Source organism: Quercus robur, chromosome 4 (assembly GCF_932294415.1).
Source record: "Quercus robur chromosome 4, dhQueRobu3.1, whole genome shotgun sequence".
Classification (NCBI taxonomy): Eukaryota; Viridiplantae; Streptophyta; class Magnoliopsida; order Fagales; family Fagaceae; genus Quercus; species Quercus robur.
This window is the reverse complement of record NC_065537.1, coordinates 13,099,414-13,171,502: the sequence shown is the minus strand read 5'-3', so window position 1 is coordinate 13,171,502 and position 72,089 is coordinate 13,099,414. Positions and strand designations below refer to the sequence as shown.

Genomic DNA, 72,089 nt, shown 5'->3' with positions numbered 1-72,089 from the left:
CCTACAAAGATCGAAAAAATTAGATCAAGGACCAAAAGAGCAAAAGCTCGACCAAAAGAGCAAAAACTCAACCATAGGAACCCTTCCTCATCCAAACAGAACGATTGTTTGGAATAAGTGTCTCAAGAGAAGTTAGACGAGGGTTGGAAGAATGAGAACCAGAGATGTACATAGTCAAAGAGTTAAGAGCATTAAACATTTTCTTTAACAACATGTTATTTTCACTCAAAACCGATTTACTCTTTTTAGCACAATTTCCAAAAAACTCAAGTTTCTCTTTTCTTTTGATTCTTTTAAAAGCATGAAACTTAGAGCATTATGGTCTTAGATGACCAAAGACACCACAATGGTAACACACAATGTGTTTAGGTCTACTAGGCTTTATGGGAAGAGATCTAACAACATTGTTTTGTTCCCTTTTCAACTTGGAGCATTGAGGTTTTATATGACCAATCACACCGCAATGGTGGCAAGTTGGAACAAACTTAGATCCATTCAAAACCTTAGGTTGAGACCTAAACGGAGGCTTTGACTTAACAGCCTTTCTCTCCACCTTTTGATTTCTTTTATGTGGAGGAATGTACACCGATTTGTCTTTTAAGGTAGAACACACACTAGGTACAAAATCGAGTACCACAACATGATTGCAACAAATAATATCATCATTTTTAGCAATAGGTTCAGCAATCAAACACTTGGCATGCATCTTAAGAGATTCATTTCCACATTTTAACTCATCAACAAGTTTGTCAGACAAAACAAGTTTAGCATTTAAGTCCATATTCAAACATTCAAACTCTTTCAGCTTTTCAAGAGAAATTTCAGCAAGTTTTTTATATTTCTCAACCAATTTGTTGGATTCATTGAGCTTAGCAATCAAATCATCATTTTCACAAAATAACTTGCTCAAATTCTTTTGAAACGTCTTAGCATTTTTATTCAAGAGTTTGTTAACAACACCCATAGATTCAAATAACATGTCATCACACTTATGAGGATTAACACTCATAGAGGCATTTTCACAAACACGTGGCATGTTACATTTATCACCAACCAAATCATACAAAGAGGCATAGAAAGCACAATCCATGGCAAATAAACACAAGGGGTCAAAGATCACACTTAGGTATTTAAACCACAACAAGTATACTCGCTCTGATACCAATTGAAAGTTCAAATAGTGTATACAACACCCTTGAACGTTTAGACTCCCAAATACAAAATAACCAATTCAAGCTTTATGACAAACAACACGTGTGCGGAAAATGAATATAAGCTATAAACAGAATTGGTAAACAATCTAAGCTAATTAAAATCATATCCACAGTAGAAAATAAAAGACAAAAATTAAGGGAAGAGAGATGCAAACACAAGGACAACACAATGATGTGTTATTGAAGAGGAAACCGAAGCCCTCGGCGTAAAACCTTTCCATCGCCCTCCAAGCGGTAAGTAATCCACTAGAAAATGTAGTTGGGATACATGAACAGCAATAGACCCTCCAAGCCTAATCTACCCAGTGTACCTAAGCTCTCCAAGCTTCTTGCTCCAACGAGGTTACGCCGAACCTTTTTCTTTTCTAGCTTACTGGATTCCGCTATAATCCATAGCATCCACCATCCTTGGCATCTTTCAATGCTTCCCAGAGCTCCAAAAACACTCAACACTCTAAATGGGTGTGGGTAGTGTTTGGATAGAAATCTCCTCTTAATAGGTATGACAATGAGAGAGGGAATGAGAAGAGACTACAAAGATTTCTCTCTAAGAATGAGTAGCTCTCTCTAATTGGGTGGGTGTTTTGAAGAAACCTCTCTTAGGGTTTTTCTTTCTGAATAGCCACACATATTTTGTGGGAATGAGTGGTATTTATATTGGTGTGAGAATGGAATGCGAAGAGTCAGTTTTTCCAAAACAGGGTTGGCTAGTGACTTGACCTCGCGACTTGACTGAGTCGTGAGTTCAAGCCGTGAGCTAACTGAATGGCCAGTTTGGATTTTTGTCTTGTAGTGCTCCAGATGGCATGACTGTTCAGCTCCCCTGCATGCTCTGCGCATGTGCAACTTTTGGCGGCTTGCAAGCCGCCAGCTTCCCGCAAGATCCAGCTACGAGTCCTTGCTTCACTGCACAGTCTTAAGCATTTCTTCACACTCTCTCACACACTACCCTTACATGATTTCCACCTAAATATAGGGTTTCTAAGTGCTGTATTACAAGCAAATTTGTCACGGAATAAATACAACACATGGTTGATTAAATTCAACCTTACAATGAATACAATGAAAAAGAGGAAAAAGAAAGGGAAGAAGAACAATTAGGTTGAGAAAGTAAGAGGAAGCAAATGAGAAAGCGTAGCTGATTTGGCCAAAATAATACTCGCCCCATATTGCCTCTAGGTTCGAGAAATAAGAGAGGCTTATATATTTTTGGAATGTTAAAGAAGTGATAAGAATGGAGATGATGATAGATACATATATATAGTACCTCCTAATTTCTTTGCCATCTCAACCTGGACGACTTTAACCCTATAAATGTTTCTAGAAGTCTTCAGTTAAAGACTTTGGAAAATTAAGGTTCTTGTCTCTTGTGGGCCTCTCTATATTATGTGATTGTTTTTAAGATAGTTTCAAATCTATGGCGTTTATGATTGCTCTTTATTATAAGATAAAGACACCAATTGGTCTTTAGTGTAGACGGGGATTGAACCCAAATCTCTTATTCGATGAGAGGAGACTTTACCAGTTGAGTACTTGAGTTAACTGGAATCCAGATATATTATTTAATTTCATTGTAAAAAATTATACACAATACTTTGCATATATACATAATCCTTTCCCCTTTGTCTCTCTTTTTATATATACTAGTCGCAAACCCACGTGATGCGTGAGAATATTCAACTATTTTGTAATGTAGTACAATGTATGATTTATTTTCTAAAACGTACTAGAGATAAATTTGTTCTCCTTAAAAGTTGAATTATTTCTAAAATTATTTTTCATCTCTCAATCTCTAAAATTAAATCATTCTATTATTTTGAGTTAAAAAAAAAAAAAAAACTCAGCTGCATTTGATTGATATTATTCCATAATTATTGTTTTGAAATAAAAGATAGAAATACTATTCTTTTTCAAGTGATCTATATTATTCAAGCTTTTGTAACAGCGTGTTGTGTTTTTTTTTCTACAACTAAAATTTTTAAGTTCCAAACTTAATTATTTGAATTTCTCATTCTTTTAAGAAAATTATCATGATAACCAAACCACATCACAAATGTACAGTTGATATTACTCAAATAATTTATAAACACATTCTAATACATAATCATGTAGATTGTAAATTGATATAAACTCAAATTCTCACTTCTAAAATACCTAAAAATTAACTCAAACCAAAACTATAAAAGAGATAGAGAATACATGTGATAAATAATTTAAAAAATACACCCTAAAGTGTATCTTCCAAAAGTAGAGAAAAAAAAAATTCATCAGTCTAAAGTAGAGTTGCAATAAATAATTAACGAGAGAGAGAGAGAGAGAGAGAGAGAGAGAGAGAGATCACCTTTTTTGGAAGAGAATATGAGACAAATAACAAAATTATATAAAGGAAGATGAGTAGAACAATATTCAAAAGAAAATGTATAGTTATAAACACCAAATTATCCAAGTCATGCTATATGATAAAATAACATTAAATCTTTCCGTAATTTTATAGGCTAACATGTAACAAAAAAAAAAAAAAAGAATATAACCAAATCATATCAACCTAAAGTAGAGTTAAACATAAAAATTCATCAATCTAAATGAGTAATAAATAATTAAACATCCACCAAAAGAAAGAATATATATATATATATATATATACATATATATACATATAGAGAGAGAGAGAGAGAGAGAGAGAGAGAGAGAGAGAGAGAGAGAGAGAGAGAGAGAGTATTCACCTTTTTGTGTGAGCAAAATATGAATTGAATGGAATAGAAAATCACAAATTTTTATGGTAAAAAAAATGGGGAGAAAGAAGAGTCAAAATAAAAAGGAAGATGCAGAGACAGAGAAATTGTAGGATTAAGGTATATAGTAGGGAGATAAAAAGGTAGAAGTAAGGAAATGTTGAAGAATGTGTAATTGTAAGATGGGAAATTAATAAGCAGAAAAATAATTTAAAAGGAGAGAGAAAATATATAGAAAATAGGTTAATAATATGGCGTTGATGTGGCTCAACAAGAGTGCAGCAAATAACATTAAATGCTATACTACTATCTAAGGGGTTTCCCCTGTTTGATTCCTAATTTTCATGGTTCTAAAATACCCCTACGTCCCTATGTTTAAGTCGAGACAAAACTAAAGGAGAATCTGGTAAAAATACAACTCTAATTCTTACTAAAACATTACCTAAAAAATAAGGTCACTCTCCTGTTGTTGATTTTCAGATTGCTTTATCCACTTATAAATTAGATTTTCAAAATAAAAATTATATATATAAAATAAAAACACTTTTTTTGGCTACAAAATAGGACCACTAAAAATAAAAAAGTCTCATTGCACGCACGAAACAGGTGTGATGAAGCTAGTATATGTGTGTGTGTGTATATATGTGCTTTTATTCTCAAAATTTATATAGAAACTGAAGTTATTTAAGTGTCTCGAAATGACTTCGTTTTTATACGTTTGAAATTTTAAATTTTAAAATAATAATAATAATAACTAATAAAAAATTTACACGAACCACAACTTTTTTTTTTTTTCTACCACTTACAGTCAATTATATTGAATAGTTGTGAAAATAATCAAATTAATTATGATCTTAGAATTTTTATTTAAATATGGTCATATGAGTTACTCTATTAACTAGCGTACACGGAAGAAGATAGAATTTTGTTTTTATGCAAATTCATTGGTTAACTACTCGAGATAAGGAAAAAGAATATTTTAAACAATAAAAAATAAAATAGTTGACATAAATAAAATCCATTAAGGGGCTTATATTAACATAATATATTTTAATAATTTCTCTAACGGGGTCAGCAATATAAAAACTCCTTATAGACAAGTATCATTATAATCCCATCTACTTTTAGATTCCAATTCGCTCATATTGATGCCTTTAGTGGATAGATTTTTATTAATATTTTATTTTAAAGAGAAAACTTAGGTGCTGTTCCTTAAGTTCTTATTTTAAAATTCTGCCATATGAATTTTTCCTCATGGATGGAAGTGTATTTTTTAGTTAAGTAGTTATATGGCTGAATTTTAAGAGAGAAATCTAAGAAACAGCACTTAAGATACTGTACATAAGTTTTGTCCTTATTTTAAGCTATGTCTATAGTTATTTGGGACCATTAATTTATGGAAATTATTAACACATTATTAACATATATATATATATATATATATATATTGATCGCATTTTAACCTACATTTTATAATGATTTTATTAGACTATATAATCGACTTTATCAATTGAACAAATTGTTAACCCACAACTTATTATAACATTTATGCTAAAAGTTTTGCACAAAGTGGAGGAACAGCAAATAGGAAAAAAGAATCCTCTTGGCATTATATGCGGAAGTGAATAGACGACCTCTAACACAAGTATTCGGTGGACCATTATCACAATATCTGCCTTAGTATCAATCTAATCCCTTATTTACGCTTACTTGGATTGTACGCTTTACATTTTTTACATTATCATCTCTAGGCTCTAGCCCTCCAATAATATGTGAACAAAGCTTTAAAAAGCGTTTCATGTTCAGCCAACTAAGAATTCTGTTCAAGTTTACCACTGCGCACCTTTGGCAGCATGGTCACTCCATAAGTATAAGTGCTTATGGAGTGTGGGAGACAAGAGCCGGGGTTCAAGTCTCCAGGAAAGAGCTTCACACACATATACACTTAGATTAGACTAAAGTAGAAATTTTATTTTGTATTAAAAAAAAAAATTTTGTTCAAATTTTACCATCACACACCCTTGGTGCAATGGTCACTCCACAAGTATAAATACTTATGCGGTGGGGGGCAAGGGTTGGGGTTCAAGTCTCCAGTAAGAAGCTTCACACACATATACACTTAGATTATGTTAGAATAGAAATTTTATCATGTATTAAAAAAAAAAAAAAAAAATTCTTTTCAAGTTTCAGTGTTCCACTAACTTTAAATTATATTAAAGTTTCACCGACTTTGTTAACAGATTTGGATCTTCCAAAGACTTTGAAAATTATGGAATTTCTGAATTCAGACTAGTATTTTTATTCGTCTACCATTTTGTCTCTTTGTTTGTTTTTTTTCCTCTTCATCTCCCTTTTTCTTTACTGTTCTTTTAACAAATGGATCTTCCAATGATCCTCTTCTCTTGTAGCATTTGGTTCCTGCAATCCCATCTCATATTCTCTCAACTTTTACTTGACTATTGAAAAGATGAATAAAACTTCAAATATCTTTTGAAATGGCCAAGATGTCTGCATGTTCCCCACTTTCCCATGGGCTGAGCCCAGGTTCGACGTCTGTCTAGGGTAAAATCCCGCATATTATTGTAGGGAGAAAATAAGGCAAAAATGACTAAATAGCCTTAGTTTTAAAATTATATAGCAATATAATCCTATTTTCCAAATTAAGGTTATTTAAAATTAGAGAAGTGCTTTTGTTCACAACATCTTCACAATACTTTAACAGCAAATCATAGGTGACAAATTGTTATTAGTAATAATTTGGATTTATAACTTAAATTACTTTTTTGTCAAAACATAACAACCAATTATAACCTACCACTAAGAAATTGTTGTGAAAGTGTTGTAGACAGTATTTCTCTTAAAATTAAGATTATTTAGCCATTATTCCCGAGAAAATAACAGTGAAAAGAATATTAATAAACTATATATATTATGTCCTGTTCAATTCATTAATCTATCAAAAAAGAAAGAAATATATAGACAAATATGCAAGGAAGTTGATACCGTACTGTACCGGCCGGTACGGCCGGAATTCTTTGTACTGGTCGATGAACCGGTACCGAAACACCTTCAAAATGTACTGCTCAAGATACCGGCCGTACCAAAGTATACCGGACGTTTCGGCCAGAAAAGAGAAATTCGGCCAGTACAAAAACTGAAATGAAAAATAGAAGAAATGCATGATTTGAACAAACCCCAGTGCAGCAAGTTGCCACCACATTGACATCCCCGATTAGATCTTCTTCTTCCTTTTTTTTTTTTTCTTCTTCTCGTCTGTTGTCCTTCTCCATTGCCATGATTTCTTCTCTTTTTTTTGCTAAACAATGAACATTGCTATGTGGTATCTCTTTCTTTGTTTTGTATCTTATTTGAAATTTCTTAAGCCCTTTTACACATGACTAGCCTGGGAAATGTTGAAAACTTATATTTTTTTAATAAAAGATGGGCTGAATGGTTCAGCCTTTTACCTTCTTTTCAGTTTTGAGCCGCACGTTATGTGATGCATTAATTGCATCACATCAATAGAACCTTATAGTTTTTTATTTTTTGTTTTTTTATTTTAAGTAGCAACTTTTTAGTTTTGTTTGTGTAATGAATAATTATGTTTTTTGTTTTTTATATTGTGTATTTTTTTTCTTTATATGCAATGAACAATTGAATTAATGTTTTATGGTAAATAGAGATTTTGTGTGTGTGTGTGTGTGTGTGTGTGTGTGTATATTAAATATATAAAATAGCAGTAAATCTGAAACGGTATACCGGTATTGACCGGTATCTAAAATATATCGTACTGCTGGCCAAACCGGTATAGCTTTTGGTACGGTATTGACTCCCTTGCAAATATGTTCCTCTATTTCCATGTTTACTCCTAATCCTACTCCTAGATGTGCTATTATTCTTCTTTTGTCATATATTTTTATTTAATTGATATTACATTTAAATATAATAAATTATTATTAATTTGACAAAAATGTATGATTATTTATTAAATTTTATTTATTTATGTATTCACTGGTTGTTGTCTTACCGATTTTTAAGCTATACAAAAAAAAAAAAAAATTAATTAATTATTTTATTTTTTACTACCCACAACAAATTCCTAACTCTAACACTATTGACTCCCTAGCGAAAAATTCTAAAGCCGCCACTGTTGTCAACCACAAATATGTTACTATAAGGGTTCGATTAACGAACTTCTGAATATAGTGGTTAAGGTTGACTCATTAAGTATTTTATTGGAATTTATGGAAAATTCTTAAATATTTTCGGAGTACGGAGAAATCATGTTCTCCTCTTACATTCATGGTGGACCTTACTATAAATTTAATTAATGAGTAAACTTCATTATGAATGTTAGAGTAATGAGCACAATTTTTCGTGTTCCATAAGTACCCAAGAATTACTCGTAATTTATTAGCTTTTTTTGGTGCAATAGTAAATGAGTCACTCTTTTTTTTTTTTTTTTTGAGAGAAAAAGTAAATGAGTCACTTAAATTTGTTTTTGTCACTTCCCAATGTAATGATATTCCATAAATTCCTCCTTAACAAAAGGCAATGGCACCGGTAAACAAAAGTTTTGTTATAAAATTATCATAAACTGATGTCGAATGAATATGTTTAATGTCATGTTAATAATATAATACATAAATAATATGTGGTTATAGTTATTGTTTCTATCTGGTGAGTGAGTAATTGGGTGGCCTTGGAGGGTGTTACGTGGGATGAAGTTGGGAAAGACTCCTCCAAACGACTGCTTTGCACGTTGGGGCCAGGTCGGGAACATGTCATAAAAGTGCGTTGTAATTGGACGAGTTTAGGGAATCGGTATAACGGTCATCTATATTGCGGCTTTGGATGGGTGGGTTTTTTTGTTTTTTTGTTTTTCATGTTGGACTATAGTGGATAAGAACTTCTATCATTGCCTTTTTTGTTAAAATCTAAGACCACGCACTTCAACACAATATAAATACATAACAATCAGTTACAATCAGTTATTGGATTACATATAAGCGATTTAACAAATACACAAGTAATGTCTGTATATATTAAAAAAAAAAAACAAATACACAAGTAATGTCAAAGTGTGCGATTGGTTTTTTAAACTGTTTTCCTTATGCTTATGACATAAATAACGCAAACCTGTCCATCATTAAAATTATTTTACTTCCGAATTATTGTATAATATAATTACTAATGAAGGGGTAAAATTTGGAATAACGGACCTTCATTAAGTTAGGCCTGACGGATCCTAGCCCATGGGCCGACAGTGGGTAAGCCCAAGGCACAGGCGGAAACCCTAACAGGAAATACTTGCTACACACGCCTGAATCATCGTAGAATCCTAAAGGAAAGAGGAATCCTAGCACAAAAAGAACTCTGGAAGATGCACACTTGATGAAGACCTTCTGTACAAGGAAAAGTCTTGTCCATCACGTTTGTGATTATTCAAAGGGATTCCTATAAGGAAAAGACTTCTACACCAAGGAAGAGAGGTCAACCTTCTACTACTATAAAAGCCCCAATACCCTCACAAATCAAGGTACGCATAATTCACCCCTCTCTAGCACTCTAGAGTTGAGAATAGTTCTAACTTGACTTTCAGAAGGTATTTGGTCGACACCACACCAGTGCTCTCTGTTAGGTCACTTCTCTCTTCTTCCAGGTCGCTATTTCAAGCGTGCGAGTATTGTGTAGCTCACTGGTGATTTTCATGACTTCATCAGTTGGCGCCGTCTGTGGGAAAGACCATTTAGCCAGACTAATCGCTTCTCGGACATAAGAGTTGCATGGTACTCACTCGCTTGATGGCTACCACTAACAATGTTCAAGGAGACGAGCCGCCAAGATCTACTGCATTAGAGAGGCAAGTACAAACTCTCATGGCAGCAGTAGAATGTCTTTCAAAACAAAACCATGATCTGGAGGAGCAGCTACGCCAAAGGGACACAGGACACAACGTTCAGGAGGAAAACCAAGAAGGTACTAGTGCCGAACGAAGAGACCAAGAGAAGCCAGAGGGCAGTAACGCCCCAAGCAGACCAGAGCGGCAAAACATGAGCCTTCCATCTCTCATGGATTCGGCCCCTCCACCTATTGTCACAAAGATGCAGGTGATGAAGGAATAGATGGAGGTCATGATGAATGCCCTCAAGGGACGAGTGTCCAATGATCTTGATGACCTAGTAAACAGAACCGACTCACCATTCACTACCTCCGTCAACTCTTTCCCCCTGCCACAAAAATTTCGCATGCCCTAGATTAAAAGCTACGATGGGGTCAAGGATCCCCTCGATCACCTAGAGACCTTTAAGACCCTGATGCACCTTCAAGGGGTACCAGACGAGATCATGTGTAGGGCCTTCCCGATGATGCTGAAGGGTCCTGCGAGAATTTGGTTTAGTAGATTAACGCCAAACTCCATCAATACTTTCGAGGAGTTGAGCGCCCAGTTCACCTCGCACTTTATTAGGGGACATAGGTACAAAAGGTTTACTGCGTGCTTAATGAGCATCAAGCAGCGAGAAGACGAGATGCTGCGGTCCTTCATAACTCGTTTCAATAAGAAGGCCCTTTCAATTGACGAAGCGGATGATAAGATACTCGTAGCTGCATTCACTAACGGATTATGGAAGGGTAAGTTTTTGTTTTCTTTATACAAGAATGACCCAAAGACCATGTCGGACGTGCTCTACAAAGCCACCAAATACATGAACGTAGAAGATGCATTGCTGGCTCGTGAGGAGAAGCCCAAAAAGAGGGAAAGACAGGAGGACACATAACAGGATAGGAGGCGAAAGAGTGCTAGAACCGAAGATCAACGAGATGAAAGGCACCCTAGACCCCCCACTGGGAAGTTCACGAACTTCGCCCCATTAATCGCCCCGATAGATCAAGTCTTAATGCAGATAAAAAATGAAGGAGCACTGACGTTCCCTTGTAAACTAAAGGGAGATCCCAACAAGAGGCCAAGGGATAAGTATTGCTGCTTCCACCGTGACCACGGGCACGACACAGCCAACTGCTACGATCTAAAACAGCAGATTGAGGCCCTTATTAGACAAAGGAAGCTACAGAGGTTCGTCAACAAGGAAAGAACCAATTTGTCCTAGCAGCAGGCCCCACGACGGGAGAACGAGCGCCCTAGACCACCCATAGGGGACATAAGAATGATCGTAGGGGGCATAACCGCTGCCGGATCTTCCAAAAATGCCCGCAAAACCTACCTCAAAATGGTTCATAACGTCCAACTTACAGGATCCGTAACTAAAATGCCACGAATAGATAACTCCGTTATCGGATTTTCAGAAGATGATGCTCAAAGACTTCACCATCCTTATGATGACGCACTTATGGTCAGCTTGCAAATAGGAGATTATAATATGCATTGGGTCCTCGTTGACAACGGCAGCTCAGTGGACATCCTATACTACCCCGCATTCCAGCAAATGAGGATTGACAGGGAACGGTTAACCCCAACGAATGCCCCACTTTTGGGATTTGGAGGAACGAAGGTGTTCCCCTTGGGTGCAATTACACTATCTGTGACGGCAGGTGACTATCCTCAGCAGATCACAGGGAGGTAATGTTTCTCATAGTCGACTGCTCGTTCGCCTACAATGCCATTCTCAAACGGCCCACTCTCAATGCCTGGATGGCGATGACTTCAACATACCACTTGATGATTAAATTCCCGACGGAGTACGGGGTAGGAGAACTGGGAGGAAGTCAAATAGCAGCACGAGAATGCTATATTGCCATGTTAGAGATGGAGGATCAACAACAAACGATGTGTATCGGAGAGCAACGAGCACTAGCAGAGCCAGTTGAAGAACTGGAAGAGGTGAGCCTTGATGATACACGGCCGGAATGGACGACTAGAATTGGCACAATAGCTAGTTGGCCAGTGCGCCAAATGCTCACAACTTTCCTCAGACATAACCAAGACGTGTTCGCCTGGAGTCACGAAGACATGCTAGGAATTGACCCTTCAGTCATGGTCTGCAAGTTAAATGTGTCGCCCTCATTCCCTCCAATCCGACAAAAGAAATGAGTGTTCGCCTAGGAGCGGGACAAGGCCATAGCAAAGGAAGTTCGAAAATTACTAGAGGCAAATTTCATCTGAGAAGTATATTACCCCGATTGGTTGGCAAACGTTGTCATGGTTAAAAAGGCCAACGGAAAATGGAGGATGTGTGTAGATTTCACGGACTTCAACAAAGCTTGCCCAAAAGACAGCTACCCACTCCTGCGAATAGATACCTTGGTAGATTCAACTGCAAGACACCAGCTCTTAAGTTTCATGGACGCTTTCTCGGGTTACAACCAGATCAAAATGGAAGAATCTGATCAAAAGAAGACCTCCTTTGTTACAAGCCAGGGACTATTCTGCTACAAGGTGATGCCATTCGGACTTAAAAATGCTGGGGCAACATACTAGAGGTTAATGAATAAAATATTTGCACACCAGATTAGGAGGAACGTACAAGTTTATGTTGACGACATGTTAGTAAAGAGTTTGCGCGAAGATGATCACCTAGACGACCTTAGGGAGACCTTTAACACACTCAGGTCATACAATATGAAGCTCAATCCAAACAAATGTGCGTTCGGAGTAACAACAGGGAAATTCTTAGGATTCATGGTGTCTCAAAGAAGAATAGAGGTCAACCTGGAGAAGATATAGGCCATAATGGTGTTGGAACCACCGAGGACGATTAAGAAGGTCCAGAGTTTGAATGGAAAAATCACAGCCCTGAACAGGTTCGTCAAAAAAGTGACGGACAGATGTCTATCCTTCTTTCGCACTCTCAGAAAAACATTCGAATGGACGGACGAATGCCAGACGACATTTAACAACTTAAAGGCATATCTTTCCTCTCCACCGTTGCTCAATCCATCCAAACCAGGAGAAGAGCTTTACTTGTATTTAGCCATCTCACACGTCGCTGTAAGCGCAGCTTTGGTAAGAGAGGAAGTCGGATCGTAGAGACTTGTCTACTTCACGAGCCGGGTGCTCCGAGGGGCTAAAGAGAGGTACCCTCAGATGGAGAAGTTGGCTTTCGCGTTGATAATCACAGCGCGAAAACTCAAACCATACTTCCAAGCACATACCATCGTTGTTTTGACGGACAAGCCCTTGAGAAAAGCTATGAGTAGTCCAGAGGCAGTAGAAAGAATGGCATTGTGGGCAGTAGAGCTTAGTGAATTTGACATCCAGTACCGTCCGTGGACGGCTGTAAAAGGGCAGGTAGTAGCTGACTTTATCGCCGAATTCACCCTCGGAGATGGCCAGGGGGTAGAGGAGAAAAGACAGTGGAATATTTATACAGACGGATCTTCAAATAGATGAACCAGAGGAGCCGGCGTAGTGATCCAAACCTCGGAGGGAGATAAGATCCAATGTATGACCCGACTAGATTTCCCCACAACCAATAACGAGGCAGAATATGAAGCCTTGGTGGCAAGGCTAGACCTCGCAAAGGCTGCGGGTGCAGAAAACATAGTCTTACATTGTGATTCACAGTTGGTAACGAGTCAGATTAATGGCGGCTACGAGTGTAAGAATGAAAGGATGAAGAGGTATCTAGAAGAAGTATGCTTGTCCCCGAACAGGTATTATCATTCATTCAAATCACCTCACTTATTAACAATGGAACGAATATGCAGGAAATAGATTCTGAATGCAATTGGACTACGCCATTGATATCATATCTGAAAACTGGCGCGTTACCAGACAGGAAGGACGCCGCAAGAAAATTGAAGGTCCAGGCATCACGATTTGTACTGATAAAAGATGTCTTATACAAAAGAGGTTTCTCTCGACCATACCTGAGGTGTTTAGGCCATGAGGAAGCAAGTTACGTAATGAGAGAAATCCACGAGGGTATCTACAGAAACCACTTAGGGGTAAGGTCATTAGTACATAAGTTGATCCAAGTAGGATATTATTGACTACAATGCTGAAGAAAGCGCAAGCCTATGTCAAGTCCTACAACAAGTGTCACAGGTTCAGCAATTTCATCAGGCAACTGTCTGAAGAACTAACCCCCATGACGGCGCCCTGGCCATTCGTGCAATGGGGACTAGATATCATGGGCCCGTTCCAGACGGCGGTTAGGCAACCAAAGTTTTTGGTAGTCGGCATAGACTACTTCACTAAGTGGGTAGAAGCAAAGGCTTTACCCACTATTACGGAGAAAAACATCCTAAGTTTTGTTTGGAGAAATATCATATGCAAGTATAGAATACCCAGAGTGCTGGTCTCTGACAACAGTAAGCAATTTGACAACAGCGCATTCAGAGACTTCTGCTCAGAGCTAGGGATCAAGAATCACTACTCGTCGCCCACACACCCACAGGCTAATGGGCAAGTCGAAGTCACGAACCAGTCCTTGCTTAAGATAATCAAGACCCGGCTCAAGGGGGCAAAGGGTATTTGACCGAACGAACTACCAAGCGTCCTGTGGGCATAGCGGGCCACAGCAAGGGGTGAAAATTTCCAAGTCCACAAGGAAGGACGGGATAAACTACCTAAGTATTTAAGGAGGATGGTTCGTCCAAAAAACTAAAATTATACAAGTCCATAAAGATTGCCAGTTCTCCGTATAATGGACAACTGGAGAGGATGGAGATTTATACATCTTATTCAAATAATAAAGATATATAAAGCAGGCATAAAGTTGAGAAATAAAACAACATTGACGGATAAAACCCTTGAAGGGCAATTATTCAATATACAAAATTAATGATGGATTATTTTCAAATGTACAAAAAAAAAAGGGGGGGGGGGGTCATCTTTCTACTCTTTAGGGCCGGCATCTTGGATATTTTGAGCTTGGGCTGACTCTTCGTCGCCTGGGGCTTCATCCTTAGCAAAAAGGTCATCTGTGTTCTCTGAGGCGACGGGCATAGCAGACGTCTAGGCTTGGTTGTCAACTTTTATCATGGACACATCCAGGGTAGGGTAGGCTTCCTTAAATTGACGGAGCGCATCATCAAAACCTTGTAGGAATGATTCTCCCAGCTCGGACAATAAGGCGTCGGAGTCATGATATTCTCGGACTGCTACCTCTTTAGCTTGACGGAGCTTTTCCTTCAAGTCTTGGATCTCCTTATCTTTGACCTCTAGGGCCTTCCTCACTTCATCCGTCTTTTGCTCAAGATCCTTCCTTACCTGCTCTAAAAGGTCAAACTTTTTCTCCATAGTGGATTTCCACTTGTTAAGTTGACCCAGCTCATCCTCCATCTACTCTGCCTTTGCTCACACACGATCCAGAGCCGTTTCACGATTAAGGCATCAATCCATTAGGCCCTTCACCATAATCAGGGACTGAAATAAAAAAGTTATAAGGGTTAGACAAAAACAAAGTGGAGTGGACGGACATAAGTCGACGGACAAAGATAACCAGTGCGATGGCAAAGAGACCCGTCTCCCCCATTGCCTCCGTCGAGTGATTGCCTAAATCCTCGTAGTCCTCCAACGTGATGATAGATGAAAGTTTCTCCAAGGCATATTTAGAGTCATCACGGAGGAGGGGAGGAGGCTTCTCTTGGTTAGTGGACGGGGCTTTCATTAAGCCCTTGCCTGACCCATGCTTTGCTGGGGTGACGGTTTTCGTACCCTCAGCCATCAACCCCATGATGGGTTCCAGAGGGACTTTTTGTTGCTTATGGGCACGGTCCCCTTTGGACGGTTGCTGCTTCCTTTTAATGGACGGAACCGTCCCCTTAGGAGCCACATCGCCGGACTCCTTTCTTTTTGCAGCTTGTGATTTGATCACCGCCCTCCTCTTAGCATCATCCATCTCTGTAAAGAAGGACGGATGAAGTTATCAACTAAAAGTTAAAGACTTTTATACAAGATGAAGATTGACGAACTTACGTCTGTGAATTTTGGCGTTACATCTGACGGCTTCCGGCGTGGGTTTAGGACCGTCACAATACCAGTGGATGGTATTTGGATTCACTAACTTCGCCCAAGTCCTTTCTTCCGGCTTGGTCTTTGAAAAAATCTTCTAAAAAAAACTAAACTCCTCAATACTTACTTGTGGACGCCGTCTAACTACAAAAGAAATGGACAGTTAAGAAGAGATGGAGAAAATTCAACTAAACGAATGTAAAAAGAATCAAAAACTAGGACGGATGCTTACTGGACGGATTTCGTACTCCCCAGGTCGTGTCGACGGGCATTTATTCCGTCTCCCCTGGATGATCCATCCACTCGTCACCCTCTAAGAAGAAGTAACGACTCTTCCAGTCTCTATTTGAGTCGAGTGTTTCAAATATGACCTTTAACAATGGACTCCTACTGGCAAATCTATACATCCCCCTTGACCTGTCTATTTCATCTAGACGGTAGTAATGAAGGAATTCACGCACCGTCAGCCTCCTAGTGTCGTCTGTCATAGCACCATAAAGAATCTCCATTGCTATGAAGACCCTCCAGGCATTAGAGGATATCTGGGAGATGGACAGACCCAAATACTTTAGAAGCTCTCTGTGCAGGGTACTTAGTGGAAACCTAAGTACCGCCTTCAGAATCTGTTCGTACACTCCGACACCGTCTACCCCCTTGTAATAACATTTCTCTGATACATAGGATAGACAGATTAGAATATTATTTGGAATTTGAAAATTAGCCATAAATGTGTTAAAGTGTTTCTCCTTGATGACGGATGTGAAGTTATGCACCGTCCATTCTGGTAGCATGATGAACTCCCCAAGTCCATTAGCACCAATGACAGATCTCAATGGTTCATCCTCGCCGTCATCAGAAGTATATTCTGGTTCAGCCATCTCCATATCCTCATTTGATGAGGACGAGGAAGAGGCGGACGGACTTTTCTCTTTGCCTAGACTTTCTTGGTCTTTATGACTAGATGGGTATACTTCCTCGTAATCCGCCCCGTCGTGAACGACTGACTGATTACTTGACACACTAGACACTGCCTACATGTGACAACAAAACCTAAGATTGACAGATCTAGAAGTGATGACGGGTGTGTAAAAAGTTCTTAATAAAATAAGGTATGCATTTGCAGGACTTATGAAAAGAAAATACATAACTGAAGGACGATGGTTGTATAGATGACGGGTACAGATATTTAACAAATTGCTCTCTGACAAGGTTGACGATGGCACTTTGACAGTATGTTTTAGCTGAAAAGTGGAGAAATAAAAGAGGAGAAGTGTGATATATATATATAAGACATGCACGGAAGATGAAGCGACACTTCAATCCGGGGGAAAATCCAATAAAAAAACGACATGTGTCGTACCTCATAAATGCTTGACAACCTGTCAACAGTGATCGCGGTTCGCATCGTCCTCTTTGAGAATCGTCAACCCTAAGGCCCTTAAACCGTCAATCCCATGAACCTTAAACCGTCAACCCTAAGAACTTTAAACTGTCACCCTATTGATCTGTCCACTTTGTCATGATGGACCATAGGGTGAAGGGGGCAACTAAAGGGGTAAAATTTAGAATGATGGACCTTCATTAAGTTGGGCTTAAAGGATCCCAGCCCATGGGCCGACAGTGGGTAAGCCCAAGGCACAGGCGGAAACCCTAACTTGAAATACTTGCTACACATGCCTGAGTCATTGTAGAATCCCAAAGGAAATAGGAATCCTAGCACAAGAAGAACTCCAGAAGATGCGCATTTAATGAAGACCTTCTCTACAAGGAAAAGTCTTGTCCATCACGTTTGAGATTATTTAAGGGGATTCCTATAAGGAAAAGACTTCTACACCAAGGAAGAGAGGTTAACCTTTTACTACTATAAAAGCCCCAATACTCTCACAAATCAAGGTACGCATAATTCACCACTTTCTAGCACTCTAGAGTTGAGAATAGTTCTAACTTGACCTTCGGAGGGTATTTGGCCGGCACCACACCAGTGCTCTCTGTTAGGTCACTTCTCTCTTCTTGCAGGTCGCTATTTCAAGTGTGCGAGGATCATGTAGCTCACTGGTGATTTTCACAGCTTCATCAACTAATATTCCTAATACGGTTTTGTAATGGTTACATTTGAATTGACAACCTTTTCCTATTTTTAATTCCTTTACCTAGTAATTCTTAGACTATAGCCTAAGTTTTTAATCAAGCAATTAACACATATTTTGCTTTTCAAAAAAAAAAAAAAAAAAACTCATATTTTGAAGTATTGTATAGTTACTCGTACTCTTAGCCCTAATTAGTAATAGAGACCTTTGAGTGATTTTTCTATTTTTAATTTCTTTACCTAGGAATGCTTAGACTATAGACTAATTTTAACACCATAATTAGTATATAGAGTCAATATTTTAAGGCTTCTCTTCACTATAATTAACCAAGTCTGCCAAAATTTATGGGAAATGTTGGATCATGCTAATTTGTGAAACAGTGCGAGCTTATATGTTTCAATTGGATAAAGTTTAGGTATAAAATTTGTTGTAGTCTTAAGATTATAATCTTACATAATATATTTTTATTGGAGGTGAATTTTAACAAATCTATCATTCTTATATTCTCCATACTTGCAAAATTTCTATAAAATTAAAGATCAATAGTTATGTCATTAATAAATTGTTTAAATTTCAAATTTTTATAGTTTAAAATTAAGTATAAAATATAATCTAATAGATCGTATAGTAAATAATATCCAATTGGCAAAAAATTTGACATGTATTTTAAGAGCATAAAGAATATGTAATCCAACGGTTAGATATTCGAAATATGTAGTAATATTAATGATATTAAGTAAGGGCTACAACCAATTTTGTAGCCTAAGGCTACAACCAATTTTGTAGCTAAACTTTTTTCATTTTCAATTTATTTAGTATTTCAGACTTTTTACATCTTTATTTTGTAGATGCAAATATATCCTTTTTTTTTTTTTTTTTTTTAACTTAACTTTTTAAACGCAATAAACTAATAAAAATAAACTTTTACAAATTGGCACTAGTTTTCATTTATGCTTTATGAGTAAGAGAAATTATTTCTAAACTTTTTGGTGTCTGTACTTTCTTTTATATGTATATCAAGGTTTTGGTTCTTGTTGGGCAATACATATAATTTTGAGTTATGTCCTTTTTAGCATGTTGGAGAACCAAAATTCTAATTGCATTTTTTTGGGTTGGCCGAGATACCTTCTTTGTTTATTTATTTATTTTTTATATAGTTTCAACTTATAGCATCCATTTTTTAATGAATCATTTGACCTTGAATTTTAGTGTCTGAGATACCAATAGTGAGAGGCTTAAGCATAAAATTTTCTTGCAGATTAAAGAAATAAAATAAAAAGAGAGAGAAACTTGAGCATAGTTTGCAAATTAACTTCCACAAGAGAACTATTGAATATGAAAATGTAATGATGAATGAATATGGTAATATCAAGTGAACAACGCACGGGGGGATGGCTAGCAAACCACGTATGTCAAGCCAATTATAGTTTTGGTCATGCTTCCAAAGATTCATATTGGAATTTTTTTTTTTTTTTTTTTTTTTTTTGGAGAAACGATACATATTGGAATTCAACGACACCTATCTGGCACTAATATAATTAATTAATAGCTTACCATCATTGATTTTTATTTTTATTTTTATTTTTTTTATACAAGATAAAAATTATACTCTAATATAATTTAAATATATATGTGTGTGAAGCTCTCTCCTGGAGATTTAAACCCCGACCCTTACCCCCTACATTCCACAAGCATTTATATTTGTGGAGTGACCATCGCACCAAAAGTGCACAATGGTCCATTGAATTTTGAAAGCTACTAAAGTAGCCTTATAAAATTATGTATAGGCACTAATCAAATGTGAAATTTAATACAAGACAAACATTGACAGACAACCTTAACATATTGAATATTGAATGTCTAGAAGTGAGCATAATTTACTAATTCATTAGTTAATTCCTTTTTCAATTGTCTTGTTTAAAACACCCAATTTTGAAGGAAACATATTTAATGCATTTTCTTTTAAAAGATTTTGAAACTACTATCTTTTATATAAGTTAAAGTAAATTAAGACCCCTCTAAAATTTATAAGATATTTTATATACATATTTTTTAGAGTGTTTCAACCTATGACGTCCGCTTCTGATAATAACTCTTTATTATTAAACCAAAACACTAATCGGTTTTTGATGTAGGCGGAGATTGAACTCCATATCTCTTATTCAATCATCAGAAAATTTACTAATTGAGCTAACTGAAACCCACAAATATACATGACTTGTCAAACCTTGGTTATAATACTCGACTTCTCCATTATTCGTATGTACTAGTCTCAAACCCTTTGCAATGCATGTGAAAAGTCAATTTTTTAAATATATAAAATACATGTTTAATTTTAAAAAAGTATTTGTCGAACCGTGAATTATGTTATTCCACCTCAAAATCAATTGGTGATGAGGAAGACACACTCAAATCATTTATGCCTTTTAACATCACACCACACAGGCCTATTTTTAGAGTGGTTGTAGGGAGTCAACAATCCCTCCCTCACAATGATACTCTCGTGACTAAAATCCATAACCTTGGCTCTAATACCATTTGTTGGACCGTGTGCTATGTCATTCCACCTTAAAACCAATTGGTGATGAGGAAGACACACTCAAATCTTTTATGGCTTTCAATATTACACTATGCGGGCCTATTTTTAAAGTGATTGTATAGAGTTAAATTGTGGTCCCCCAATAGTATTAATATATAAAATTTTAAATTATATAAATCACATAATAGAGTATATAACTTAGTTAAAAATTTGTTTAGAAAATATCACACTTGATTTATTCCTAATTTGTTTAGTACTTGGTTACTTCATTAAAATATATAAATAGTGAGTTCTAACTAATTTAAGGTAATATCGTGTAGCTCAACATTGTTTGTAAAAGAAGCTAACAAAAAGCCCAAAACTTTACTTTTAAGTAGACAACAGAAAGTATATTCTAGTTTGGTATGGTATCTATATAATTTTCATAATATATAATTGTATCTATAGAACCGTGACAGTTCTTAGGATGTACACAATAGAGGGTCGTTTTATCCCAGTAAAAATAAAATGCAACAAAACATTGGGATAAGTATCATAAAGTAACTCCATTTCATATCACCGATATCCTACATTAACTTAAAAGTTTGAAATATTTGCATGTCAAGTGCAGTGTAACTCAATTTGTCAACATCTCTTAGTGTTTTCAACAGAGACATTCAGAGCTCAAACCTCTCATTTTTTAACTATCAAGCTAAAAAAGAACCAAAATAAAGCAAAACATTTGCTTCCTAGGAGATATATCTAACACCTAGGACGGATGAGTGCTACTTTCAAAATTCTAGTTTAGTAAAATTTTTCTTGGACTTTTTCTTTTTGTTTGTAAGGGCCTAAGATATTTTTAAGTGAACCAAAGTTTGGGTACATACTTAGTTGTAGCCAAAGGCTACAACTATCACTAAACAAATTAACATGAGTACATATTTTAAAAATCTAATTGTTGAATTGCATATTCTTTATGTTCTTAACACATGTCAAATTTCATGTCAATCGAATTTGAAAGCTCAAATTTGTGCTAAAATACAAGAGCTTGTTTAGATCCCAATTTTAAATATACAGCTTAATTTCTTTTACTCTAACTTATCTAAGTACGGAACAAGAGTAAATGAAGCACAATCACCAGATCTACTCTCTAAGCCATAAGCAAGCAAGCAAAAATAAATATAAATCTTAAAGATTAAGGGAAGAGAGATGCAAACACAAGATAATACCAAGACGTGTTATCGAAGAAGAAACCAAAGAACTCGGTGAAAAACCTCTCTGCGGCCCTCCAAGTCGAAATTGATCCACTAGTGAATAAGTTGAAGTACACAGATAATAAAAGACCCTCCAAGCCTAATCTACCCAATGTACTTGAGCCCTTCAAGCCTTGCTACCAACGGACTTCTCAAAGTCTTTTGTTCACTAGTTTTCCGGATCCTGCAATACTGCTCGATTACATCCGCCAAGCCTTACCGACTTCTTTTGGCAAATCCCAAATACTTCTCAAGCTCCAAAACACTCTCTACACTCTGAATAGGTGTGGGCTATGTTTGGATACAAATCTCCTCTAAAGGTATAACAATGGGAGAGGGGAAGGAGAAGAGGCTACAATGATTTCTCACTAAAGGATGAGTAGCTCTCTCTAAAAGGTGGGTGTGTTGTGTTGTAGAAACCTCTCTAGGGTTTTCTCTCTGAATAATAGCCTTTTTTTCTTTTATGGGTAATGAGGGTATATATAGTATAAGTGAAAGGTAATAAAGTCACACTTAAAATCTTCTAAGAGTTTTGTAGGTACCTCACAAGATAGCCTGTCTCGCGAAGTACTCACGAAATGGAATCTGACACTTGACTCTTCAGCTTCCAGCATGTGCTTCTCACGTGCTCTTTTCGCGGGAACCTTTCTCATGAACTTCTAGTGGGCTAGTCGCGAAACAACACTAATCTTCATTTCATGCTCGATTCTTCACCAACTTAATACTAAACCCAATATAATAAAATCCCACAAAGTAAAAGGAAATAAATTAATGCAATTACAACACTTTTTGTCGTGGAATAAAGCCAACATAAAACATAATTGTAAATCACAACTTTACAGAATTTTATTTACTATTCAATCCATAAATTTGTTTTATTTATTTATTTATAATTCTAGACTACAAAAATTTGAAATTTAAACATTTGATTAATAATATTGCTACTGATCTTTGATCTTCATGAAATTTTGCAAGCATGAAAAATATAAGAAAAAAATGTAATTCAATAGAGCATTTTTCAAAATTCACATTCAATAAAAAAAAAATATTGAGTGGAGTTGTAGCCTTAGTTTATAATCAAGTTTGTTACCAAATTTTGTCTGAAGTATAATTATGCTAGGCCTAAACAAATTTAGGGTGGTCACAAAAATTTTTTAAAGGTTAGAAGAATCATAAATTTTTAAAATTTGTATGAACATATACAGATCTATAATTATTGGTATAATCTAGTACATCATAATAGTCATAAGGAAACTGTAAATCAACTAACACCTTTTTCATTCATTGCCAAGAGCAAATTGGATGTTTATCTCGACGCTCTTTATCAATTTGAATGTCTTCCTACAATTTCTCTACTTCATCATCCAATTTATTATATGCAAGCCATACTTTTTCTTCATCACAAATCTTCCAAAAATTAAAATACTCTTCCAAATTAAGAAGCCAGTCTCTAAAATCCAACTTTCACATCTCACTATCAAAGAATGAAATTTTCTTGTATTTAGGAGCGCGTCTTTGAATATATTGATTAATGTTGTTGTGAGATGATTTTCTAGTAAGAAGAGTAGCAATCATTTGCCTAATTTCATGCATATCTTGCCATCTCTCTTCATAAAACTGTTGTATCTCTTCACAAAAGTGGAACTCAATCCTAGAGAGGACTGTATCTTCAATTTCATCGTTATTGTTGTGGTGGTTACTATCTGACCAGTCAAAGCCCTGATACTATTTGAGGTCATGGAAGCCTAAAAAAAAAACACACACACACACACACACACACAATATTCTCTTTGATGGGATAAAAACCTTGAATCTACAAGGGGTTTCTTGAATCCATAAGGTGATAATTTTCTAGAATCCACCAAATAGAAGAAATAGACAAAGTTCGAATTTTATTAATAATAATTTGAATTGCCTTAGATGTTACAATGTGTTTAAATAGCAAAAGAAAATCTAAGGGTTGAGAATTACATAAATTATCAAAAATAAATTTGGAGATTTTGTCCTACATTAGTAAATGAGAGATTATATTGGTATTGAGATTGATCATTATCAAGGTAAGGGTCCACCATGAAACTCGGGCCAAAATGGCAAAATACCATTTTCTCACAAACTTTCCAGCAAAATGCTCATTGTTTGAAACTATTTAGGGATACGCCCCTGTTTTGAAACTCAATTTTCTAAAAATCGAGTTTCAAATGTAAAACTCGATTTTTGGACAATCGAGTTATAGCAAAATGAACCAAAAAAAAAAAAAAAAAAAAATTGTAGAACTTGAGTTCCATTCAAGGAACTCGAGTTCATGGAACTTGAGTTTCTAGTGTGGAACTCGAGTTCCTTGAAAATATTCAAGTGGAACTCGAGTTCTTTGAATGGAACTCAAGTTCCACATTTTTTTTTTTTTTTTTTTAAGCTTCATTTCGTTCTAACTCGATTGTCCAAAAATAGATTTTTACATTGAAACTCGATTTTCTAAAAATCAAGTTTCAAAATAGGGGCATATCCTAAATAATTTCATACATGGGGCATTTTGCTAGAAAGTTTGTGAGAAAGGGATAAGATCCCATTTTGGCCATGAAATTCGTGTTAAAAGGTCTTCTATTAACTTCCACATATTATGCTGGGAGGATTCAATTTTTTTCTTTTTTGCTGGATCATTAACATTGGGCAAAATGTCAAGCATAAATGTCATAATAAGTTGTGGATTCCACTTGGCACAACTGGTAAAATATTTTGTCATCGAATAAAATAATTATTATATGCTATAGGTTAAAATATTATAGTATCTATAATTTTTTTTTTTTTTTTTTTTTGGAGAGGAAACTGATAATTTCATTCACAAAGAAAAGGAGTACAACACAGGTCAATAGCTAGCAGACTCATATTAGGCCAGATTGAAACAAATGAGCTAAACAAGGAGGGATAACACCCTTCCAAAGATTAGAAACTTGGCTATGTTTGGCAACTTGGGCTAGCTCATGGGCAGCCCTATTGTAATCCCTTTTCACGTGTTGAAATAAGCAACAGGAAAATAAGATCTTGCGAGCTGAATGTTTTGAACTAGATGACCCGTTGAGCCACCATAATGGCCTTGAGAGACCGCTGAGATGACAGAGGTAGCATCAGATTCAAAAATAACATGAGAAAGATTCAGCTCTTGAGCCAATAGAACACCATGCTCCAAAGCAAATTGATGGTCCTAATAAGTTGATTAATTCTATAAATTGATGGTCCTAAATATCCTGAGAAATAACTTAAAATAAACACTAATAAAAATCTATCCACTACCGGTTTCAATATTCAAGACGAACGGATTGGAATCTAAAGTAGATAGGACTATTATGAATCATGATACTTGTTTATAGGGAGTTTTTATATACTTCACCCGAATTGAGTAATGCTTTTACAACATTTTCATAACAATTTTACAACAAATCTCAGGTGATAGACTATTATAGGTTTTAATCTAAGCCCACTATTGACATTACTTTGTTCATATTAGTTTCTCTTAAGTTCTATGTTTGATTGTAGATGCAGTGACTTCCACATTTCTTGCCTGTGCTAATTTGAGTCTATATATAAAGGCAATGGCATAGAGACATTAGTCACAATGATGAACCTGATGGTAAAAACTGCATAAAAATATGCTTCGTCTGTTGAGTTCTTAAGAAATATAGAATTAATTCTAATGTTTTGGTTTAGTAAAAATAATATAATTAAAATTTGGTTACTTGGATCACCCCCTCCCCCCTCCTCCCAAATTAAAAAATAATAATGATAATATAAATACACTTATTGATTTTAACAATTTGGTTTAGTAAAAATTACACTTGGCCCTCCTTAACAATATCATCGATCATTTTAAAGGCTATAAATAAAATTATAGTTCTAAAAACTGAAGAAAAATTAACAAGCCCAAAAATATTAGTCCGATCCACAACAAAAATTTCCAGTAGCAATTGAGGCACCTCCACATTGAAGGTAGGGTGGTCAAAGGATCACCCTGACTAATAAAGAAAATAATTATCATATATATGATGAGCAATATGTTCAAAACATGAAAGGTCAACCACAAAACCAAAATGATCACAACCAAGTAAATGTCAAGAAGCGAAAAGAGTTTGATAGTTGACAAGATGCAACCAATTTCTAAAGAAAATTTTGAAGTGGTTGAAAAAAATCAAGAGTTGCAACAAGCTGTTGAATTGAAGCTTGTAGATATCACTTTCCAAAAGTTCAATGAAGAGTTCAAAGAAAAGAAGATTGAGTATTGAGTTGATTGTGTATTATGATAGAAATCAGGAAATGGTAATTATTGAAAATATTGTGGAAGATCCTATTGAGGTCAAATAAGAGGATGAGTCCACAACTCACATTCTCCAGGTTTCAGTTGATTTGTTGAAGATGATTACACAATATGTTGATTTTCTTGGAGTTGAAATTTTTAATTTTATTATCAACCCTTTGTTGATTGATGTTGCAAATAAATTAAAGGTAGATGAGAAAAACTTTTATGGTATACTATATGAAGAATATGAGTTTCAAAGTAGGAACAAATTACTAAAGCATTCGAAGCATTTATTTTATTTCAAGTGGAAGATTTCAAATCTCGACTATCAACTAATGGGTGTTTTTTTTTTTTTTTTTTTTTTTTTTTTTTTGTGGAGATGTTTGATATAGGATAGAATCTCCAAATTAATTTTCTATAATTTTCAAATTTTTAGAATTAGAGTTATTATTTCCTTAATTTTAGGTGTCTTTAATGTTGTTTAGTTAAATTAGGGTTTCAGAGAAATCCCTTGCCACCCTAGGTTTTGTTTTACTATTTAAATGATTGTAGCCTTTAGGAAAATTTAGATTATTATTAATAAAATACAAACGGTCTATTTCTTCTTTTTGGTGAATTCCAAAAAATTATTAGCTTCTGGATTTAAAGAACCCCTCATAGATTCAATGTTTACTATAAAAAACTAACAATTTAGTTTCTGTCCCATCAAGGAGAGAGAGTATTGTGTTCATTTTTTCTGACTTCCATGATATCATTTATGCTTACTTGGATTTGACGCTATATACTAATCTATGAACAAAACATAAAAAATTGTTCATGTTTGGAAGACTAAAAATTCTGTTGAAGTTCCAGTGTTCCACTAACTTTAAATTTTGTTAAAGTTTCACCGACTTTGGTTACAGATTTGGATCTTCCATAGACATTGAAAATTATGGTCTTCAGTGTGAATTGAAAATTACAGAGTTCAGAATTCAGAATTTTTTGTTGCGCGCTCAGGCTAGAATAAATTATGTCGTCAACATTTGTTTGTACATCTGTTTGTTGTTTTTTCTTCTTCTTCCTTCTTCTTTTACTTTTCTTTTAACAAATGGATCTTCCAATGAACCTATTGTCTAGTGGCATTTGATTCCTGTAATCCCATATCAAATTCTCTCAACTCTCACTTCACTATATAAAACATGGATTAAACTTCAAATATCTGAAGACAGCATGTTCCGCACTTTCTGAAGGGCTGATTGGCCGAGCGTGCCATTTAAAATTTTCCGCACTTTCCCAATGGCTGAGCATGGATTAAACTTCATAGTATAGATTAAGTGTGTGTTTGGCAAAAATAATTTTTACCAACTTATTTTACTATTTAGCTTATTTTTATTACAATTTATGAGCCCCACTACACTTTTTAGTACTATGCATGAGTCTCACTGTACTATTTCAGTTAACTTTTACCTTTCTTTACTGTACTTTTAGTAAAAATTTTCAATTTTAACAAAATAAGCGGATCTCAAACAGATCCTAAGTATTAGAAATCTAAAAGTTTATTGAGTGTCATGTCACTTAAAATTTTAAATGGCATGTTACTTTGTAATTTGTACACTGTCATATTCAAGAAATAAAGCCTTAAATGGAGAATATCTTTTTTTTTTCTTTTTTTTTTTTAAATAGAAAATGAAACATCATTCAACTAAACAGAAACAACAGAGATAGTATCATCATGAGATATCCATTTAGAGTACATCCGTAAAGCTCTTAAAAATGTGAACCTTTTAGATCTTTAAATGGAGAGGATCTGTTCCATTGCCAAAAGTTAAAAAAAAAAAAAAAAAAAAAAAAAAAAGCAATAACAAAAAGAAAAAATTGGCTAGGATGTCTATTTAAATTAATTTTTCTGCTTGACGCCGATGAGATTGGACTCAAATGGTGCCTCTTCTCCCACCTCTGCAAACAATTGGGTTCAATTCTTACTGTTCACAGAAAGAGATAATGCAGCCATTACTTTTATCATAATTTCATCAACATGAAAATCAATGTCTATTATGGCCTGTTTGGTTTCAAAAAGTGGTGTCTCCACTTTTCATTTCTTTTATTCTATATTCAAATCCTTAATTTGAATTAAAAAAAAAAAAAGCACTTATTTTCACAATTGGTAGTGTTTGGTAAATTGTTTTGAATACATAATTTGGGTATAGAATACATCATACCTGGGTTTGGTAATTGTTTTCTATTTTAAAAAAAGTTAACTTTTCTCACTCACACATCACATCACTCAAAAAAAGTAATCTTTTGTTTTCACAATATTTATAAATATGTCACTGTATTCATATTCATAGAAAATGAAAATACTAAAAAGTTGTATTCATTTTTTGTATTCAAGTACTTTTTTTTTTTGAAAATTGAAAATAAATATTAAATACAAAAACACAACCAAACTAGTTTTTTGGTGGTGGGTCCCACAAAAAACTGAAAATGAATACTAGAAACACCACTTTTTTTTGTCTTAATCAAATAGGCCCCTAGCTTCTTTTTTTTTTCCTTCTTCTAAGTGTGATCATTGATAATTGTTGAACTTGTAATGAACAGAATTTTGGAGAACAACACAAGCGCATAGTCTGGATAAGGTAATTAACGTTGGACGAAGGGTGTTTTACGTTAAGCACAAAAGGAGGGGAGACTGGGCAAATGCCCTTTTTGTGTAAAAAAATAGCGTTTTACTTCATTTCCCAAACTAATTAGAGAAATGCTCCTCTTTTAAAACTCAATTTTCTCAAAATTGAGTTTCAATTTAAAACTCGATTTTTGGACAATCGAGTTATAACAAACTGAAAATTAAAAAAATAAATAAAAATTCTGGAACTCGAGCTCCCTGAACTTGAGTTCCATGCAATTTTTTAAAGCCCTATAGTGGTGTTTTAAAACATGCAAGTTCTTTTTCTTTAAGTCTGATCGTTCCATAGGAAGCCCTATAGTGGTGTTTTACACATGCAAGTTTTTTTCTTAAGTCTAATCACTCCATAAGGAGCCCTATAGTGGCGTTTTGATCGCCCCATTCTTGATTTTCTATAAATCGAGTTTTACATTGAAACTCGATTTTGAGAAAATCGAGTTACAAATTAAAGAGGGGCATTTCTAATTAGTTTGGGAAAGAGGGTAGAGTGCTGATTTTTTTGCACGGAAAAGGCATTTGCCCATTTGGCCCACAAAAGGAACATATAATATGCTAATCAGATTAACTAAAAAAAAAAAACCTACATCTAAGGTAAGACTGGTTATCACTAGATTTTCTAGATCAGACCTATTGAATGACACCAATGTGTTTATTGATATAAAATTATGAAATTAACTGATGGACAAAGAAACTGTAACAATGACATTGTGCTTGATCCAAGGCTTGAGAAGATACATTAGAATTTCACTACTTGCGTGGTTAGAACAATTTTCATCCAGTGGCATTCCAGAAGTGACATAGCAAGGCTTCTCCATGAGTTAAGCAATCTGGCGCCTTTTAACATTTTAAGGGGCCCTGAGCTTGGAACATTATCTGAAAAACACTATTTTGTTAATGTTAAAGGATGAAGGGTATTCTTAAAGCCAATTCCGAAATGTATGAACAGGGAATTGGCTTCTTCACAAATGATCACCTAAAAACTGTGACCGAGTTACAATTTGTGTGAGTTGAAACCCCAACGGCCTCCAAATATAGCATTGTCATGTGCATAACTAAGTGTAAGATGATAAGTGATGATAAGTGAAGTGTAATTGAATACCAATAGATGACTATAAAATAAGATGGCATGTGTGTGTATATATATATAAGTTAAAGTGTAATAATTAATAATACTACACTCTTGTTGAGCTACCTCATCCTATATATATATATATATATTTTTTTTTTTTTTTTAAATTCATTTTTCCTTTATGATTTTTTTTCTATTTTTTAATAAAATAATTAAATATGATCATGGATACACCCGAGAATGTCCAAATCTCTTTGAGTATCTGACTATTCCTTTGGGTATATGTTGTCCCCTAGTTCCACACAAACTAGGTTATTACATGGAGAAATCTCATGAGGGTGGCTTTAATCTCTATTTTGTTATCTTAGATAAACCCAAGAGGCAAAATCCTCAAATCATTCGCTTCCTCTTCTCTCTATTACGCTAAAATTTCTAACATGAGAATTGTCCAAATGCAGAGTACATTGTAAGGACATCAATGCAGACTAGGGTTTCAAAAAGAAAACCTTATGAAGCTTTTTAGAGTTAGGGTTTTCTTTTTCCACCTTCTTATTTAAATATGAGCTTAATGGGCCTTTTAAATAGGCTCTCCTATTCCAATTAGGTTTACACAAACCTTTGGGCTTTCCTAGTCCTATAATGATTATACAAACCCATAAACAAATAGTCTTTTAGAATTAAAATGTTGCAGGCTATATCAAAAATCCCGTAAGCTTGATAGATCGAGAGGTATCGAGACAAGTATTGAGCTTCAATAAATCTCGATAGATCGACAGGTATCAACGTGGTATCGAGACCTATAGATTTAGCTTTTCCTGAGTAGTTCTTGAGTAATCTTCATATCTTTAATGCAACCACTTTTAATGATCATTTTGAACCTACTTAGATTTACTCAATTACAGTAAAATGCGTTTTGTCATAGGATATGTTAATTACATAAAAATATGAACCTCATAGATGGGATCCACGAATTCGGGCTTTTTTATGAAAATGTCACTGAACTCATTTTGTTGAAAATGCCATAAAGTTATTTTCATATTATGCTTTCAATCTCACATTTTTGGACGCTGAAAACGAAAATGGAGAATAAAATACAAACTCAAATGAGGTTTTCATTGGAGGGACCTAGAGGAAATAGGAAATAAAAATAGAAAATGTTATGATTTTAGTGAAACCAAACATGGCCTTAGATATTCTATATGCGAATCTCATTTACACACCTAATTAAAATAAAATGCATCTCATGGTATACACATAATGTCTAATGTTCAAATAATTATAATAAAATATAACACATTTATTTGTTAGATAATGTCATATAAATTGGATTTTAGTGCAAAAAAATTCCTAATGTTTTCCAGCTTTATAACTTGAGGGATAAAGCACATTTAACATTTAAGTATTCAAGAGAGATTATGAGAAAGAGCTATGATTTATTATTCCTTTTTGCCAATGACAATATTCTTCCCCCTAAAAAGCCAAATAATTTTTAGTTATTTTGAAACTCTACAATTATCTCAAGTAGCATGTAACCCATGCAAATGCATGGATGTATTTAAAATTAAACACAATTTTATTATAAAAATATAAATAATTAGTCAAATTATATATATATATATATATATATAAAAGCATGTAACACATGAGTTAATGCATACATATATATATATATATACATTTAAAATTTAACACAATTTTTATCATAAAAATATAAATAATTAGTCAAATTATTTTTTTAAGAGTAAATGTAATTGATCACATATTAAAATTCTTACCCAAATTTAATACTACTTATGATCATTTTTTTAAAAAAAAATTAATCAAATTGAATGTGTGATGATTTTTGTTGTGTGACGATTTTTATTAAGTATATGTAATTGGTATTTTTTTATAAAAAAAAATTTATAGTTCATTAATATTAGATTCTTAGTATTTTACACTCACTAACTCAATTGGCACAATGATTAAAAAAAAAAAAAAAAAACTCAAGTGGGCACACACATGGCACAAATGTAAGAATATTTATTTTCTTACATTTGGCACATAGATAAAAAACTTGGGTCTTGTAAGAATATTATTAGGTATAAAATGTAAATTTTCCATATTTATTTATTTATTTTTAGTACTTCTTAATTTTCGTTATTGTGAAATATTTTTCTTTTACAATTTATTTATTTTAGACTCTTTGGTTTTTTTTTACTTAATAACTCACTTGGATGAATATTTATGAAGTGGTTTCGCATTTGATTTTAAAATTAGGAAATAAAACTCTCTCTAAAAATAAATAATTTAGAACATATGGCACAAAATTGGACTCTAATTTGAAATTCTAACTAGACTTTCTCTAAGTTTTGTCTATTATTATATAATATATAGATTAACTCCTAATTACATTTTCCACCCCCCCCCCCCCCCCCAAAAAAAAAAAAAAAAACCTCCTGACTACCTCTATAAATCTTAATAAAAAAAAGTAGTCATTGCATTAATTATTAAGAAAACATATTTATTAAGATACTTGGAGTAATTTATTGTTGGGTATATTTAATTAGTGCGAAGACATTTAATAAACAAGTACATTTAATGCACATTTAATGCTATACAATTAACTACTCATTAATAAATATAAGAAATTAATTATGGCAAATCATTTTTTATTAAAAAAAATGTCCTACTAACGAGTGCCCTTAGGACATTAGTTAACAATTAATTTTAGGAAAATTTTGACACCACTTTTATGGGAAATGAAAAAAACTGTCAAAACATTAATTGTTTTATGGGAAATGAAAAAAACTGTCAAAATATTAAATTTTTTTTTTTTTTCTCATAAAAATTTTCTTTAAATGGATTATTAATCAATGCCCTAAGGGCATTCATTAGCATTTCCTAAAAAAAAAAAAAAAAAAAGTTTAATGTGAGACATTTAATAAGACAAATTAATTATTGCAAATATTAAACAAAAATATTTATTGCATTAAATTATCCTTTTTTGATTGATATGTGGCAAAAACTTTAGTATATAAATAGTGAAAATTTAATTTACAAATAGAGTTAATGTGTTAAGAAATTTAATATGCAAGTGTATTTATTGTTGGATATTACAGAGCACATTTTTGAAGACATTTGTTAATAAATGCCAAAAATAAAAAATGAAAAAATGCATTGTCTACCATTGATGTTTACTAAAACTATATTGACCTCTCTTGTGTTTCTAATTGTCTACAATCACATTTCTTGCAAATTAAAACTACTAAATCAATTAAAGGAATTTTAAATATAATTTAGAAGTTTTTTGTATTTATTCATTTATCCCCCTTTACAAATGAATATCCCGTTCTCTTATCTATATGGGTTTAAAAACAAAAGGAATTTTATTATTATTCAAAAGTCAATAACAAACTAAAATATCAAAATATATCAAAATTGCAAAATTCAATATACCTTATCAAATAAATATAAGATTCCCTATGAAAAAAAATATTCTTAAGAATATCATCAAAAACTTTATGATGCACTATTTTTCCCTGTTTAGTGAATTTAAGCATGATTAGAAGCTACCCACAAAATTGCAAGAGGCATTAATATATTTCATTGAGTGAACAATTGCAAGAAGCTACCCCAAAAATCCTTCCCTATAATTCTTTAATGGCCTAATAAGAATCCTGCGGCATTGATTTCTAGACATTTTCATATTTTTCTATCCTCTTGAATTTGGATTTTAAAAATCACAATTTTTTTCCCACGATCTTGAAAAAAAAAAAAAAAAATTTATTTGACAATGAAGGGTAAGATTGAAAATACACAAAATATTTATTTTTTTTATATTAGATTTAATTTATCTTTTACATAATAGGCAAGTGAGTGCACAAATTCTTTTTGAAAAGATATGGAGGTTTGGGTTCAATTTGAGAGAAGAAAAAGGTTAATATAATTTCAGTAAACCTTAGGGGAGGTAAGTGCAATTTTTATAATTTAAAATTAAAGTCCATTCATTATGTCTACCAATCATTTAATATCTGAAAATGCTTTATAAATGTAAAACTGACAATCTCTTGTTATAAATAAGAAGGGAAATGCATTTCAAGTGTAACAAAATATCTTTTTTAAGTACTAGAAAAATGAATCAAATGATCATAGCCCAATTTTATTGTTTCGTGTTTATCCTTCTCCTAGCCTTTGGCCTAAGTACTTCTTCTAACTTAAGACTCGGCTTACCAAGGCGCTATGTACGTATTGTCAACCATCTCAACAACAAACTCCTTACCTATCATTGTAAATCTGGGGATGATGATTTAGGCATCAGAACTCTTAAACCCAATGGAGTGTGGGAATTCTCTTTTCACACCAACTTTTATGCTGTGACAGAATTTTATTGCTATTTTTTCTATGAGACCTTCCAGGCTGCTTTTGATGTGTTTAAAGATGATGGTGAGCTTAATGTCAAATGTGGTGGACACCATTGCATTTGGACGGCACAAGATGATGGATTCTACTTAGACAATTTGAAGAAGAATAAAAATGTGAAGATGCATGATTGGACCAAATAAATATTAAAGTGGTGAAAAGTTTACATATCAAAATAAATAAAATTGATGATTTTATGAGGGGAAATTTATATGGATTTTTTGACCTAACTGAAATGGTAGCCTCGATGACATCAATATCAACTTGGTTTTTTTCTTTCTTTTTCTTAAATATAAAATAAAAACTTTTCTTTTTGTTGACACCCCATTTTGCAACTCCATTTAATTTCACAGAAGGGTAAAAAAATCATTTTGCGATGTATTGAAAAATCTTAATTTTGATAGTTCAATCTTTTGATGTGTTTTATAAAATAAATCTTGAATGAGAATTGAGAGGTTTCAAGTGTTTTAAGTAGCTATATGTATGTTATGGTTTTAGTTCTAGAGATAATTATAATTAATTTGCCCCCCCCACACCCCCCCCCCCCTCTCCCACATTTTTGGCTTCCTTTCTTTTTTATATTGATGTTAGAACTAGTTCAAGACCAACCAAATGAAGGAGAAAACAAAAGAGGCCATTGAGTATTAAGCTAGTCTATTATTGAGTAGAATTCTTTATTAAAATGAGTCATTGCTGCTATTTTACACAAGAGTTAGTAACATGGCTACCCTAAATTCCTTAAACCATTTTCATAAGATGAAAGATCCTCATAGAAACTTGCTGGAGCAATCAGTATCCCCAAATTAAATGCTACTTAATTTTTATTTGAGAGAGGAAAGATGGTGTAAGGTGAAATTCTCATTATACAACAGGAAAAGCTTTGTATTAATGAGTTCGTTGTTTACACAAGGCATCAACATGGGTCTACTGATCTCAAAAGTGAGCAATGTTTTTCCACTTCTTTATTTTAAGTTTTACTTTATTTTCTTTTGGAGGTCAAAAATAATTTATGAAATGGTGGGATAGTCATCATCATCATTTTATTGATAATTAGCAATAATGAAAAAAAAAATACATTTCTATTTGGAAATTTCCTTGAAACTACCTTTGGCCCCTGCCTTTCTGTAAGGTTGAATTCAATCAACCATCTTGTTAGCTTTATTCCATGCCAAATTTGCTTGTAATTCAGCATTTAGAAACCCTGTATTTAGGTGGGAATCATGTAAGGGTAGTGTGTGAGAGAGTATGAAGAAAAAGCTCAAGAGTGTGCACTCAGTAAGGCCTCGCAACTGGATCTCGCGACTAGCTCGTGGTTGAAAAGTCGCCAAAGCTGGCACATGTATGAAGCATGCAGGAGAGCCAAAGGGTTACGCCAGCTGTTGCACTATAGGACAAATCTTCCAGTTTGGCCAGGCAATTAGCTTGCGACTCGGACTCGCAACTCAGTCAAGTTGTGAGGCCAAGTCACTAGAACACCCTGTTTGTTACAAAACTGACTCTTCGCATTCCATACACACCCTACTATATATAGACCCTTATACCTACGAAATGTAGAGAGTTTTTAGAGAGAATTTTTAGAGAGAAACCCTAGAGAAAAACAAGATTGACTTATCCACAATCTTCATCTTTTAATTCTCCAAATTCCTCTACTCTCACCCTCTCCATTGTTACATCCTTGAAAGGTACATTAGCCAAAACATTTTCTCACCATACCCATATTTGTGAAGAAGCTATTTGGTGCTTGGGAAGCAGTTAGGAAGGAACCAATTGATATTGGTTGATGCTATGAGCTATAGCGGGATCCGGTAAGCTAGAGAAGACAAATGTTCAGCATAACCTTGTTGGAGCAAGAAGCTTGGATGGCTTAAATACACTGGGTAGATTAGGCTTGGAGGGTCTTCTGCTGTTCATGTATCTCAACTTCATTCTATAGTGGATTATTAATCATTTAAAGGGCAGCGGAGAGGTTTTATGCCAAGGACTTCGAATTCCTTTTCAATAACACATCGCCGTGTTATTTTTGTATTTGCATCTCTCTTCCTTTAATTTTTGCCATTTAATTTCTGTTGTGGTTGTGATTTTATTTGGTTTAGATTATTTTATAAATTCTGGTTCAGCTTATTCTCATATTCCGCACATACATTGTTTGATAATAAGCTTCAATTGGTAATTTGTAATTTGAGGGTCTAAACATTTAAGGTGTTTTACACACTAATTGAACATTCACTTTCATTAGTTTTTGTTGACATACAATTATAAAGAAAATTGTGCAATTTGATAAATTATTTGAATGCTTTTTGCAATTTTGTGGGTAGTTCCATATCATACTCAAATTCTTTTAACAGGGGGAAAAAAAGTTTGCCATATGGTTTTTGATGATATTCTCTAGTGGATTTAACAATGTTAAGTTGCAAGAAATGTGATTGTAGTTTATTTTAAAAAGCAAATGAGGTCTTTGTACAATTAGAAATATAGGGATGAACAATGTAATTTTAGTAAACCTCAGGGGGGGGGATGGTGCAATTTTCCCACCTTTTATTTTTGCCAATCATTAACAAAAGTCTCAATAAATGTGTTTGTAATATTTAATATATTAAATGTGCATGGTTATCAAATATCTTTGCTCATTAAATGTATCTGAAAATGAATTTTTCTATATTTTACATGTTAAATTTCTTGCAAAAAATCAATGAACTAAAATTATTGCAATAAATAAGCTTGTTTAATATTTGCACTAATTACCTCATCTTACATTAATAAATTTGTATTGTTAATTTTCTAGCATTAAAAATACAAGCCTATAAAATGTACTCAAGTTAAAGTATAGGCAAAATGCAATTTATACACGTGTTCAAAAATTATTTTAGTCATTTAAGTTTGAAGTTAATCATTTTAATCTAGTAACATTACTAAAAAATTATTCTGGTCTTCTAAGTTGACCATTTTTGAGTATTTTTGGGTAAAGTTACTGACTAAAATGATCACCTTCCAATTTAAAGGACCAAAATAATTTTTGAACAAAGTTACTATACTAAAATGACCAACTTCAAATTAAAAAATCAAAATGATTTTTGGGCAAAGTTTGTGGGTGGAAATTGTGTTTTTGCCTTAAATATACATGATAATTAATTTGTCATAGTTTAGTTTTTTAATTTCTTGCAATAAACATGTTCGTTTAAAAAAAAATGATTTGCTATAATTAATTTTTCTTACATTACAAAATTTGTGTAGTTAATTGTCTTGCATTTGATATACTTGCTTGTTTTAGCACTAACTAATATATCTTACAATCTCCAGTTATAAATAAGATGGGCAATGCATTTCAAGTGTAACCAAATATCTGTTTTTAGCACTTGAAAAATGAATCAAATGATTATAGATCAACTTTATTGTTTTTGTTTTCCTTCTCTTAGCCTTTGGCCAAAGTACTTCTTCTAAGTTAACATCCAACCCAGAAAGGCGCTATTTTGTTATTTTAGATAAACCCAAGTGAAACCCTCAAATCCTTTACTTCTTATTCCTATTTTTCTGTACAATCAGTTTCTTCCAATGATGGTATCTCTGAATTAAGCTGAGTACATTGTAAGGACTTCCTTGGCTCATTTTTGGTTTGGCCAAAACAATGACTAAGTAGTACTTATGCACCCTTTCTTCCATGGCTGTTTCATCGAGGCTTGCTCCTTTTAATTACAAGCATCTAAAGATGCAAAAAAAGAAAAGATCGAAAAACATGCCAAGGTAAGTCTTAGGGAGTCTCCGACGGCTAACGTTATGGGTTTGTCTTTTCCTCATCAGGGTAGTGATTGTGTGTATGGCTTCAGCCAAGGACGGACCTACACTAGGGCAAAGGGGGGCAATTAAAAATTAAAAAAAAAAAAAAAAAAAAAACTAGTATAAAAAAATTAAGATTTGCCCTTTTATATATATATATATATATATTTGTCTCTCCTTCATTAAAATATTTAGATATTGACCTACAAGAAAATAAATAAATAAATAAAATTCATGCCCCTTTAACTACAAAATAAAAAATAAATAAATAAATAAATATGGACTAAACAAAAATCGCGCACAAAATAAGAAACGCTTATTTTGTATGTTGTACTTTGTTGATGTGTTTTATAATATGAAATATTTAAGAAATACTTATTTTGTATGTAGTATTTTGTTGAATATGAAATAAATTTTAGTTTTCATTTTCATAAATTTTTTTTTTTGGTTTTAAGCTTTAGCCCTCCCTAGGTGTGAATCCTAGTTCCATCCCTGGCTTCAGCCACAGATGGGTAGGTGGAAACAAAGAAGATTGGTTAAATACCTTTTGTCCTTATGAGCTATGATTCTCTTGTATTTCAATGAAAGGTCATAGCTTGAATAATGTGATTTTTTAAAATATAATGTTTTCTTCTAGAAAATTAGTGTATTTTCTATTGAACTAATAGAATTTGTGTTGCTCTATTTATTTAGTTGGTTGGTTGAGAAATTTTGACGATGGATTTTGTTGGTGAGAATTTCTAGGCTGAATTTAAAATTTAATACTAAATATTAAATTTGTTGTTTGCTTCTTCCCTTTTATCCCCCATCCTAATCTCTGTCTCACTGGTAGGCTTCGAGTGCAGGAATAATGGCGCACACAATCTTTGTTTAATAACTATGCAAGTTCGTTTTAATTTCATGTAATTTTTTTTTAATGGTAGATATCTTTAAGTTTGTTTTCATTTTTTTTTTTATTTCTGATTACATTTGATATCTATTTACTTATGAATGATATTAGATCTGACCCTCACTTTCACTAAGCATAAGGTATCATATTCACAAAACTTAATGTAAGGTATTCTATTCTTTCTTTCTTTTTGAGAAAATTTCATATCCATTCCATGTTTTTGTTTTGTGTGTCTTTGGGCTAATAAGGCAACAAAACTAAAGTTTTTAAGGCTGTCTGGCATTGTCAATAATATTTCGTAATTGGTAGCCCAAGTTGTTCTTTCATTGCTGGATTTTTTTCATTTGCTTTGATTTGTGAATAATGATTTCTATTTTTTGGAGTGAATAATGACTCTAAGTTCATTGCTTTTCATAATGATAGTTTTTTTTTTTTTTTCATAATGATAGTTGAATCCATTGGGTGCTTATTCCTTTTGTTGCATTTCAGTGACATTCAATTATATAACTTTTTAATTGATTTGCGTTGCATTTCAGTGATATGAAGCTTTAAACATATATAGAACTGTCATATAGTTGGTTCACTCTATTCATTTGATAAATAGTGTTTAGCTTTGAGGTTTTGAAATTGAAAATGGGCTAGACTTTAACAGAGATGGTGAAGGCTTAGCATGCTGGGATGATGCCTTTGGGATGAGGTGAGACATTATATTGAGGTGAGAAGTCGCAGTTTACATGAAGTGATATGGCATTTGAAATTGGAGTTAGATGCCAAAACCTACTGGTAGGAAATGTACGTGTGTGTATATATATATATATATATATTCTTTTTTTTATTCTTTTCTTTTGCCCCCCTTAGATGTTGTTACACAGTATATTTATATATTGGTTGTTGTATCATATGTCATAGAAGTCTTTCCAATTGAACACTTATTACTTTCTTTATCACACAACTAAAAAATAAAAACGCAAGTTCTTTATGATATAAATATGGGATATCTTTTCTCAAAGTTTGACTAATTGTCTTAGGTGAAACATTATCGTGTAGTGTCATAACTGTCACTTAGATAATTAAATTCAAGTAATAAAAAGAATAATTTGACATATTCAAGGGAAAAAGTAAGAAGTCAAAATTTGCTTCAAACATCATTTTCAATTCCTTTCTGGTATGATCATGGGCTTGCGACTTTTTAAATCAGAATATTTTCTATTGAAAGCAAGTGCTATTACACCAATCCATTAAAAATCACTACCATGTTTTCATACATATTTGAGGTAGAAGAAAATTTTGGGTTGATTTATGTAATCAATCAATATATTACTAAAAGCTGAAGCATAGCGTTTAATGCTGCTGCGCTCATGTTAAGCCACGTCAACGTCCACGTCATCATCTTTTTTTTTTTTTTTTTTTTTTTTTTTCCATTTTCTTATAATTATTTATAATTTTTTTTTATTTCATATTTACACTTCTCCAACCTTTCTTCCTCCCTTACCTTTTCATCTCCCCACTACTTCTTTAACCTTTCTCCTTCTCTCATTCTCTCACCTTCTCATCTCCCCACTACTCTCTACATTAAAATCATTCTTCATCTTTCCCTTCATCTTCCTCTATTTTTGTCTCTTCTTATTCACATTTTCTTACTATAAATTTGTCACTATCTCATTCTTTCCATGCATAGTTTTCCCTTACAAAAAAAAGGCTCTCTCTCTCTCTCTCTCTCTCTCTCTCTCTCTTTGATTGTTAAATGTTATCCTATTACATTATAAAGGATTAAATATAAAAATATAATATTATTCTAATACATAGCATGATTTGGATAATTTAATTTGGTAGCTACTGTAATTTGATAGCATGATTTTTATAGTGCTCAATTTAGATGTTAAACTATGAGACTTTAATCATTTTTGTTTATTTTTTAATCCTTTGTGGTAGACAAAGTACTCTATAATGCAATTTATTTAGAGAAAAGCAAAGGTTGGCTAAACAAAAGTTATTGGATGAGAGACAAATTTTATATTTTGCAATTTTACTTTAATTATTATTATTATTATTTTATAACAATGCATATATAGAAATTTATTTCTTAGATTTTGCTAATAATTGATTATTTGATAATATGTTTTGGGTGGACGAAATTACAATTTCCGCAAAGAAAATAACCTTAGTAGATTATAAATAACAATTTTTTTTCCTAATTGGTCCAATTAATCATAGTTAAGTTTTATTAATTTTTTTAGTTACTTTTTTCAGTGTTTTGGATTGTAGGCAGAAAAAATAAGTTTGAGAAAGTTTGTTTAAAACTAAAAGAATAATTTCTAAATTTTATTTTCTTTTTAATGATTCACAAAATGTTATAAATAAATTTTATTAAAAAATAAATATTTTCGTTAAATTTCCTTTTGAATTTTTGAGAAAAATTGTATTTTTTTTCATTTTAGTACGACAAAAATTATTAAATTTATGATTTATGATTGTTTCTATATTACATTTATGATTATTCTTATAATGAATAAAAATATAATTACAAAATACATTACTCTTTATTAAATTAGTTTAAATTGTATAAAAAAAAATTAATAAAACTATCATAAAAATAATTATCATGCGCAACGCGCAGGTTTGTGGCTAAGCTATATATATAAAACCGAAACCTTTGGAGCTCCCATAATTTTCCACGTTATCACTATTTTTTTTTTCTTTTTATTTTAGATTCTTTTTATTTTTGGTTCAATTTTCCACGTCATCACTATTTTCTTTTTCTTTTTCTTTTTATTTTAGATTCTTTTTATTTTTCGTTTTATATCTTATCAAGTATTACAATAGTTTAGTTTAAATAAAATTCTATTAGATATATGTTTCAAAAGCTTGAAAATAGCCTTTGGAGCTCCCACAATTTTCCACGTCATCACTATTTTCTTTTTCTTTTAGATTCTTTTTATTTTTGGTTTTATATCTTATCAAGTATTACAATAGTTTAGTTTAAATAAAATTCTATTAGATATATGTTTCAAAAGCTTGAAAATTCTATTTCAACTAAAATTCTATAACAAAAATTTTCACAAATATAAACTTCTGCCAAGGTCGAAACCCTTCATACTGACTCAAATTTTCACAAAGAAAACACACATATCAAATTGAAGCCATAGTAGGAAGCAAGTTGATTCTTCAACGAGAACAAATCCTATAGTACAAAGGCCACCAATTGCTTTTAGTTTTGAACTCGATTGTCTTATTAACAACAAAGTCTATGAATTGCAATGATGGACAGCCGTCCACAAATAACATCCACGCAAGGGCTTGATGTTCTTCTTAATTATCTCATATAATTCTAGGAATTATTTTATTTAATTTTTTTTGGAATTAATATATTTAGATGGTTGGCATAGCAGACAACATAAAAACAATTTTCTGTCATTTATGTTGTCTTCTGCATAACCCTAAATCAATGTTGAAATGTTGTGTTTTACAACCATCTGATCTTGGTAACCAAACCCTGCACCTATGATTGTTTATGATTATTTTTGTTCATTGTTTGTAGTTTAAACCCATTAAAACTTATTGGCTGATGGTATTTCATGGTTTTTTTTTTCCCTTTACTTTTACTTTCAAGGTTGCTAGGAACACAATCTAACATGTGATTTTTTTTCATTGTTAAAGTTTAGACCCATTAAAATTTAAAACTTATTACTTTATAGGTTCATGTACTTTTTTCTTCTTCTTATTTTTCTCTTTTGAATAGTCATATATTTTGTGTTAGTTTTTGCAATATTTGAACATGTTTAGCAGATTTCAACAACTATACCATGTATTATTCTTTTGAAGGTAATCAATTTTTCTTTTATATTTCTCTATTATAAAATCATATATATATATATATATATAGTTTTGTTTCAATAATTTATAGGATGTAAATCTTATGATTCCTTAATATTTTTTGGCCTTTTGGAAGTTTTAACATCTGACTTTTTGAGTTATATTTTTGTAATATCCAAAACTATCTGGAAAATTTCAATAATTATAACCATGAATTATTATTTTGAGTGTAACAAATTTTTCTTCTATATTTCTCTGTTGTGTAGTCACACACACATATATATTTTTATAATTTTTAAGCTCTTAATCTTTTGATTCTTTTCAATAGTTATAAGTTTATAGTCATGAACTATTCTTTAATATTTTTCGTAAGTCATTGCACGTTCAAACAATGACTTCTTTATCAAATTGTAACACAAATTGAAGTTATACAAGAGCAATTAATGCAATAATGTAGTTTCTTAATCAATTTAAAATTTTATAAAATCAATTTAGTTTACCACATAAATAGGTAGGTTCCCGTGCATAGCACGGGTTGGCGACTAGTTAGTTTATTAAACTTCATACATATTTGAGGTAGAAGAAAATTTTTTGTGTTAAAAGTAAATAATCCTTGAAATAATTGTTACTTTTTATATATTACACCCCATTACATAATATTTATAATCCCATATATCGCGTGGGCTTACGGCTAGTTTATATGATTCCCGAAGAGAATTTGGAATTAATTTCTGCTCGTCCTCTTATTCATCTTTCCTCCCTTTAAATATGACACACAACAGGACTTACCTCAGAAATTCAAAATACAAAATACACAACAAATGCTTATCTATAACAACTAAATAATGATAATCTACTCCTATCACCTCCTACTGTCTGATTCATAACAAAATACAAGGGCATTAGCAAGAGGAAAGGTTCGTCGAATCAAGTGAAGATTTCTCGTCATTAACATAGTAGATTTTCTGCATTTTGAATAAAGACATGAAAAAATATGCTAAAAATTAATTATTAATTCATCAAGTATTTCAATTTACACTCCGAAAAAAGGGCATTTCAATCCTTTTATACAGGCCAAGTGAAACACGACTTTACACCAAACAACCCTGCTGCTAGTCAATCGGTTTCAATAATGAGTGAACGTTTAATTGCTTCAATTATGTACACTCGCAAATGCTCAATCATTTTTATTAAATTGAATGCACCCTTTCTGGTAATGCATTGAAGATTGTCCCCTGGAATCATGTATTCAAAGCCCTTGTTGATTTCCAAGAATGGAACTTCATGGGTGACAAACTTCTCCAGCTCAAGCTCTTGTCACAAATTAAAGACTACAAAAATAAATAAAAAATGTTAAATATAAGAAAGGAGGGGCGGGGGGGCAGGGGGCAGTAGAGGACCTCAAAAGCAAGAACTATCAACAACAACAACAAAAAACACCAAAAAAAAAACAAAAACAAAAACAAAAAAGATAGCCCTGTTCTTTTATGGAGTTTAGCAGGTGCATATGATTTATATTTTCATTCTTTTTATTACAAAGAAAACTCTTCTTGGATCTTTAGGCAGGACTAAAACTCGCAATTGATCAATTGGTTAAGGCATATCAAGGAGGTCACTAGAGTATTCTAGTGCCTATTATCATGTCCTTTTCTTGATTGAAATTGCGATCAGCTATGGAAACCAAAGAAATGCATCATCTTTCTTTGGGATACAAACAAGTGCAGTAACACCCCATCACTACCAACTTCAGAAGGCCAAAAGGGATTTAACCAATCTTGTTTGTTTCCACCTACCCACCTGTCGCCGAAGCCACAAACACAATCACAGCGGGGAGAAATAAAAGACCAAATTCTCATTGTTTGGTTATAGCTTTGAGCTATTCCTAATTTTGGATTTCTCTGAACACCTCATCCAAATTGTGAACATCTGCAAAAGGGAACCAAATTATCGAAAATCCCACCGGTGTTAGCCCCAGGGAGTCTCTGATGCTTGAGTCAAACATCATAGAGAGGGAGATTTTTGGAGTTAGAATTTGTGCATAGATTTTATGTGAAGTAGAATTATCTATTTATAAGACTTAAGGAATCAACCTTTAGAACGAAGGAAATACAAAATTAAAAAATAATAACCGATAACAAATCACTACCTTGATGAGGAAAAGACAAACCCATAATGTTAGTCGTCAGAGACTCCCCAAGGCTTACCTCGTCGAGTTTTTTGATCCTTGGTTTTGCAACTTCTGGTGTTTGTAATTAAAAGGAGCGAGCCTCAATGAAACAGCCATGGAAGAAAAGGTGCATAAATGCTACAAAGGCATTGTTTTGGCCAGACAAGAAATGAGTCATTGAAGTCCTTACAATGTACTCTGCTTGTGGACAAGTCTCACATTAAAAATTGTAGCATAATTCGGAGATACCATCATTGGAAGAAACCGATTGTACAGAAAAATAGGAATAACAGAGAGAAGAGGAAGCGGAGGATTTGAGGGTTTCGTCTCTTGGGTTTATCTAGAATAACAAAACCACCCCAAGCATCATAAGGACTTCCGAAACAATGCCTGGGCAGCAGTGCTGCACCTTTTCTTCCATAACTGCTTCATTGAGAAGCACTACTTTTAATTATACACAAACTAGGAGATGCAAAAGTCTACACGCCGTATTCGAATTGGGAACTTCCGCAAAAGTTGCAAAGAGGATCGAAAAGCATTAGGTGATTAATTTAATCACTATCACATACAAATGCTACAAACAACTCGAAAACATAGCACAAACTTCTATGACTTATTGAAAAAGAAACAAAAAATAGCATAGACGTGAATTACCAAGATTAAAAGATTAAAGATTAAGCACAGACGTGAATCAAGATAGCAACTATCTACATCTTTATGCAAATAAAAAGTACATGCAACAACTATCTACATCTTTACTGCAATTAAAAAGGAAAAAAAACGCAAAGAAATTTACCTGGAATCGGAGAGGAGAAAGATCCACGTAAAACGTTGAACATGCGAATAAAGTTGAAAGTGGAAACATAATGTGCAATAAGTCCTTTTATATATATTACGAAAGATCGCTCCTACCCTAAATATACCGAATTATTGTGTTTTCTTTTATACTTTTTCCTGGTATATTACTATTTAAATCTTAGATTATGGGTTCCAATTGGTAAAGTCTCTTATAGTTGTATAAGAGATCTGAGGTTCAATTCCCGCCTACACTTAAAACTTATTGGTGTCTTAGTCTGATAATAAAGAGCGATCATCAGAAGCGGACGTCATAAGTTGAAACTCTCTCAAAAATCTTAGAATTTTTTTTTTTTTTTTTTTGCATGTTTAATTTAACGCTAAAAATTTCACAATATGTACTACAAAAACTGTATGTAAAGATGTCTTTCTTTGATGAAAGAATGTAAAGATGTCTTTCTTTGATGAAAGATTACTTTATACAGAAGTATGTACTTGTATACAATATTTATGCATACATGATTCATCAAATTTAAAACACACAAACACACTTTCCAATTCTTCCCTATCAATTTTTTTAAAAGCTTTTTGAAGTTTAATTTTATTATTTTCTTTATAGAATGCAAATAACCACAAATAAACAAGAAAAGAACTATCAGGGTCAAGAAAAGAACTATCTACATCTTAATATACATATATAGCACTCAAAAGTGAAAAAAAAGAAAGAGCTAAAGTGAAATTATTACCTGTAATCGAGGAGGAGATATTCAAGAGGAGAAAGATCCACGTAAAACCTAGAGCAAAGCCGTAGAAAGCGTTTTTTTTTTTTTTTTTTTTTTTTTTTTCTAGGGTAAACAAGCGTAGAAAGTTGAAAGCGGAAAAATAATGTACAATAAAGCCTTTTTATAATCGTTAGGAGTCCAAGTCCGAGTCCGTGTGGAACTCGTTATGTTTTTCGTTCCTTTATCTTAACTAAAGTACTTTTATTTCCAATAGTTAGAGGGGAATAAAAAATAAAAAAAATAAAATAAAATAAAAGCTTTGTTTTAGTTTAATCCATCACGAGACACGAGAGATTGCTCCTACCTTGTTCCTGTGCTATGAACTTATATTACTTTGTTCTTTTAAATAGTAACGGAGCCCCATTTATGAATGAAAAGATTTTTAATATTTAAGTAGACACCAAATACAACTAACCTAATTTAGTGTTATTAAATAATTATCTTAAAATTTTGGTTTATTATACAAAATTTTATGAAGTAGAATAATATTACCTAAAGAATTAAAAGTTTTATTAGATTTTCTATACCACTTATGAGAGATAACAATTAATTTTTTCCCCTTCAATTAAAACTCTAATTGCTATCCTTTAAAAAAATTATAAAAAAAAAAAAAAAAAAAAAAAAATCCAACTTCATTATTCTCCTCGAATTTCTTTTTCTTTATTATAGATTTTAAATCATAAATCATATAGGTAAAAACACGAATGATTTTCTTTCTTTTTTAAAAGAATTTTGGCATAAAAAGTATTTAAAAGTATAAGATGATAAAATTTTAATTTAATAAAAAAAGTATTTATATTAAGGGTAGCATAAATATCCGCTTGGTGAAGTAGATAACTGACACCAAGTCCCAGCCAAAGCAATCTAGCTATTATAATTAGGCCGTCATAGTTTGACCGAATTGCCAGATCAACTCAGTATAACCTGATGTGAGACTTATAATACACCCATACACCACATGTTAAATCAATATCCATTTAAACTGGTGTATTACAAACTTCCTCACTTAATTATAAGTCCTTTACTTCTAAGTCAAGACCAAATTTATGAAACAATGTCCTCAAGCCCATACAAAGTTATCAGGTTGGCTTTGATAACATCATGTACTAAGTAAAACAATAAATATTAGACATACTAACAAAAATATAACAAAAGTGAATGGAAATATGAAATGTGTGACATTTAAAATTTTAAAGGTTGAAAATAGAACATGTATTTTAATCAAGGACAGGAGAATATATATTTTTTCTTTAAAATATTTAACATTAGAAACAAAACTTAAATACCATAAAATGGGTTTTTTTTTTTTTTTTTTTTTTTTTTTTTTTTTTTTTTTTTTTTTTTTTTTTTTTTTACTTCTGTCCTTAATACGATATGCAATACAATTCCCATTTAGGTGGGAGAAAGTTAGATAAAAAGTTGGCCCACTTAAAAGAACTGGAGCTGAGATTGTTTGTTCTGTATTGTGTTGCATAGCAGCTTGGCAAGTAGAGATCCACAGACGGAATTTAATTAAGAAAGAAGGGATTGATCCTGATGTTGAGTGTTGGGAAATTGCCTCAAATTTTAATTGTAACTTGAAAAGTCAATTAGGTTTCTTAGTTGAAGAAGGAAAAATTAATTTGAGTTTCCTTGTTGTGGATGGAAAGACTATTTCTTGGTGTGTGGGGGGAAAATTTATTCATTGTTAAAGAGGTAATGTATTTCTAATTCAAGAGTGGATAGATTTCTTGGTAAAGAAATAATGTATTCCTAGTTTAAGAGGGAATAGGAAAAGAGTTTTATAAATAGACAAAGATACAAAGAATTTGAGGGCTTTGGCCCAAGGGTCCTCCCAATGGAGAGGGAAAATAGAGCATAAAACCAAGAGGGAAAAAAAAAAAAAAAAGATTTTTGCTTGGGAGGAACACAAGAGGAATGAGAGAGTAAGGTACTACCGTCTTCGAAAAGACACAACGAGAATATGTGCAAGGGCAAAGAAAGAGGAAGCTACACAAGAAAGAAAAAGAAAAGAAAGCAACCAAGAGGGAGCCATTTAGAAAAAAAGAAGACGCCAAGAGAGAGCTATGTGTAGAGAAGAAAATAAAAAGGAGAGAACAAAATGTTGTATTTGAAAGAGATAATTAGAGTGTGTGTATGAGAGCAAAGAAAAATAAGAGAGATTTTTCTTAATTTAGCCGTGAGACATACACAAGAATTATTATAATTGATTTGATAATATCAAATTATTCGAAGTTTATCCTGTAATTTTTTCCTTCAAAGAGAAAGGGTTTTTCATATAAATTTTGCATTCTTGTGTGTAATTGTTATTTTAAATTGCTAATATTTATAATAATATTATTTGGGAGCCAACACTGAGAGCCTAGCAGCGCAGTTTATTTTATTATCTACAGCTTATTTCCATCTTTTGTTAGGACTGATGGAAGGCCTTGGGGAAGATAGGCTAGAAATATTCGTGAATAAACACATCCCTAAATCATTTAGCGGATATGGGCCTATGTTCAGTGGCTGTGTTTTGGGTTCTGGCTATTTCTTCAGTACACCATTGTTTTTATTGTTTAGAAGCTGGTGATACCATGAACAGGGGTCATCTAGAAAGGTATTTTCTATTTTTAGAAATTCTAAATACCATTTTCTTTTGCATTTATCTGCTTGCATTATCTAAGTATGCCCACATGGAAGTAATAAATCCATCAAGGAGAATGTGAAATTACAAGGTGCTAAAGACTCATTTAAATTCAACCCTTAACGTGCCTAACAGGTTAGTTTGGGTTAAGCGGCCTTCAACTATAGCATTGTCTTTGGATGTGCATAACTAAAAACATTCCAAACCTTCTGCAGGCATAATAAGTCAAGTGTAATTGAATACCAACTGTGTTAAAAGCTATGCCAATGAGTCACTATTGAATTCTACTTGGTGATCAAAACAACAAAGAGAATTATAGACAACTCACTTTCTTTGTACAATGACACAGAATTGCAGACTTTCCAAGTTCCGAAGTTCAAACTCAAATAGAATCAACTGACAAGTAATTGTTGGTTTCACTACTTGTATGGCTTGTATAATTGTTGTCCAGTGGCATTCCAAAAAAGACATAGCTGGCTTCTCCATGGGTTATGCAATGTGAATTCTATTACCATATTAAGCATACCATAACCTTCTGCAGGCATTAGTGCAATTGAATGGTAACAGATAACCATAGAACATGACGACATTTGATTAAAAGCCATGCCTATGAGTCACTATTGAGTTCTACACAGTGATCATAGAAAGAAAGAAATATACAAATTAGTTCCTCTGTGTCACGACAAAGATTTGAAGACATTTCTAGTTCTGAAGTACACATTTAGAGAATCAATTGACACCTCCTTAAGATGACAAATAATCAGCCAAAACTCATTAGAAACACAAACACTCAATTAAAGTTAATTTGGATGTTGCAGCAAACATTATGAGCTGCCTATATATTAACAAACATTTGGTAACATTGAAAACAATAAGATTCTATATTTTTTAAGAACTCAACAGCCAAAACAGATTTACATGCAGTTTTTACCATCAGGTTCATCATTGTGACTAATGTCCTCTATATGCCAATGCCATTATATACAGACTCATATTAGCACAGGCAAGAAATGTGGAAGTCACAGCATCTACTATCAAACATAAGAAAAAACAATATGAAAGAAATAAACACTTTAAGAGTTCATCACGACAGACTTTCACTTGGGAACTGACCAAAGGCAAGGAGCAGTTCCGTCGGACCTGACCTTAAGATCCAGTCAGAACGTTAAGGCCTGACATCTTCATCATTACCCGTGCAAAGTCCATTCAAAAGGTTGATCTGTCATCTGAAGCATAAGCCCTCAGCAGTCTCGCAGTCTTCTCATTAGCCATCAGTTGCTGATCGGCAAAAAGGAGTCCTCTTCCATTTAACAGGCTCTGATAGCAGTGAGTATCAAAACCTGCCCCAGACGATATCGAAGATGACAACGCTTGCAAATATGTCATCCCCACTGCAGCCTCACTCATTTCCAATGATGCCATGGATGAAGAAGGCTTAGTGGTGGTCCTATGACTGTCTTGGCACCTCATTCTCATCTCAGTTAGGAAATCAGGAGCTATAGTTTGGTCTAGCTGCCCCGTCACCTTGAAGTTAGAGAGGCGTCTTTGTATGAATTCAGAGCCAATCTTCCCAATGTTGTGTGCACCTTCAGATGACCAAGAAACCGATACAAACCAAAAAAAAAAAAAAGAACTAAACATCTTTCAACTCCATAAAAAAAGAAGGGGAAATCAGAAAAGGAAGAGAGCTCGTGAGTACCTAGAAGGCTAACTGTGTCTCTTTCATCAAAACCTCTAAGGGCAAAAAGGTGAAGTGTCTGTGTTATATTATCATCGGGTCGTGGAATCTCGGCCAGTGCTTTGCTGAAATATGAATGAATGCTGTCCCTCCGGCCTGTTAGCACTGGATAGAAAGGGCCACCAGCCTGTGATGTCAAGTATATAAGATTACATCAGAGAACTCCAATAAAAAGAACTGTTCTTTAATGTTAGTTTTACTCTTTTAAACCCTTTAGTGAAAGGACCCTTAAGATTAACAAAACATCTTACAAGGGAAAAAACATATAAAGATTCAGGATCAAGAACAGACCAGCATAATGCCAATATGCCATCTCTAGTGGCAATAGAAACAATATAAACTACCCCTGGGCAAGCCTTTTCAAGCTCCTCCTTGATGGAATCAATTTTATCAAAACCCTTCAATATCTGATTGGGTATGGCCTGCTTCTCTATGGAATAGTTTTTGTTACCATTGCTGTCATCCAAGAGGACCGATGCATCACAGCCCTGATAAAGAAAATACCACAAAAAATAATGACCAAAAAAATTAATACCTTTGAATAAATGGTAAGAAATCGATACTCCCAAACATCAGAACATATAATTTGCTGTCTTGATAAATCTTTAATTACAAAACTTAAAATGCATACTAAGAACCACACTACTCACAAGAATATCAATACAAAAATTCACAAAGCCCACATAATTCAGAATCAAAAATCACTTTGTGGGCTATATAGCAAGCAGCATAAAGAAAATAAAACACCCACATCAGAAACAAGACAAGCCACAAATGGGAAAGATAGACCCAATTTAAGCCGAATATGAGACACTAACCATATTGCCAAACCAGCATCAAAACAAGAATATGTAGTCAATAAAATGACCAGGAATAGCTCAAAATCAAGAACCATAAGAGAAACATACAAGCCCATAATATTAACCAGTACAGAACCAAAAGAATCAAAAATAACGAAGACCCATTAAGCAAGAAACAGAAAAGAATCAAATAAAAGGAGCAAACTTGTATGTATTTCCTCAATGAAACAGTCATGGAAGAAAAGGCGCAGTATAGCTGCAGAGATATTGCTTTGCTCGGAGTAGAAGCGAGCCATTGTTGTCCTCACAATGGACTCTGTCTGTGGACAAAGTTTCAGAGCAGAAGTTGTATCTTAAGCCGATGGTGCAGGGGAGGGAGCAAAGATGAGGTTGTAACCTCTTGATAACAGAATAGAGATTGAAAGGAACACAAATAAACAAATGGTCACAGGACATTTTTTTTGTCTCTTCGAGGTGAGAGAGAGAGGAACGTTAGAGAGAGAGAGGGGAACGGTACAGTGAGAAAGAGCGGGAAAAGAGTAACTACGGAAGTTGGACTTGGGAATGAAATGAAATAAATGCCACACGCAAAGTCGTATAAAGGAATTTGGGGATGGAATGACGAATTTGAGCTCAAAAGTATTTGTCAAAAATTCTATGATTGCATTCTCCTCCGTTCATTCTATGTTTACATTTTTTACCCTCGATTTCATTTAATCAAAGTGTATTAAATTGAAGTTAGAAATATTGTGCACTTACCTACCCTTTGGTTAAACGCAAATTTCTTGAATTAAGTTTAAATTCATGCTTTATCTCATGAATTTTGATGTAAAGCATTGGTGAGCTGCAACTAAAAAAACAAGATTCATCATTTTTTTTTTCCTCCCTTTTTTAGTTGTAATTTGTATATATATTTTAGGGGGAGAGTGGTTGTTCATATATATTTTTTAAAAATTCCTTAAAAAATTAGCAATATATATATATATATGTGTGTGTGTGTATGTACGTATGTATGTATTTGTTTGGTGTGTTTGGATGACATGATTTGGGCATTTGGATTTGGATTAGGGTGATTAAAATCCAAATTTTTTGGAAAGTTTAAAAAAGGTTAAGTATTTGGATTTAACAAATCCACCAAGAATTTTAAACCTTCAAAATGCTTGGATTTGAAATATACTCTTAAAATCAATAGATTTCAAATCTATTAATTTAAAAATCCAAATCCAAATTCAATTCCAAGTTCCCAAACACAACCGTCAATTATTCTAGGGTTGCATTGTCATCCCTTGATTTTTGGTGGAAAAAACATTTTCCCCTTTTTTTACCAAAAAGTAAAAAATAAATATTTTCCCCCCTCAACTTTCATTTGGCCAAACTGTATTAAATTGAAGTTAGAAATGTTGTGCACTTACCCATATTTTGGTTAAAGGTAGATTTCTAGAAATACCCTCCTTAAGTTTAAATTCATGCTTTATTTCATGAATTTTGATGTAAAGCATCGGAGAGGTGCGACTAAAAAAACAGGATTCATCATTTTTTCTCTCTTTTTTAATTGTAATTTGTGTGTATATTTTAAGGGGAGAGGGGTTGTTAAGATATATTTAAAAAATGTTTCTAAAAAACAGAATTAGCAAAAAATATTTTTATTTCTTTATTTATAAAAGAATAACATCTTACTAAATAAGGTTAATAAGCAACCAAATCTTAGCATAGCATATTGCAATAGTAAGTAACTATTATAATAAAATAAATGATATTGAGCACTTATGTTTGGAAAATCAAATATTTTTCTTAAAAAAATTGAATAATATTAGTTGAATATGTAGCTTAGTCTTCAATTTAAATCGACTTGTTTACACACCAAATTGAATTAGTTTATAATGTGCTCTTTCTACTAACCATGGTTAAACTATACTAAAAAGAATCTTTTAAAATTCTAGAATATTTCAATATTAATATTAAAGGAATGAGAGATTGTTATTTTCTTCAAATCTCAAGGGAAGAGAGTGTTTTTTTCCTTTAGGTTTGGGCACTAGCAGAGCCATAGCGCGAAAGGGGACAACTACCCTCCGACTCATCCTAAAATATCTTACATGCACTAGTATTTGAAATGTCTTCAATTCTTTGCACTCCATGACTTTATGAAAATAAATAAATAAAGGAGGGTGGGGGGGGGGGGGGGGGGAAGCTTTCTAACGCACATTCTCTCAAGAATTTTGTCTTGCCTTTATGCTTTTCACTATTTGCACACTTATTTAGCAAAATAAAAATAAGAGCAACGTTATAGACACAACAATTTTGATAACAAATTTTACAATTGTTAAGTAGGCATATTATTTTTTTATTCTCATATGGGCCCCAACATTAACACTACTTTATCATCCACCATTGACAACCTAGGACCTCATTCAAGTATAATATTTGTTGTAAATTTTGGTATATCACAAGATTTATTGTAAAAATAATAATTAAAAAAAGATTTAAAGAATAGAACCCCTAGAATTTTATTACTGTTTTTATTTATTTTATTTTTCATGGAATTTCAATTGATGGTCCTACATTGTATACATTTTTTTTATTGGATTTTTTTTTTTTTTTTTTTTTTTGGATATCCTTGTAAGATGCAAAAATCCTAAAGTCTCTACCATCATTTTTTTTTTCCTTCACCTCTTAAAATTTCAATTTTAAACTCTGAGTTTTTTCCATGAACTAAAATTTTAAATCTTTTAAACAATATAGAAAGAAATGTTGAATTTTACCTACTTTTTACCTAGGTTGTTAGACTTGGACCGGACTGGAAGGTCTGACCTGGGTTACCTTGAACTAGGTGAAAATCCGGTTATTTAACTGAGAAATTCAGTTCTATGTGTCATGCTATTTTAAATAGGAAAAATGTTCAAATATGTGAGGGCGAGGGATAGAACCTGGATCTCTAAGTTTCAAATTAGCTCATTTGATATGTCATTATTGGATTCAATGTTTTATTTGTTTGCATAAGTTTAAATCATACTTTTTCAATTTATCATATTACACCTTCTCAATCTATTAGTATTTGAGAATTTTGAGAATTATGATTTTTACATGTGATTATAAATTTATTAATTTATGTTGAAATTGATTTAATTTTAGACTAAAATTTTGTTTATTTGAAAGATTACTGAACAAAAAATTATTTACACTTGTTTATACTTTATTTTTTTCTATTAACCTTATAAAACTGGTGAAAATTCATTTGAAAGTTGTTTAAATGTTTTTAGTAAAATTTTGTTAATGTATGCCATTTTAATACCTTTACTTGTATTTTATTATTATTAAATTGATTATAATGTTATTATGGTTTAACCTAAGTTGAATCTAGGTTCAGCCTTAAAAAACTTGACCTTCTCCCTTTTTCGGTTCTTTGAACCATTCAGGTAAAAAAATCATGTTTTTTACTATATATGTCAAAGTTTGGGGAAACTTATAACTATTAAATTTAAGTAAAACCCATTCATCTTCGCGAATCACTAAATTGTGAACTGAAGTTTACACAGGAAATTTAAGTAAAACCATTCATCAGTAGCAAATCACTAAATCGTGAACCGAAGTTTACACTTAATTCCTATGTGTTAGCCATTCCTACGATCACTAAGGAAAACATAAAATAAAATACATAAATAAAGTAAAAATATATTAGTTTAGTTTCATATTTCTTTAAACCTATTTAAAAAATAAACCAACACAGATCAAAAAATAAATAAATAAATAAACCAACACACAAAAGATTTAAATATCTACTGAACATAAGAGCATTTGCAGCAACCTCAACAGGGAATGCTCTTATGGCCAAATTTTACCAGTTTCCCTTAAAACACCCACACATCAAACTCAACAAAATTTCAAAATTAAACTAGTTTTTTGAACAGTTGCTAGATACCTCAAGTGAGGCTGCTATAGCTTGTTACACTATTTTTACTCTCTCTCTCTCTCCTACAAGAAAAATTGGGTTCATTGATTTGGCTGGGTTGGCCTAATCGATCGTGGGTATCAAGTATTCAAGCTACCATGGGTTTTTATGGTTGATTTAGGGGCGGGAGTGGGTCGATTTGGCGATTTTTATGCATGATCATGGGTTGTGATTAATTTGGCTTTATGTTGGTTTTTTTTTTTTTTATTTTTTTTTTTTTAAATCAGATATATTTGTTGATCTGTGGTTGGGTTCTATGTTTTTCAGGTGTTTGGGTTTGATTGCTGATGTTGCGATCTCCAAATAATTCACATTAGGATTTACGTGGGTTTGATTGTTGGTGTTGTGAACTTATGATTTGGGAAGAAATTTTGTTATAGGAAAGTACGGTTGAGGAAAAAAAAAAGTTAGGTGAAAGAAAAAATAATTGTAAGGACTCAATTTGTAGCGATCCCAAATTGGTTTATTGGGTTCGAATGTTAAAGGTCCAAACAATAAATTTGTAGAGACTGGGCTAAAAAGCTAGGCTTTGGTCACCGGGCAATGGTTAGTCATGATGTTCATGGTAATCGCACAAGGGTGAACCACGCTTGTGCAAGAAGATTTTCTCCTCGTTCGATGAGCTTAATGTTCTTACTATTCCTTTCACTTTTTGTTGCCATTGTTCCAGTCATCCCTCTTTTTGGCGCATGAATTCTTACATTATATAGCCCCTTTCAGTTGATCCTGACCTTTCATCTGTTGATCAGGTAGATAACTACTCGAGTGCCTGTCCCATCAACCGCCTCCCCCCACTTTCTGTTAGTTGCAATAACCGAAACCGCACTATTCAGGGGTTTTTTCCCATCAATGTAGGTTGGACGTTTGTTGGTGCATTCAATGTGGAGGTGACGTCTTTTTCTTGAACCACTCCCACACTGTACCCCCATGCGAGTCTCATTCTACTCGCTTTTTCTTTTGGGAGTGCTTTGGAGGCTGCCTCTAATGACGCGTCGTTCTTCCCTTTTGGACCTTGGGATGTCGAGGACAGGGTCATCCTCGGTTGCATCTCTAGGCCATTTGGACTTTCGATACTTGTCATCGGCAACTACTCTCCTTGACGCGGGCTTTGGGCCCTAATAGAAAGTGGGCCGGGACCACAAATTCTCTGGCCCCACAATAGTCTCTCAAAATCTTACTGTCCGGATCCTCTGACGAAGAGGAGGGTTTTGATGACATCAAGCCTCTGTCATAGCTTGTCAATCCTTGTCATCTATCAGTTCCAGAGACTCTTCGTCCGCTCGAGACACGTTCTTGGAGCCTTGGAAGGTGAAACGTGTCTTCATTAAATGCGGGCGCTTCTGTACGTCCCACGTTCAACGGCATGATGGTAATCTAACGGTAAAGATTTCCTTACCTTTATGGGTGGGAAAATTCGTGCAGTTACTTTTGATGGGAGGTATAAATAATTTTTAGAACTGATTTGTCTTTTCACTTTCGCACTGAAGAGTTCTAGCGCACATATCCTGGGTTTAGTCAAACTTTCATCCAAATTTAAGTCTATCTCCAGCATAAAAAGCCTCTCCGAGAAACCTTTCCTCCTTTCTATAAGTTTTCTACTCTCACTAACTCGTGCTTTTTCTCTTTTGGGTTCATTTTTCTCTTGTTTCTCTCCTTCTCCCGTCATCCTCTGAGTTTGTTTAGTAGTTCCTAGAGATGGTTAAATTGAAAAAGTTGGTTGAGACCGAAGAGGCGATGGAAAAGTTCATCGTCGACTATAGGATACCCTCCAACATAAGTTTGAGGTACTGTAAGAAGGGGGAGTGGCATCTTAAGAGAAGGACGGGCGAAATGGTAATTCCCCTTCTTGCCTTCATAGAGGGGGGTATGAGAATCCCCATAGGGCCGGTAATGAGAAGTTACCTTAGACATTTCCGATTAGCTCCTACCCAGTGCGCTGCTAATGTGTTTAGGATTCTGGGTTGTGTGAATGCCTTAAATGAAAAAATGGGGCTAAGACTAACCCATCATGACATAAATTGGTGCTACAACCTCCAACAATTGAGGGGCAAATCCTACTGCATGAAGACGAGAGACGATAGGGTTCGACTAATCTAATGCCTCCCCGAATCCAACAAAGGATTGAACAAGGACTTCCTTATTGTATCTAAGGAGTGGCATGACGGCCTTCCTTACCCAATTGTAGAGGGAGAACCAAGTGGAGTGTAGAGAGTAAGAGGGGACCAATCTTTTGCGCCGTCTTAATTTTGTGTAGTTCGGTTACTAACTATGAACATGCTCCCTTTTTTGTTTACAGATCCATACGCCTTTCACTGACACTTTCATTTGGTCAACTAGGTGGATTTGGAGACTGTTCTCCAAGCGACAGTTTTTGTAAATGACGAGGATGGTCAAGTCAGAGCCGCTCACAAAATCTTAGGGTACGATCCCATCCAGAAGTCATTTACCGCCCCAAAGCACGTGATCAGAGCTAATGATTCTTGGCTTCAGAAAATCACTGTAGTCGAGCAAGGGTTTTTGATCGCTAAAGGATCTTCTATCCTGGAGGGCATCCCGTTGGCGGGCTCTTCCCCGTCTCACTAAGCAGTGGAGGACGAAGGTGATTTGGATCTGTCCGAGGAGGGATTCAGGGTATTTGACCAAGTTAACCCATCCAAGGATCCTTCCGGTGACTTGGGTGACCTTGACTTGTCCGAAGCAGAACTGTTGTCAGTGGGAACATTCTCTCGGGCAGAGATGGGTCTTAAGAGAAAGCCCCCGACTAGCTTATTTGACCTCATTGAGGGTCAACCGGGTAAAGGTGCACAAGGAAAGTCACAATCCAGTGTTCCAACTCTCCCACCCAGCCTCAGCCTGTCCAGAATAGGTCTTCTGCTTCTAGGTCGCAGCCACAATCTCCCCACCCCAAACTTCCTGCTCATCCCCAATTAGCTCTGCCTCCTCGACTTGAGCCCACCAACCCAAAGACAAAGAGGAGTCCCAAGGGTAAGGAACCAATGGATGGGGGGAAATCCCAATCCTCTCGAGAGGAGGACGAAGCCTCGCAAGCTCAAAAACAATTAAAGATCGGGCATCAAGGCCAGGGGAAAGGGATCGATGCCTAATCCGCACCGAGTGCTTGCCTTCTTGCCCCAATGCTCCATGGGGAACCATTGATGGAAGATGCATCCCTGAGGAACCTTGGGGACGACGAAGGCGCTTATGTAGCCAACGCGTTAGAGAGGGCCCTGCTGTTTCCTATTGATATGGAAGAGTTGAAGAATATGAGGATGCAGGAGGTTTTCCTCAGTGTGAAGAGCTACTTGGGTATGGTAAGGCTCCTAAAACCTAAGACTCCGTCAATTCTTGCTCCTAGATTCTCATTCATAATGTGTTTGTCTCAATTGGCAGGCTATCCAGGCCACGTATAGGATGGAGGAAGAAGTTAAGGGGCAGAGTAAGACCGCAAAGCTTGAGCGTAATAAATGTATAGAGGCTGCACGAAATCTCAAAATTTCGAGGCTGACCTCGCAAAGGCTAGGGAGGACTTAAAGGAGGCAACCAGAGCCAGGGATAGTGCTGAGGCAGGTTTGAATGGTGCCCAAAAACAGGCCGAGGAATAGACAAGGCGCCTACTTGCTGCCGAGGAGCAATTGGAGATTGCTAAGGAGCAGATCAATGATTTAAAGAAGAAATTGATCAAAACAAACAATACTAAGGCGTGGCAGAATGGGCCAGGGATGAAGCCGTAAAAGACAGAGGCTGAGTTTGCCAAAACCGAGGCCGAAGCTACCAAGGACAAGGCCGAGGAGGAGGCTTATAATGCGGGGGTGGCTGAAACCCAGGCCCTCCTTAAAACCCAAATCCCTGGTGTATGCAGGCTATATTACTCCCAGGTTTGGAATGAGGCCCTCAAACGAGTTGGGGTGGAGGCTTCGTCTGACTTGTGGAAGGCGGAGAGCGTATTTTATCCTCTAGCCATCCATGAGACCGCCTCCACTAGTTTCGAGACTATAAACGTTCCACAGGAGGCTGAGGCTACTCAGTCAGAAGCTGCTCAGCTCATTGTCATTCCTGGCGAGTCAACTGAGGGAGGAGAGCCTCATGAGGCGACAAAAGCACCTAGAGGTTTAAATCTTGAGATGCCTCAGAAGGCTGCCAAGTCTACAGTCAGTGCTCAGATCTCTGGTGCCGAGAAGCCAGCCCTCTTTGTTCAGCCCCTTTAGGCCATTCCCCATGCTGATGTATCCAAGGGCACCAAAGCTAATATTGCTCAGCCCTCCCAAGAAGGGGATGTCTCTTAGGGTCTCGAGGCTAATCCTGCTCAGCCTTCCTAGGAAGTGGCCAAAATGAAATTGAAGAAGTAGAAGCCCTGACCAACTTTTGTATTTGTTTCTAGTTTAACTATTAATTGGTTTCTCTTTTGTTTTGAGGACTTTAGAGTTTGCTTGTAATTAAACTCTTTGACCACATGTATGAAATTCTTTTCTTCCTTTTTCCTTTAAATTACATGTTCGTTGCCCTTACCGATATTTACTATTATTGCGAATCTCATGATTTTTGAACTAGTTATCTTAACATGTATGAATAGTTGTGCATATGATATATTTGGGATCACATCCCGGAATTCTAACTTACCCTCGCCCATGGGATGCTGAACTTGCATCTAAACATACCTCTGGGGAACTAAAGGCATCATCTGAGGTGCCGTGTGTGTTGTTGGGTCGAGCCTGGTACTTAGATTTTCTTGGAGTATCTAGTCTCCCCATAAGTTTGAGTCCGAGGACCATGCAAGACTTTAGTTCTGTCCAAAATTTAGATTTTCTTTAAATAGTTGGTTTCCCCATAGGTTTAAGTCCGAGGACCATGCAAGACCTTGGTTCTGTCCAAAACTTAGATTTTCTTTAAGTAATTGGTTTCCCCATAGGTTTGAATTCGAGGACCATGCAAGACTTTGGTTCTGTCCAAAACTTATATTTTTTCTGAAAGTAGTTGGTTTCCCCATAGGTTTGAGTCCGAGGACCATGCAAGACCTTGGTTCTGTCCAAAACTTATATTTTTTCTTTAAGTTGTTGGTTTCTCCAGAGGTTTGAGTCTGAGGACCATGCAAGACCTTGGTTCTATCCAAAACTTATATTTTTTCTTTAAGTAGTTGGTTTCCCCATAAGTTTGAGTTTGAGGATCATGCAAGACCTTGGTTCTGTCCAAAACTTAGATTTTCTTTAAGTAGTTGGTTTTCCCATAGGTTTGAGTTCGAGGACCATGCAAGACCTTGGTTCTATCCAAAACTTAGATTTTCTTTAAGTAGTTGGTTTCCCCATAGGTTTGAGTCCGAGGACCATGCAAGACCTTGGTTCTGTGCAAAACTTATATTTTTTCTTTAAATAGTTGGTTTCCCCATAGGTTTGAGTCCGAGGACCATGCAAGACCTTGATTCTGTCCAAAACTTAGATTTTCTTTAAGTAATTGGTTTCCCCATAGGTTTGAGTCCGATGACCATGTAAGACCTTGGTTCTGTCCAGAACTTATATTTTTTCTGAAAGTAGTTGGTTTCCTTATAAGTTTGAGTCCGAGGACCATGCAAGACCTTGGTTCTGTCCAAAACTTATATTTTTTCTTTAAGTAGTTGGTTTCCCCATAGGTTTGAGTCCGAGGACCATGCAAGACCTTGGTTCTGTCTAAAACTTAGATTTTCTTTAAGTAGTTGGTTTCCCCATAGGTTTGAGTCTGAGGACCATGCAAGACCTTGGTTCTGTCCAAAACTTATATTTTTTCTTTAAGTAGTTGGTTTCCCCATAAGTTTGAGTTTGAGGATCATGCAAGACCTTGGTTTTGTCCAAAACTTAGATTTTCTTTAAGTAGTTGGTTTTCCCATAGGTTTGAGTTCGAGGACCATGCAAGACCTTGGTTCTATCCAAAACTTAGATTTTCTTTAAGTAGTTGGTTTCCCCATAGGTTTGAGTCCGAGGACCATGCAAGACCTTGGTTCTGTGCAAAACTTATATTTTTTCTTTAAATAGTTGGTTTCCCCATAGGTTTGAGTCCGAGGACCATGCAAGTCCTTGGTTCTGTCCAAAACTTAAATTTTTTTTAAGTAGTTGGTTTTCCCATAGGTTTGAGTCTGAGAATCATGCAAGACCTTGATTCTGTCCAAAACTTATATTTTTTTTGAAAATAGTTGGTTTCCCCATAGGTTTGAGTCCGAGGACCATGCAAGATCTTGGTTCTGTCCAAAACTTAGATTTTCTTTAAGTAGTTGGTTTCCTTATAGGTTTGAGTTCGAGGACTATGCAAGACCTTGGTTCTATCCAAAATTTAGATTTTCTTCAAGTAGTTGGTTTCCTCATAGGTTTGAGTCCGAGGACCATGCAATACCTTGGTTCTGTCCAAAACTTAGATTTTCTTTAAGTTTCGTGGATTAGCCCCTCGACCAAGGTATGGGGCGTTGACTTGATGTTGGAAGCCCCTAGAACTGCCCGTGCCACTGGCGCTTCGAAGTGTAGCCCTTAGTGGAACTTTATATTAGGGCAATAACAGCGGGCTGTTGGAAATGATGGAGGGGCTTTCGTAGACCCTTGTTTGACAGGGGCTTGACCCTACCACCGCCTATGCCAACGCACAAGCCTTCCCACAGGCGACGCCAATTGTAAGGACTCAATTTGTAACGACCCCAAATTGGTTTATTGGGTTCGAACGTTAAAGGCCCAAATAATAAATTTGTAGAGAGTGGGCTAAAAGGCTAGGCCTTGGTCACCGGACAGTGGTTAGTCATGATGTTCATGGTAATCACACAAGGGTGATTCGAGCTTGCGCAAGAAGATTTTCTCCTCGTTCGATGAGGTTAATGTTCTTACTATTCCTTTCACTTTTTGTTGCCATTGTTCTAGCCCCCCCTTTTTTTAGCGCATGAATTCTTACATTATATAGCCCCTCTTAGTTGATCTTGACCTTCCATCTGTTGACCAGGCAGGTAACTACTCAAGTATCTGTCCTATCAGCCGCCTTCCCCCACTTTCTGTTAGTTGCAATAACCAAAACCACACTGTTCAGGGGTCTTTTCCCATCAATGTGGATATGACGTTTGTTAGTGCATTCAATGTGGAGGTGACGTCTTTTCTTTGAACCACTCCCACACTGTACCCCCATGCGAGTCCCATTCTACTCGCCTTTTCTTTTGGGAGTGCTTTGGAGGCTACCTCTAATGATGTGTCGTTCTTCCCTTTTGGGCCTTGAGATGCCGAGAACAAGGTCATCCTCGACTGCATCTCTAGGCCATTTGGACTTTCGCTACTTGTCCTCGGCAACTACTCTCCTCGGTGCGGACCTTGGGCCCTAATGGAAAGTGGGCAGGGACCATAAATTCGCTGGCCCCACAATAATATTTAAATATAGTAGTAATATAGCATTGGAGCTGATTTAGTTGTATTATTTAGAGCATCCGTAACAGATGTTGCAAAAATTATGTCATTTTACCACACCAAGGGCCTACTTTATTATTTTACCACATCATTTTATAACATCTCATTTATCAAATGTTTTATAATTTAATCCAATACATTAAAATATTATTTACTACACATTAAAATAATATATTATCTCCTCCCCCATTATCATCAACAACAGCAACAACAACCCACAACAACCCACACCACAGATCAACTGCCATAGCCCACAACCACTAGCCACCCCCACAGATCAACCACCAACCACCAATATCAGCCTCTGCTACCAAAAAAAAAACTCAAACAAACACTACCACCAATATCAGCCCCTACACCAAAAATTAAAACAAACAACCACCAAAAAAGAGAGAGAGATCGGTAAGATCGGAGCAGCGATGACAATCACGATGACAACGGCGATGATGATGGCAATGATCGGAGTGGCCTCGCCCATGCCGCTTGCGCCAAAATACCCATGAACACCAACCAATCTCAACACCAATTTAGCCCAAGCCAAAATACCTATCACCTGCAATCGATTCAACCCAAGCCCTAACCGATTCAAGCCATGGCTCCACCACTGAAACACCAACTACCACTGGAACTGAAACCCAAACGACTGAAGAGGGAGAGACAACTAAAACCCAAAACCGATCTCAAACACAATCTCCACTGTGACCCATACCCAAAACCGATCTCCACTGTGACCCAAACCCGATCTCCATCGTGAAACCCAGCCAACACCCAAACGACCACCACCAATCCGAACCCAGCAACCACTGAAACAACCCACCACTTTAAACCCAGTAACCACGAATTTCAACTTGTGATAATGGCCACCTTGCCTTGAAGCTTATTGTTTGAAGATGTGGAGTGTGTCATTTTGTTCTTTCTCTGTTGAGGGAGGAGCTAGGTCTAATGTGAGAAGGAGCTGGGATGTGAGAAGGAGTTGGGTCTGATGTGAGAAGAGAGAAAAAATCAATACCAGAAGTGAGAGGAGAGAGAAAATTGAATAAAAAAACAATATTTCGGTTTACCATTTCTGTCTGTACCATTGCAAATTTGCAACGGTATAGACAGAAATGGTACAATTTTGGCACATATACCATATCTATGGGAGGTATTTTTTGGTTTTGGTGTGGCAAATGTGCCAAATATTTGGCATTTGGCACATTGCCACATCTACTGCGGGTGCTCTTATAAGACATCAAATTTGAGTTTTTTGGGTTAAATTTGCAATGAATTTTACATGGCAAGTTGAAACTAGTTTTAATATGGTCCTATTACTGAAATTATTTTTTTCCCACCAATTCTTAGTTCTAAATGATCAAATATAGAAAGAAAATAAACTAAAGTTCTAGAGGATTTCATTTTAAAAGACCATAAATAGAAATAAAATAAATTAAAATATTTGATTGTTTCATTTTTTTTTTTTTGCTAGGCCATAAAGAAATTATTATGACACGAAGTTTTTAACTTTTGTGCAAAACTAAAAATTCAAATATCAATTTTTATGATATAGACAATGTTAGTTTTATAACCCCTGAGAAAGCACCATATTTAAGCAAATAAAAGCCTAGTTGATTATTAGATTAGCTATGCAAGCTTTAGGTATCATTGTAGGAACCAAGTATGAGACTTCTGGGCCTTAAATTACTTGGGCTCACAATTTATTTGTAGTGGGCCTGAGGATTTCCTACTCTGGGTCGTTCTCGGCAGAGAGACTCAAAGCAACACTCAGCTTATTCTTTCTCACTTGACTGTTTTCTCTCAGTTTTTTTGAACCCCTTCTTCTCCCAAATTTCTTCTATTTATAGCCAAGGTTAGTGGGGAGATTATGATTACAGCCACCGTTAGTGCTACTAAAGGCCCAATATTGTCTGGTTAAAGTGGATGTTTAGGTGAGAGGGCGGTGCAGCATTTATGGCCTTGGAACTTGGTTCCAACTTGATCGATTATGTTCGGTAACTCAGTTTGCCGTGCATATCAAGGTTTTCCCGGACACGGCTTATACGCTTTCTCGGGAAAGTTTAACCGATCACCTCTTGGAATCCAAAACCCGAAACTTGTTTTTACAGTAAGGCAATTTCAAGAAGGACGTAGGGTAACTGGACCTTTCCATTGAGCCTGCGCCCAAGGCCGGTACGGGCCTGGGCCCAGGGCCTATATGGGCCTGGGCTCAAGGCCGGTATGGGCTTTGGGATCTCGGTGCCGTATATTAGCCCCCCCTTGATTCATACCCGGTCATCGAGAAGAATCAAGGAGCTCATTGGGCCTTTTGACCTCGGGAATCTTATAGCCTGGGACTCGTGACTGTGGCTTCTCATTAATGTTCATCTCAAAAGACGCACCGTTCCGCGGCGCCAGGTACAGTTGCCATTATTGCCCGACGGTTCGTGAACCGAAGCGGCGTGTAAATCGGTTACGTTTGGCATTCGCTGGGCCGCTCGTAAATCGTGCCCATTTATTGCTTCATTAAACGTTTCTTCTCCCCCCATTTCTTTTTGGCTCTATAAATAGTCTCCCCCTGAACATCATTTCATTTTTCCTTTGCCTCTGATTTTTCGTGCCAACTCTCTGCCAACCAAATCTTTGTGCGCTTACTCGCTTGCCCAGTGTTCTCTTCCTCCTTAGAACCCAAAGTAAGTTTTTCTTCCCCTTCCTGTTCCTTCAGCTTTATTTCTTCAAGTTCCCTTTTGTAGTTTTAGGCGTCATAGATGGGTTACTCTTACCTTCTAGAATCCTCGGCTGCTTTGGCCACCTTTAGGAGTAAATTTAATGTTCCCGATGACGTGGATGTGGCTTACTGCCATGAGAGTGATATGGAACTCCACCGAGGGCGGGGTACAGCCTTCTTCCCTTTAATGTCAATTTTAGAAAGCGGGGTTAGGTTCCCTGTGGATCCTTTTTTGATAAACACACTCACGTACTACGGCCTGTGTCCTGACCAGCTTCCCCCCAACTTTTACCGGGTAGTTAGCTGCGTCAGTAAGTTGAACCATACCTTTAACTTACAGTTAAACCACCATGACATTAACCACATGTATAGCTTCTGTGGGAACAAAGCCACCAACTATTACCTAAAGACAAGAGATACTCGGGTACGGCTGATATCATGCCTACCTGATTCGAACAGGAACTCCGCCGGGGAGTTCGTTAGGGTGCGCGGCAATTGGTTTGCCGGGGACGTCCCTTGCCCCCTTTCACGGCGTGAAGTGGGTTCGTATCATCCCCTTGATATAATTGCTTTCCTCCACTTCTCATTTTCTTCTTATTGAAGTAAATTTTTACTGTTAGATACTAATGCGGCACTTGCTCTTTTACAGACGGCAAAGTGTTTGTTCCGGACATCAGAGCCGTCCATGCCAAGGATTTGAACTTCATCCTCCGTTCCGAGATATACGTGCATTGGGACGGACAACTCCGGGCCTCGCACTTGATCCTCGGAGTAGAGCCAGTTTACTCTACCTGGCAGCCCTTCAAGCAGGCACTATTAGTTGATAGCCCCCTGCTATCATATATAGACGTCCGGTACGCAAACTTTTTGCCGCCGAAACTTACAACCGGGGAGGCAAGGGAATTTGGTCGGCGGTTCACTTGCTCGGACGAGCTAGCTCCATTGCGAGACGAGTCCGCGGAACGGGTATCCCGGCGCCTCAGAGAGATAGCCCACGAAGCCATACAGCAAGAAGACCAAGTCCAAGAGCAGCCCAATCCCGAGAATCCACCCGCCGAGCCTCAACAACAAGTGATTGAAGCGGCTGCCTTGCTAGCTGAAGCTATCCAATCTGGTGGAAGGATGGTGTCAAGGAAGGTCATGACCATCGACCGGTTCGTACCCGGTGCTTGGCAGCCCAATCAGCCCCTACCTTCTCAGGGTCGGGGTCAGGTGCCTCAACCTCCACCCTCTTCCCAGGCAGGGCGGGCCAAAAAGAAGCAAAAAGTCACCGATCAACCCTCCACCGGCCCGGGAGATGCTGCTGTGCAGACCCTTCCCCAGCCAGCAGGGGGGATTGTTATCCGCGAGCCGCAAACCCAGGTTGGAGCGGGGTTGTGTCCTCCTCCTAGGTGGCCCCAGCGTGGAAACCCAAGTTCCTGTTGGACGGCAAACCTTTGCCTTCTACCGCCTGCGTGCGGATGTGGGAGAAGGGTGAAGGTGGCCGGATTGCCCAGACGCTGGCCGAGGGTCTTCTTCTCCCCGACGATGTGCACGCCTTCGAGGATGGATCCGAGGAGTCTGTGGGGCGCCGGTTAGAGTGGCACGCCATTGCGGTAATTCTTTAATCTATCTACTCCTTCATATAGATTTACTTCTGCTTCTTTCCTGACCTTTGTGCTTGCTAGGCTGCCCAACTGGCTCACATTGTGGCTGCCCGGGCACGGGATCTCGCCGAGGACAACGAGCGCGAGAAGGGGGCGCGGGAGTCAGCGGTCAAAACGGCGAAGGAGAAATTGAAGGCAGCTGAGTCTGTTGAGAAGAAGGCCGCTGCCGTAGAGAAGAACAGGGCCTTGGCTGAGAAGAGGTGTGCAAAGCTCTTGGCCAAGCAGAACGAAATGGAAGTCAAGCTAGCAGAAGCTATCAGCCTTAATACCTCAAGCGCCGAGGAACTGGCCGACCTTAGGGCAGCCCTGGCCTCCTGCGAGCAGAAGTGGTACAATGAAGGCTTTGCTGATGCTGAGAAGTCCGTAGAGCCGGTGGTTGCCCAGGCTCGGAATCTAGGCTTTGAGGCCGGGTGGTTTGCTGCCCTCCAAGCTCTGGGAGTTCCTGATGATTCCCACCTGAGAGACCCCGGCCAAATCCCCTTTCAAAGTCCTGTGATTGCTGCACAAGATCCCACGGCTGCTGTTGATAAGGAGGAAACGGCAAGCATGAGGGAGTTGGTCGAACAAATTGATGCTTATGCCGAGCCAGAGGACATGGAAGCCACCAGCATCCCGACTGTGTAGGACCTTCTCGGTGAAGATTCGCATCTCCCCCTGACCGACCAGTAGGAAGTGACCCCGCCGACCCAACCTCCCAGCTAATTTTACTTTTATTATTATCGTATTTCTAATTTGGTGGTTTATTTGCCTACGTCACCGGGATGTGGTGACCAAACAATGGCCTTTGTTTGTTTAATTGGTAAACCGTTTTCCTTTTTTGTTTCAATCTGTTGAATGAATTTATATCTATTTGTATGCTTTGCTTGGATCATGCCAGCGTTTTGGCCGTTTAATGGGATGGTACCCCCAAAACCTGTTGTGCGGTGCTTTGGGGAATCCAAGAGCGCTAATGGACTTAGCATTTGTAAAAGGTTAGGGTTTCAACCTGCTTGGTGATTTTAGCTTAACCGAGAACCAGGTTTTCGTCCTTAGAGCATTTAGTTATAAGGTTTAAACCTGTTCGGTGATTTTAGTTTAACCGAGAACCAGGTTTTCGTCCTTAGAGCATTTAGTTATAAGGTTTCTACCTGTTCGGCGATTTTAGCTTAACCGAGAACCAGGTTTTCGTCCTTAGAGCATTTAGTTATAAGGTTTCTACCTGCTCGGCGATTTTGATCGAGCCGAGGGTCAGGTTTCTGTCCTTAGAGCTTTGTTTGTAAGGTTTTTACCTGCTCGGCGATTTCGATTCAGCCGAGGGTCAGGTTTCTGTCCTTAGAGTTTTATTTGTAAGGTTTCCACCTGCTCGGCGATTTTGATCGAGCCGAGGGTCAGGTTTCTGTCCTTAGAGATTTATTTGTAAGGTTTCCACCTGCTCGGCGATTTTGATTGAGCCGAGGGTTAGGTTTCTGTCCTTAGAGTTTTATTTGTAAGGTTTCCACCTGCTCGGCGATTTTGATTGAGCCGAGGTTCAGGTTTCTGTCCTTAGAGATTTATTTGTAAGGTTTCCACTTGCTCGGCGATTTTGATCGAGTCGAGGGTCAAGTTTCTGTCCTTAGAGATTTATTTGTAAGGTTTCCACCTACTCGGCGATTTTGATCGAGCTGAGGGTCAGGTTTCTGTCCTTAGAGATTTATTTGTAATTCTTTTGGTGTGCAGTCACGGAGCCAAAAACAGCATATACAAATAAGTTCATCATAATCTTAATTTTAACGAAATACAAGTTCTGGCTTACACGGATGATCATGCATAGAATTTCTTTAAGTTGTTGGCGTTCCATGGCCGGGGAAGCGGCCTCTCGTCGAGGTCTTCCAAGTAGTAGGCCCCAGCACCCGCGATGGCTGTGACTCTGTATGGTCCCTCCCAGGTTTGAGCAAGCTTCCCTGCAGCTATGTCTCACATGTTTCCCACAACCTTTCTCAGCACTAGTTCCCTGGCACTGAATTCCCTCCCCTTTACATTTCGGTTGTATCTTTGGGCCAGCTTCTGCTGATACTTGGCGAGCCGTATGGTCGCGGCCTCCCTGCATTCTTCTAGCCAATCCAAATGCTCCATCATCAGGTCGGCGTTCTGGACGGGGTCAAACCCGGCGACCCGTGCACTGCATAAGCTCACCTCGGTTGATATCACTGCCTCCGCTCCGTATGTCAGAGAAAACGAGGTTTCCCCCGTGGATCTCCTAGGGGTCATGCGGTAAGCCCACAATACACTGGGTAGCTCTTTTGCCCATCTTCCTTTCACCCCGTCCAACCTTCTCTTGAGCCCGTTCAAAATAGTCTTGTTTACTGTTTCAGCTTGGCCGTTGCTTTGTGGGTAAGCCGGGGTTGAATTCTTGTTCCTGATGCCGAGTTCGCTGCAGAAGGTCCGAAAAGCGTTGCTGTCGAACTGTAGCCCATTGTCTGTTACTAGCGAATTGGGCACTCCAAACCTTGTAACTATGTTTTTCCATACAAACTTTTTTATGTCAGTATCCCGGATATTAGCCAAGGCTTCAGCTTCAGCCCACTTTGTGAAGTAATCTACAGCCACTAATACAAAATGGCGGTTCCCCGTTGCTCGGGGGAATGGTCCGAGGATGTCAAGCCCCCACTGTGCGAACGGCCACGGGCTGTTGACAGGATTTAGACGTCCTGCAGGCTGATGGATCATAGAGGCGTGCTTTTGACACTGTTCGCAGCTCCGAACATATTCAGCGGCATCCTTCTACATCTGTGGCCACCAAAACCCCTGGGTCATCGCTCTGTGTGCTAAAGACCGTCCCCCAACATGTCCGCCACACACTCCCTCATGCAGCTCGGTCAGAAGCTCTTTGACTTTTTCGGGATGTAAGCACAAGAGGTAATGGCCTGCGAAGGACCTTCGGTACAATTTTCGGTCCGAAGACAGCCAGTATCGGGGAGCCACCCGGCGAATCTTGTTGGCCTCGTCTTCATCCTCTGGAACTTTATCCACGGCAAGGAAATCTATGATCGGGTTCATCCAACATGGACCAGCCACTGCTACCTGTGCAACCTCTACTCTGGCTTGGTCGGGAACACTCTTCACATAGATACTTGGCTCCCTTATAAGTTCTATTGTGACTAGCCGTGGAGTGTCCTCGGTAGCCGATGAGGCTAACGTGGCAAGGGAGTCAGCGTGCTTGTTCTGTGACCGAGCTACCTGGGATATTTTTACCGTTTCGAATTGACCGATCAGCTGCTTTGCCGTACTTAGACAAGCTTTCATTCAAGAGTCCCGAGCCTCGAAGTCCCCTGTGATCTGATAAACTACCAGCCGAGAGTCTGAGTAAATCTCTACATCTTTTGCACCCAGATGCAATACGGCCCTCAAACCGGCCAGTAGGGCCTCATACTCGGCTTCATTGTTTGAGGCTTTGAATCCCAATCTGAAGGAGTGTTCCATTCGTATGCCCTTAGGGGTGATTATGACAATACCAGCCCCGGCCCCCATAGCATTTGATGCGCCGTCCACAAATACCCTCCACCGGCGAATTTCTGCACTACAGATTACCTTGCCGTCGTTCTTTGGTGTGAATTCTGCGATGAAATCAGCGAGAACCTGTCCCTTCACCGAGCTTCTAGGTCGGTATCTTATGTTAAACGATCCCAACCGAGTCCCCCATTTGGCAATTCGGCCTGTGAAGTCAGATCTCTTTAACAGTGACTGCAATGGATACTCGGTGAGGACGAATATCATGTGAGCCTGGAAGTAATGTGGCAACTTCCTAGTGGCGTGCACCAGGGCTAAAACTAACTTCTCCAGGGGCAGGTACCTTGTCTCGGCATCTACTAAGGTTTTGCTTACGTAATACACTAGCATTTGTACTCCCTGGTCCCTTAGCAACACAGCACTTACGGCATGTTCGGTGACCGAGAGGTACATAAACAAATCCTCCCCAGGCTCCGGGGCTGTCAACCTCGGCGCCTTTGCCAAGTATTCCTTCAGCTCTCGAAAAGCCTCATCACATCCCTCGTCCCATCGAAACCCCTTCCACTTCTTCAGAAGTTGATAAAACGGCCGGTAGCGATCGGCAAACTTGGAGATGAATCGGTTCAGGGCAGCCAACATTCCTGTGAGCACTTGCACCTCTTTAGGATTGCTTGGTAGTTTGAGGCGGTTCACGGCCTCTATTTGGTCAGGGTTAGCCTCTATTCCCCGAGTAGAGATCAGATATCCCAGGAACTTACCAGCTCCCACTCCGAAAGTGCACTTCTCGGCATTTAGGTGCAATTTGTGCCGCCGTAGTATCTCGAATACTCCCCGGAGGTCTTCGATATGCTATGACTCAATTCTGCTTTTTACCACCATGTCGTCAATATAAACTTCGACCATGCATCCAATTTTTTCTCGGAACATTCTCGTCATCATTCATTGATACGTGGCTCCGGCGATCTTTAATCCAAACGGCATGACCTCGTAGTGATAGTTTGCATTCGGGGAAATAAATGCTGTCTTCTCTCGATCCTCAGGCGCCAAGGCAATCTGGTGGTAGCCTTGGAAGGCATCTAGGAAGCTCATCCTCGGGTGCCCATATGTGGCATCTACTAGCTGATCGATCTTGGGCATTGGGAATGGGTCCTTGAGACATGCCATGTTCAAGTTTGTGAAGTCCACACAAACTCTCCATTTGCCGTTCTTCTTCTTTACTACGACAGTGTTTGCCAACCATCTCGGGAAGAATATTTCTTTTATGGCTCCGGCCTCCTTCAGCCGCTGGACCTCCAAGCTTACTGCATCGACGTGTTCTTTTGACGCTCTTCTTGGTTTCTGCTTCTTCGGGGGGAATAATGGGTCCACGTTGAGTTTGTGGACAATGAACTCGGGATCTACGCCGGGCACTT

General features: G+C 36.0%; 1 pseudogene; it reads right to left on the bottom strand.

Moving 5' to 3' along the window:
- Positions 1-16,135: 16,135 nt before the first annotated feature.
- Positions 16,136-51,875, bottom strand: LOC126721404 (putative Peroxidase 48; annotated as a pseudogene).
- Positions 51,876-72,089: the final 20,214 nt, after the last annotated feature.